This window comes from Anopheles cruzii, chromosome 3 (genome assembly GCF_943734635.1).
Source record: "Anopheles cruzii chromosome 3, idAnoCruzAS_RS32_06, whole genome shotgun sequence".
Classification (NCBI taxonomy): domain Eukaryota; kingdom Metazoa; phylum Arthropoda; class Insecta; order Diptera; family Culicidae; genus Anopheles; species Anopheles cruzii.
In genome coordinates this window covers 24,884,784-24,956,435 of record NC_069145.1, presented here as the reverse complement: position 1 = coordinate 24,956,435, position 71,652 = coordinate 24,884,784, and the positions used below count along the sequence as shown (strand labels likewise).

General features: G+C 51.5%; 1 protein-coding gene across 1 annotated transcript; it reads right to left on the bottom strand.

Moving 5' to 3' along the window:
- Positions 1-41,202: 41,202 nt before the first annotated feature.
- On the bottom strand, positions 41,203-70,742 carry LOC128270104 (limbic system-associated membrane protein). The gene is made up of 10 exons (XM_053007509.1): positions 70,724-70,742; positions 70,573-70,689; positions 64,367-64,567; positions 52,090-52,230; positions 51,842-51,973; positions 45,044-45,141; positions 44,042-44,419; positions 43,087-43,295; positions 41,784-41,842; positions 41,203-41,333 (listed from the first exon to the last, which is right to left on the bottom strand). The coding sequence occupies exons 1-10, from the start codon at positions 70,740-70,742 to the stop codon at positions 41,203-41,205; spliced, it is 1,485 nt and encodes a 494-aa protein (XP_052863469.1).
- Positions 70,743-71,652: the final 910 nt, after the last annotated feature.

Here is a 71,652-nt window from a genome sequence, read left to right as displayed (position 1 = left end):
TATGTTACCGGGGAGCCGGCTCGGAAGAGAGCTCTCAACGAGGGTGGCTACATTCTATCATTCCGAGTTCCGGGCTGCCCGTAGGCTGTTATGCTGTCACACTCTTAATCATGAGCCTGCCCATAACATATGTTTTTTTCTCGGTGCTTTGTAATCCGACTCCGACGGGGTGGCTCATTCGTGCGTTCCGCCGTGAAGCAACCAGTAATCGTTTCGCATTAAGGCACCGTTGTTGGCCGAAGCGAAGTGTTCGAGTGTCATACGGGCACGCCGTGTTTGCACAACGCGCAACCTGCGAGGCTTGTAGACGGCTGACATTTTAAAATGGCTCCATTACCGAGAGTAAGACGCGCGGCCAGAGGCAGGCCGGCGCGGATTCATTTCAATGCACCTGCACGTTTGCGGTCCTGTAGCGGTCGTGCCATGTGCAAGCATAATTTATGATCCGAGCGTTGCGAGTTTTATTTACGGAGCAAAAACGGAACGCATAAATAATTATCCATTCAGGGCCCATTTGTGAGCGCTGCCTCGGTCCCTCGGCATCAAAGCTATCGCTAGGCCATCGTCAACGTCGGCACCGGCGCTCGGAAGGATCTTAGTCCGATAGCATCGTAGTGCCGGCAAGGTAATTTGTTTGTGTCATTTTTGCCCTACACCGGCGCTGCATTCTTCAAAGGCAAACTCCGTACGGAAATGAGACGGCCGCGTCGGATGGAACCGTGCCAGGCAGCGGGTGATGTTTACAGTTTTCCGACACCTGCGTGCAGTACCTTTGAAACCGCGATGCAACAGTATCTTCATACCGTGATTGCATTTGCGTATGCACGCTACGCATGGTACGCGCCGAGTGCATTCCTGGCGTTGTGTGATTCCATTGCAGTTGTGACCACAAAATGCATATCTCTCGTACTACACATTGTAAGCGAAATGTTATGATAAACACATGTTTCTGAAAAATGGCCCCGATAATGAAATGGGCTCATTCATGGTAATCCCATTGTGATTGAGCGTTGGGTGTTTCCGGAACCTGTGCTGTAGGGCGCGTCCAGCATTCGAACTACCGTCGACAAAGGACAACATTGCGGATCTAATTGTGACGTGGTTCTTTCAATCCTCGATCGGCGGCTTATTGAATGGCAAAACATACATTAATAAATCTCCTATAATCCCACAAATTTTGAATGGACGCGGACTACACACAAAAAAACGAGTGCGGCCAGCGTTTGAACCCTTTTTGCCGCCTGTTTGCCAAAGAGCTTCCCGTTCAGTGCATCGGAACGCACTTCACCGCGGGCGCTGTCGAGATTTCGCGTCCAATTGAGTGTGTCTTGAAATGTAAATAATAAATATAAAATGTGTAGTCATTAATCAATTAATATTAATTGATGCACCAACTGGCTTTCGCGACCGACTGACCGCAGGCCTGATTGAGCCGGCACGGTGCATTATACTTTCGACGACCTCTCCGGCTCCATTGAGCGCTCCATCCGTCCGGCGAATCCGTTGCGCCTGCCATTGACGCTGGCCAGCGGGATGCAAAATGCGGCAGCGACCACCACCAGTCCAAACGGCGAGTGATAAATGTTGTGTATTGAAAAGCCACTCCCCGTGTCCGTAGCCCGTGTGCCGTTTGGACAAGGGTGGTTTCAAGAACTGCTCGAAACTGCGCGCCGTATTCGGAAATGAATCTCCGTTCGTTCGGCGAGTTCCGATCCGATTGGGGTGCTGGAGGGCTTGAAGTGCCGATGGTTAAATACTCCGAATCGGCGCTGCAGTTTTCGAGTGGAGTTGCAGTTTAATAAACTTGAATAAACGGGGGCGCAATTGTGAGCATAGACCTGTGTATTTTATTCTGTGTTTTACTTACGTTCTTTCTCGTGTCTGCAGTAATTACTCACATAATTTATTCGCCTCCTGCTTCGTTCTTTTGTCGCATTCATAAGAAGTGTCTCTTGCAAACAAATCATGCCGAAGCCGTACGGTTCGGTTGGTCGTACACCTCAGGAGCAGCGTCGATCTCTAAGCCTCAATGGAACGAAAACCGACCGGTAGCGGCAACCGAATGGAAACTGGCAAACTTTTTCCATCACACACACACACGCACACACGCAGACACAAACACAAACACACATTTCATGTTTGCCAGGCAGGATTAATTCAATTTGAATAATTCGTTTTGCTGATAAAAGTTTGATTTCAAATTGAAATTATGCTAATTTCATCAAATTACTAACTGTGCACCGGTCGCCTCCAGGCGGCTCCGGAGGCCTCGGCGAGAAATCGAACGCACGGGGCATGGGCCAGCAGGGGAAGCGGACCGAGGAGGGGCGGTCGCCGGGGACTCGCAGAATCGCAATCGGCTCCGCTCGGTGAGATTAGGAAGAATTGAAGTCGAAGGCGCAAATTTTGTTTCCAAACTCCCAAAAAACTGTCGAAGCGTACTGCGTCAGTGAAGGGGCCACACCCGCCAAGTCCGCGCTCGCACCCTGCCCGCCCGCTGTTCCCACCCGACCTTGGTCCTCACAGAGGGAACGGTGCGTGCAGAGTGTCCGAATGACCATATTTCTCCTGGGCCCGGGCCCCATGCCCTCTCGAAGTGGGTCCTTGCTAACCAGAGCGATGGCTGAGCGATAAGGAAAGTATCGGGAGGCAACAAAGCAGATGTCGGATCAGAGACGGTCGACCTGCTGTCGGCTGGCTTGGCCTGGTTGGCTGGTGTCTGGCCATCAAAGGCCAATGGGAATGGGGATTACCGCGAAAGTGAAGCGCGATCGCTGCGCGCCGCCCGACATGACAGATTCGATGGCCGATAGCGGGGCAGGGCGCGCGCGGGCTTGGGCCGGGTTTTTAGGGGGAGTATTATGCAGAACTCCGGGAAATTACCTCCCGCGTTGCGCCGTAGTCCCGCGGGCCCCGGCAAAGCCGGATGTTTGTGTTGTTCCGACCGGGGTGAAAGATATAATCCGGAAAAATCGTGCCGAAATGGAGAAGTCGATGGAGAAGACAAGCGTTGTCGAAATTTGTTTAATGAAGAGATCGATAAGCTGGAAAAGTCCCCAAAACAGACGGCCGTCCGGAGGGCACAGCGACCGGGCGCAGTCGGGACCAGCAAATTGGGAACCGTTCCTGGAAGTAGGAGATTAATTTATTCGACAAAACTTTGGCCCTACAGATAATGAGCTACACGGCACGGAGTGGGCCCGCAGCAGGCGGCCGGTCCCTTTGCAGGAAGAATAAAACGACAAACAGTAGCCGAAGATCAGGGACACTGGTTCCCCGAGGCTGGGACCTGCTGCTGCTGGGTTGGTCTGTCTTTCCCACTAATTGGGTGCCGCACTGAGAGGGCCGAAAACGACGACAGAAAAAAAAGCACGAATCAGCCTCCCGACAAGCCCCGAAAAGGCTGAGCCAACCGAGCGAACGACGTCACACGGCCTTATGTGGGCTCCGGTGACAAGGGCGGAGCATGCATTCCTTTGAGACACGTTTTTCCCTTCCCTCTTGCTTTGAATTGAGCAGAAAAAATGTTTGTCCCTTTTTTATTGGTGTTTAGTGAACAGATTTCCAAATTGAACCATTGTTTTATGAAAGAATTCTGTTCAAATTGTTGCTGTACCATAAGACCATGACTTTTTATGGTGAATAACAGTTCTTCGTAGAGACTCCAGCATCTGTTTCCGGCATCGTTTCCCTCGTTAAGGCTTAGTATGTAGCGTGTCTGTGTGAATGTGAAAATCTTCTTACGCGCCACAACCCCGTTTTGCTTTGACCTTTTTCACCGATTTCGTATGAGTTATTAAAGTGTGTACATAGCAACACTCCTTCTCACGTGCCGAGCAACTGCACTGTTGGATGGATTATTAGTGGGTCACCCGCGTTCGCACGTCTCTTCTTGCCGGGAGCTGGCGGGCGCATCTTCAGGCACGTTTCCGTGAACTCCGTCAAGGAGACGGAAGTGTCTTAAAGCACCGACGGTTCGTGTGCCTGCAGTGACAAAAAAAGTGTTGATATCAGTGGCAAAGGAAAGCAACAGGAAACGGCAGGGTCGTTGGGTCGGTGTATCTTTCAGTCCCGCAGGTGAGGTGGTAAATATGATAGCATACTTCCGGCACGTGGGACGAGTTGCACACATACACCCTCGGGCAGTGCGTACGTGTGCCTGCACACCCGGCGATCGGCGGAGCCACGGGCCCGGGCTAAAAGGTGGATAAATGAAGGCAATCAAAACCGTCCGTGTATTGCGCAAGCGGTGCATTTGTCATTCTCGACCTCTGAGCGCTTTGCGCTTTGCCGGAGAATAAAGTTCCGGCAAGTGCAAGGTGATCCAGGTGCGAGGAAAAAGTGTGCAACAGGAAACAGTCAGACACAGCGCTGCCCGCGCGATGCTCTGAAAATGTGAGCTCTGCAAAAGGTTCGGATAACAGCGTGTTGCATACCTTCAGGCGTTAAGGTTTTAATGAGCGCTCTCATTGAGCGCTTAGTCTTATACTAAGAACCAAGGCGTCCGTTGGGCAGCAGAATGATAGTTACTTTAGCAATAGTTTTTACCATCGTTTTCGGAAAAAGAACTGCGCTGTTAACGGCGCCAGTTGTTTACCGGGCGCCGTTGGGAATCCTCCGGAGACCCGGACACCGGGCACTCTATGCGCTCGTTTGCGTTAGTACCCGATGTCAAGCACCGAATAGCTACTTGCATCCACTTTGGTGCGGTCCCCACCCAAAAAACAAAAAGCACGAAATGTGACACGTCCACAAACGTTATGACTACCATTAATGTCAAACGTTTGGAGGGCACGGCCGTATGTTGCTTCCCTGACGGCGGCCTTTCACGTGGGAAAGAGGGACACAGTGAGAGAAAGAGAGTTCGTGATGGGGAAGCAAAAGTTTTCGCCTACGGTCGCTGTCCCGGGAAAGCGGAAAAAGCACGATAAAACTTTCTTCCCCGCTGCCGGCCACAGCACACAGGAGCCTGCCACCGTGAAAAACGATGACAGCCGACCCCGGCGTGAGACTCTTATCCCTTTCCCCAGCGAACGTTGATACGAACTTCGAACTTCGTGTTGGTAAATGCACTTTACGGATAATTAAGGCATGTTCGAGACTGCACCCGCTCAGATGTGGCCTTCCGAGGTTACGAACGGAGCGCACGTGCACGCGAAAGTCGGCGGTCGGCTGGCAACTCTGCCATTTTATGTCGACCACCGGGACAGAGCAACGGAAGGAACCGTTGTTGTTTGGCTTTGGGACTACCTACGGGCTACGGATCGGGGCGCGATTTTTGCACACCTAATCAGGAAGGGATTAGACGAAAGCATCGCAGCTTTGTATCGCATCGTTGCGGAGCGTTCGGAGTGCAGTATCGCTAAATTAAAACAAGAGCCAATATTTGAAGGAATTTTAATTAAATCGATGCCCCAGCATGTTGGGGTGTATTGTCCGCCATATTCACGCTGAGCAACGATGTGTCCTGAATGCAAACGAGGATAGTGGATAGTACTGGCAAGGGCACGGCTCGGACTTGGAACCGGACCATGTATGTCTCTGCCAAGCCTTACATTGATTGCCAAAGCCATCTGAAATGAAGATTTAAACTAAAGAAGTTAAACTAAAATATGTAAAAAATGAAATAAAAAAAACTAAAAATTGGATAGTGAGAAAATCGGTAACGATCCAACCTATGAGTATCCCGCATTGATGACAGATTTTCCGCAATGTCTGGTGGCGGCATAGCCACAACCACCACGGCGAAGCCTTGCAAGTGAATTTTGCTGTCCAAATTTAATCAAAACTCCGGCCAACACCGCCCAGAGTATCGCGTCAACTTTTGACATTACGCGCACCCATCCCTGCGTGGGGTGCTGGAGGAAGGAATACTTAAACGAGCGCCACCGGCCACGGCCACCGCGTCACGCTCCGTCGACGGGCAACCTCCGGTGCGTAGCTGATAATCGTAAAGTGAAAAATACTTTCCTCCCCGGGACGGGCTCAACTTATTGGTCCCCCGGTTCGCCATCGGGGCCATAATCATCATCAGTCCCTGGCTACCCGGTCGAGCGAGTCAAAGAAAATAAAAAAAAAACACAGGGAAACATAAGCCATAAGGAACTTTTCTTCAACCGCGGCTGGCCAACCATTTTAAAGGTATCGCCGCCAACGAGGCCCGGGAACCGTGGGGACCAATTTGGTGCGTGCCATTCGGTGTGTCACCGGCACCACCGCCTGGCCACCGGGAAACCTCGGAACACGCACACAGTGTTCACGAGGTCCGGGCGTGAAGTTTACGCTGCGATTCTCTTTTTTGGTTTGGTTTGGTTCGCTCACATTTCACTTTGCCATCTCCTTGGGCTCCTTGGGTGACTGCAGGAAAAGTGGCCACCAGCGGGTGGGTGGGAAAAATATTGAAAACCAAGGTGGCCGAAAAGAGAGAAACCATCCTACCACCCAACCATTGCGTTGGGCACACGTTTGGTGAAACAAAATCGAACGGCGAGTGTTGCCTACACGCCGCGGACAAATGAAAAAAGTTTCCCCGAAGCCAATAAAGTAGAATTATTTGCATAAAAGGTGTGTTTAGTTGATTAAATTCTGTAGAGAATTTATTAGTGACCGGAGACCACCCTCCGAGGGAGTGGGTGGCGCGTAAGTTAGTGTCCGTGGTGGGCAGCCAAAAAGGTCAGCCCAGGGAGCGGATGATGGGAAAGCGATGGCTCCGGCGCGAGAGCGAGAGCGGCCACCAGTTGGGATGGGTGTAGGATGTGCTCGGGATGTTCCTGCCAATGGCGGCGAGTCATTTTTCTACCATTTTGCTTGCCGACCCCCGGGGGCACCAGGTGCCATCTGGTTTCGAGGCTCGAACCTCGGATCGAACCGCCGTCTGACCGGGGTCAGGTGGACATAAAACACCGAGTGGGACCGGCTGGCGGGTTTTGAAGGTGGGAGAATAATTTCCAGCACCGAGCACGGCCGGTTCTGAGCCATCCATCTTCGGCGGTAAGCAGTGGCCACAGTGGCGGCCCGGATGGGGTGGGCGAAATTGAATTTAAATCGTAGCTAATGAGGCGCTAGATTGAGACGTCCGGTGGCAAAACAAATTATCACCCTAAATACCTCCGTCCCGGGCCGGGCCGGGGTGGGCTACCCGTGGAAAGCATCGGTTGGCCATCTGGCAGGTATTGGCTTCGGGGAAAAGCAAAAAAGAAACATGAAACATGGAAAATTGAATCCGAAAATATAAAATATTGTAACGACTTTTGAGCCGCACGAAAAGCGCACCATTTTTTTGGCGATTTAACCGATTTTCCGATACAATTAATTCTCGGACGCCACCTTGCAGAACTCTGTTTCGGGATTCTGGGACGTGTCCTTTTTTTTCGTTTGTAGCTTCCGCACTATTTTTAGCCTTTCGCCGTCCTTACGCACATACATACACACACACACACACGGGCCACCGCTGTTGACTGTCCTTAAAATTCCCATCCAACCCGCAGCTCCGTGTCGTATCGTTTCGCTGTGTGCTGTGCGCAATATTAAATTTTACGACCATTAAATACGGTACGGCCGCCAGATGGCGTCACGTGCGGTTAGAAGCATAAAATGTGGGCCAGAAAATAAAGAGCGAAAACAGCGCGTGTTCTCGGCAAATTTCATCGACCGAAAGCCGAAACCGAAAGACACTCCTTTCCCTTCTGACGCGGCAAAAGGTGCCGTTCGCCGCCCCCTTGGCCGGCTTAGCACAGCATGAGGCTTTGATTGACTCCGGGTTTCGCGCGTTTCCCGGCGCTCGGGATGGGTTGTGTCAATATTGGCACCAAGGCACACCGGGCCGGTGTGTACCGGGTCATGGCTGCTGCTGCTGCTGCTGTCGATGGCATCGAAGTGACGGCCTTTCGATACGCCGAATCGCAATCGAAGCGCGGTTCACATTGGCGACGGCATAAGGCACTAATATACTTTTATGAGCGCACATGAAAAACATGCCATTAAACGTTCAAATCAATTGAGGGTTTAATGCCTCATTTAATGTGCGCTCGTGTGTGTGTGTGTGTGTAGTGAGCGCATTTGCCTGGCTTGAAGCTTATTTGACTTTAAAACGCATCCCAAATGCTAACAGGTGTCCCAACGAACGGTGGAAGAAAATAGTTAAGTTAAATAGTTTAAAATCTGATCGTAATCCGTTTCTATATCATACTGTTATTAGTTTGATCGCTATGAAGAAGGCAGCTTTTTTTTTGCCAAAACCTATCATGTTTTTTGTTTTCAAAACCCAATTTTGAAAGCCTTTAAATGATTTCTATAAGGAACGAAGTCACAAAACAAATGTTGTTCGAAGTAGATCGAAAGTAGTGGAAATAGTTGGAATATTTTAAAGGTATCGATCTTTTGTAATTGTGGGCCAGTTCACAACTTTTCCTGTTATGCAAATATGGTTGTATGGTTATTTGTGGATTCCATGTGAATTCTTTTTCAACTTAATTAATCGTTCTCAAAGGAATAAAAGCACTGTACGATATTTGCGACTGTTCTCATGGGCAGACTAGCTTCGTTCCCGCGGAATTGGTGATCATTCCGTGACCGGAATTTGGTCAGCTTTTCCAGAGGGGACAGGGTTCATCTTATGATCAATATAGCAATGGACTATAGTTAAAAACTAAAGGCTTAAAGACTTCCACACCGACTTCACATAATTTGTTCCTCACATAGCAATGAATTATGAATTCATGCGAAGATCATAACGCCGCGTTTGTGTACCACCTGCGAATCGTAAGTAAAATCAATTTCAACCACAACACCACTCTTGGTAAATATTTCAGCCCCTGAAAGTCACAAAAATCGTACGCGAGCGATCATTACGCGCTCGCGTGAAGCTTTCATTGGAAATCAAACAAATGGCGGCGGATCCATCAAATCAACATTCCGGCGTGGGCGAGCGCGTATCGATTTTTCAGCCCAACACCCATTAGCCGCACGACGTGTTTGGTCATTAATATTTCGTCACCAATGATGAACTTCGTGTGCACGTGGTGGCCAACGGCCAACCCACACGAGCGACCCGGACGACGTGATTGTTGACCCAAACCCGGCTCATTAATAATCGAGTGCTTAAATTACGCCCCGAAGTAGTTGTTTGTACCGAAACACTCGTGCGCCCCGGAGCCGAAGCCGAAATCAAAATTGGCAGCCACTTACGCCACGCCACTTGTTGGTCGAGCGACGGACGAAATGGCAGGAACGGTAAAAAAAATATAAATGGCCGCAAACACAGACTCACAGGATGCCCCCAAAAAGGAGTAGAGACGAACCTGAAATAGGTCTATGTCTGTCGTGCAGCGCCTCACCTGGTAATGCCGTAGGCCGTCGGTGGCCGCGTTTGGCGACGGGCATCGAGATTGGCTTTCTTCTCCCCTGGGAGAGAGAGAGAGAGCGAGGAAGGTCGCGCAGGTTAGGATCATAATTAAATACACCGGAATTTGATTTGACGACAGAGGGAGGTGGCCCCAAAACTAATGGCTGCTAACCAACGCACAGCGCGCCGCCGACACGCTAATAAGACAAGTGATGAATTTTTAATGAGATTCTCACACCGCGCGGCGTCCGGACGACGGTTCGGGATTCGGACGCATCAGATGGCGCCACCGACACGACACGCGTCCCAGCCGGTCCCACCCTGAGGGCTCGGCCCCGTGGCAGATGTCGCTGCCGTCGTCGTCACTACTGGACGGTGGCCACCGAAACCCCCGCCGAAACTCGCCGGCAAGTCCCTCGGGAGCTCCTCGGCAAGGATGGCGCGTGTTGGGCGACGAAAGTTAACTCGTGAATATTAAAGTGAGCGAAAACAACAAACACGGCCACGGGAGTTGCGTGGCCGTTGTGTTTCGGGGCAAGCAGGGGCAAAGTTTGGAGTTTGTCCTGTAATCATGGATGATAATTTCGGGCTCCGAAAGAGTTGTACTTGATTCTAGGCGATTCCCCGCTAGACGCTAGGGCCCGGGCTTCGGATAGAGGACGGTGCGCGATCGATCGGTGTCCTTTTGACAGGACTGAGCTCCGGACGGGATGTCCGACGGTAATAATTTTAATTCTTCATCAAGCTGATAAGCTGCCCGTGTGTCGGATCACTCACCACGATAGACGCTCCGGTGCCTGGTGGCGATCGGGCGATACTGTACCAGACGTTGCGTCACAAAGCGAAAGCATTAGTGTCAAAATTCATTTAGTCGACATGACAGCCGCATCATCGCGTCGCCGTCGTCGCCGTCGCTGTCTGCGCCGACGACCTCGTCTGACAGTTGCCGCCGGCGGAGCATTTCCGGTTCTCGCGTCGTTTGTTTGTCTTTCGCTCCGAGTCGGACACCGAGCACGCCGATTGGCCGAATGCTTCAAATCCGGACGTCGAAAACAAAAACCCGGAGGTGATGGAAACGAAAATGGCGTCGAGCGTTGTGGATACTCGGTTATTCCAGGCCGGTGCAGCCAAAAGGCGTCGTCGTTTGCCGTCGTCGGCGAACTGTGGACTGTGACCGAATAATTTTTGTCGACGCCCCGCGCTTCGCCGACTTCGTTGCGTAACGGCACGGCCATATTTGCGGCCGTGACATTTTGCCGGCGTGGCGCTGCCGATACGGTCCGATGGTGGCCTTTTCCGTGACCGTGAAAAAGCGACTCGCCGGAAAAGGGCGAAACTTGGAGGGCAAACTGTTTTCCTTACGCGGATCTTCATTATCCTTTCTGATTATGCGAGAAAGCTTACATTCAACCACTCCCGTCGCTTCATCCATCAATCGATCGCCGCGAAGCGGACCGTCCCGAGCGGCTTTCCCGCAGGAACGCAGGGTGTCTTTTGGAGGACGCCCTGGAAAATGTGTTTTTCCACGAGGAGGCGTCACGGGAGGGGGCTGCGATTTTTGTTCCATTCCATTTTCTAACGAGCCGGCCAGAGGTTGGCCCTTTTCTCGGAGGTTGGCCGGTAATTTAATATGCTTTAGGACAATATTTTCCCTCCACTGTGCGGTGCCCATTGTTTGCTAAGCTCATCCACCGTGCGGGAGAAAGTGGCCCAGAACGAGGTGTTGAACGAGCAACCAGAGCCGCTTTTGTTGTGGCCGCTGAGCGTGGCTACGATCGGCCCCTTGGGCCTTGGCAGCACAGACAACCTTGACGGCCTAGAGAACCACGGTGTAAGCTAAGGAATGTGCGCGGAACCTGCGGAGCATCGCACCGAAGAACAGGGAACCGAACGAAAGCGAAACGGGACCAGGGATAATGATGGATCACCGCTGAAAGGCATAAATAATAATAGCGATCGGAAAAAAGGAAGCCTGCACGAAACCCCGTGACAAGGTAATTGACAGGAACCGGTGTTAACGTCAGAAAATAAATTAAAAGGTATTAAAAATGTGTTGCCATCTTGTTGCTGTCTTCCACGTGCTCCAGTAAGGTCAGGACGTTCTATTCCAATCCCTGCGTCGATCGGGCGTCCCTTTAAAGGTGTACCAGAACTGGTGAAGCTTGAGCAGGGCGACCCCCTCTGGGTTGCGGTCATACTTCGCGTCGCCATCACCAGAATACTAATTTCATTTGCGGCACGATGTAACATCATTTTTAAAACTGTTGGCCCATTTGTGCTTGGCTATTTCTTGAACGTTTCAATTCCCGATTCGATGCTATCCTCGTGTACGTACAGTCTCACGCACAACACGTTGTGCCCTGGCCGAGTCATGACGATGACATTTTGCCGTGATACGATTAATTAACTTGTTTGGGCAGTCAATTTTCGAGATCGCAGGATAAGAAAATTGGAAGGAGTTAACCATAACCGAGCATTTGCGAGATGAAAACTACAAGTCGGAGGCCCGAGGCTTATAAATAACTTTGCAACAGGCGTTCTGTTGCCGCCGAAGGCGAAAGCTGCGTGTTGCGTTAACCGCGCGAATTAGGCGCGAGGCCCAATTAGCCCAATCATCCGTCTTATCGGATGCGAAAGCTGTTAGTCAACGTCGACCGTCGAGGTCGACTACCGTTCCAAGTTTAGCCAAACTCGAAGGACCGCTTACTCAACCGTAACGTGTCACCGCGAGGATTGAGCCTATGATTTATTCGATTTCTGGCTGCCGTGCAAACAAACCGTCGCCAAAGAAGCGGAGTTACGTGCGGCGTGTATTGCGTGCTGTCCACTGTGGCACTGGCCACAAGATATGATCAAATTCACTTACCCAAAAACTCGAAGGTTCACTCGAAAATTGTGCTGGTACGGAAAAAACGGAACGAGCGTCCCGGCCCGGGCTGAAGCAATCATGCTGAGCACAAGTCACAGTTGCAAAAACTGCAAACGATATTGAGAAAGTAAGTGAAGAACATCGAGCGATGCTTTTCGGCCGGACGAAGATTGCTTCTCCCGGCCCGGTTCTACAGCGATGGCAACGTGGCACTAGTACATTGCATTTTTCCAGCTTTTTTACCGATCCATTTCGTGTTTGTCTTTTGTGTTTTAATATTTTATTTCACCGAAGCCACCACCGCGGAATGATGAGGTTCGACTTCCGAAGCCACCGACCAACCGAGCAACTTTGCGCCATGGGTGAAGGATCGGTGGCCGAAGTAGCAACATTAAAAACGTAACAAACTCGCCCGAAACAAAACGAAGGAAAAGTAATGGCAACGGCAGCAAACAGCATGCCACCGTGGACATGGATAGCAGTGCCAGTGCCAAACGGGGCCCGAGGAACGGCCAATAAATTGAGCTATCACTTTCCGCAAAACCTTTTGGCCACACTTAAATTAATTAAATTTCTACACGATTATCTTTCGGCCCGGGAGGGATGCTGGGAAGAACTGAGCCCGGTTTGGCCGGGCCGGTGGCCGCAAGCGATCGATTCAAGGGAAGGTAGTCGCTGGGATCGGTGTCGCTGTTGGCCCACTCCAACCCAATCCGGACCGGGGCCAATCAACGCACCGAAGAAGCCTCGAACGAGAACCGCAACGGACCATCCGTCGGATCGCTGTTTGATTTCTTTGGCCCCGAGCCCCGAGAAGGGTGGGCAGCGAAGTGGCGCGCTTGTTCGAAGGACCACCCGGCCCGCGGGGGGAGGTAGGGCACTTCACTTCATTCGAACATGTCCGGCGGCCACATAAATACCACGGTCCGGGTCAGATCGAAACCGACGACCGGGTGATATAATTAAATTAGAAGTAAAGTTCAGAGATCCCTTCGGTAATCTATATTATGGGGCTATTTTTGTTCGTGAAATAGGGCCACCGGGGTCGGACCGGGATCCGGCGCCGGAGAAGTTGGTCGAGCGGTGAACCTCGTCGTACCCGCCAACGAAGCCAACGATGCTTCTTCGTCTCTCTCTCTCTCTCTCTGTGGGAGAAGTTTGTGCGCCCCGATACCTTTCTGGGCTGAGACGTAAGACGTCGCGCGAGGACGGAGATTTAAGAAACACCCAGCAAAGAGCGATAAAAATCAATCGTCCTCTCGCTCGGCCGCCCCAAAGAGGTGGCGTAACCATCTTCTCACGTGCCCACGGGCTGGAAATTGTAACATGATTCGTTGCGTCGTTTTTTTTTTTTTCGTTTGTTGCTCTCCTTCCGGTCGGCATTATATTTTGAAAGCCAACGTCCGGCAACCGTCCAGCGTTTGCCGTACACCTGGCGGCAGATCGGATCGGGTCCGGCGTCCTCTTCCCAATTGCTTTTCCGCTTATTGCGATTGTTTCCATGAGTTGTAGGAGGGTAGTGCCACGGGGTTGCAATTTACTACTTCACAGTGGTGGCCAAAGAGGCCCGAGGACGCAACGGCTCCCCCGGCTCGGGGATCAATCGATTGAAGTGCCAACGGGGCACGTGGCCGGTACTCGCCGGGACACTTTTATGTTGCGTTGGCGGAAGTGACTTTAATGCGATTAAAATTTATGATACCATAAGCACCCCTAAACGGGCCTGCGTCTGATATCATTAGACGCAGTGGTTGTTGCGTGCTCCGTGACGCGGATGGTTCGATCTCCTCAAGGGCTTCTGCAGTGGTTGATTCTGCCGAGTGAAGTCTCGCGATACGGCTTACGATTGACTTTCGGCAAGGAGCTCGAATGTTGGCCACGTTCGATTGTCCGCCAAAAGTTTAGCCGTGGAACCGAAGGCCAAAGGCTGTTGTTCTCCAGTGACATTATGTTGACAGGCACGGTTGGCAAGCACAAAAGAACCAGATGAAGTTGCGGTGGAACAATGTCAACACATCAACATTTTCCGGGCTTCCAATCGAAGGCAACATATTTGTCGTTTCATTCCCATCATTACATTTTCCAATTACATTTGAACACTTCAACTATCCACTTGAAAACATCGGGTACTTCAAATCGGTTTTCGGCGATTCAGTTTCGAAATCCTTTTCGTCTACCGTTTGAAGGGTGATCTAATGAATTGTTCTAAAATAAATTGCAAAACACTCGAACCCAGTGCTTCAGGTGGCCGTTACTGTGCACGCAACCACAAGCGAGCGCCACGAGAGTGTAACACTTTAAGCTAATTTAGATTCGCAAACATGTCAAACCAGCCGCCAGACGCCTGATGGCCGCCGTTAAAAATGAGAACCGTGCACGTTCTGCGTGCGCCGAAAATCACTTCTCTCGGCTATTCCGTCGGCCGGCTCGGCTGGTCCGGCGCTTCGCTGCGCGCCTAATTGAAACACTTCAAGTGTTTGTCGGCCCCAATTCGGAGCCACGCCACCGCGCCGAGCGCTCAACACTTGAGAAGTTAATTAGGGAATGAATTTAATTTCGGCAATTAGTTTCCGTCAACCAATCCGTTCCACGTCCACGAAACCGGCGCCGGCGAGCGTCTTAGTTTCGCTAGGCTAAAGAAGTTTGCGAAAAACCGTCAAGAGCGCAACCAAGCCGACGGTCCGCGTTGCACAAGGCGTGGGGGTCCTCCAGGCCGCGACGGGTAATTATGTAAAGTATTCATCGATTCTTCGGTACCGCCGAGCGATGGTCACAACCCGCCCCGCCGACGGTCCTTCAAACATCAGACACTTTGCAGGAGTGTTTGATTTCCGAGTATCTTTCCCGAGCGCGGCGCTGAAATTATGAATTTTCCATCGATTGGCGGCGACAACGGAGGGCGTCAGACCCACCCACCGCCGTCCTGCCATCGTCTTCGGCCAAACATTCAACGACGACGGCACTGACGACGATGGTGGCAATAAACTCTGATCCTATTCATAAGCGATAGCTCGCCCGAGATTTTCGAGTACCGCGAGTGCGTCGTGCCGTGGCCCTCGTGGGACCGTCGGAAAATTGGTCCAATGAAGTGGGCTGGCTATGGGCTGAGGCTATAATCACCAATCTGGACGACGTTGGCCGTGTGGTTCTGCCGCACACTCCGGCGGGCCGGCTGATAAATCTTCAACTCATCCATATTAAATTGCGCGTTTGGGTTGTTGGAACGGCAACAGTGTGGTGGCTGCTGAAGCTCCTACGAAGAACTCGCCTTGAGCTGCTCCAGCGTGTTGCTTCTTGGAATGGAACGGTGACAGAGTAAATATCCCCGAAGAACGCACCGTACCCCGGCTGCTGGGATGATCCACTAAAAATTGTCCACTTTATCGGAGACCTCATAAAACCTCTTTCCGCTTTCTTTATGGGAAATGCCAGGAAAAGCTGTCCCGGAGCTATCGGTGCCCGTTAATCGGATCCCTTGTAGCGGACCGTGGTCTGTGGAAGTGCCAGAAAAAAACCTCCCAAAATCTTGTGCGGAATCTCCGAGGCCAAGACCGGAAGAACTAGAAACGGAAGCCCACTTTCGACCACAAAAAGCTGGAACAAAAGCACTCCACCCGAAACGTGGAGTGGCACTCGCGAGTTACGGGGCGCGCGTCAAGATGGGTCACGTGGATTGAACTAACAGTTTTTTTAATTTTAACGGCCGCTGGACCGTCCAGCCAACGCGTTGCAGGTGGGTTGAGGGGTCGTTAATCGCGCGCTTAAAGCACAAACCCGCCCAAGCAGCTGGCTGGCCGGCGGTTGGTAGTGGGCGAAGGAAGGAAAGGACTCCCCAGAAACCCAGTCTTTCAACCCAGCCCTCGGGGACAGTAGTTAGCTGGTGGGCTGTGTTCGTCCTTTTTGCTAATGTTGGCGCCATTTTTGAAGTGTCTGGTTTGATGCTCTCTATGTCTCTTCAAAAAAAAAAAACACCGGCCACCGGCACTCCACCGGTCCAGCTTTACAGTGACCAGACCCTCGGGGATTGCCTTCAGAAATTGTGCGTTGCAAAAGGGCAAGGGCGAACGCCGCAGCAGAAGAACGCGCAAAGGAATAATAAAACGAAATTGCTAAGCACGGAACCCGTGGGCGGCGATATCACTTTCACCGCGGAATGGAATGAACCCCACCGACCGAGACGTGTAATAAGAGAGCATACTTTTGGGGCGCTTCTTGAATTCCGTTCCCAGGCCGGCATCTGTGCGGCGGCGGTGGTTGGACTTGGGCGGGCAGGCAGGTGAAGATTTAAATTCCTTATTCGTTGCTTTGTTGTTTTTTTGTTTGGTTTGGTTTTTTCTTCTGTTCTCGCTCGGCGCCGACAGGCGAAAAGATGGTTTCGGTTATCGTCAGGTTCGTACCCTGGAGGAATATTTTATTTGAATATCTTGTACGTGCTTTTCGAGCTAACGATTAGTTTTCTTTTAACGCGCTCGGTCCCGGTGCGCAGTTACAGCGCCCGAAAGTGGCACCCCCCCGGGGTGCCGGGAGAGAAGGAGCTTTCACCTTATCTTTTCCGCAGGAAGAACTCGATCGAGTGCTGCGGGCAATGGTCCAACGTCTTGGCGTGCGAGTCGGTTGAATCTCGCAAAGAAAAGCATAACGAAGAAATACACTCTAACAAAAAAGCCCTACTCATCGATCCCATCGATGGCAGGGAGCCGCAGGCCTCGGGGAAAAAAGGAAGGGGAACACAGCAAAGCCACGGCGTGCGGGTACGTGGAAAGAGGCCCCAAAAATACAGCCCAGGGACGCATTAACACCCATCGCCGCATCGCCTAAGGAGGATGATTGGATCCGGCGAGGCCAGGTGTGAAGTGCGTCCGGGAAAAAGTTATTTCTTCACCGTGTCCCGCTCCCAGGCCGTGTATTGTCTGTTTGTGGCACTTCGAATCTACCCCTCTCTCCCTCTCCCGCACTTCGGATTTCGCTTTCGAAAAGCTTCAGGTTTTCGTTTCGGGTTTTTTGTTTTCGATCCGTTCGGGGCTGGCAGGGCGATTTGCCGGTGTTTTCCTTACGATTCCAGTTCGATTCGGTGTCGTTCTGGCTCTTGTTGTCGGGGCGTGGCACCGCACGGTACCCGGAATGATTTATGGACAGTCTGAGGGGCACGGGTTTTGGGCGCCTGATTGGTGCTGATTTACGATAATTGCGTGATAGCGATGATAAATTGAGAAACGCGAATATATTCGCGAGCCACCAAGAGCCTGACACGCGGTCCGTGGGATCTGTGCGCGCCCGGAGACTTTTGAACTTTTGCGCGCGCGCGCAACCGAACGTGATTGCGTTTCGTGGTTCGTGACGGAATGGGACGCGTGCTCCGTGCGCGATATCTTTCTGCCAAGGCGGCCCAACGGCGATATGTTAACGTCATCGTTAAAAGCGGGGCCACCGCACGCTCAGCAGTGTAATTGCTTTGTGATGTGTGTGAAATTAGCATGCTTTTTGTTAAATATTACAATCCCCGCCAAGTGGCACGGTTGGAGACCGCCTAGGGCAGGCGATGGCCGGAAGTTGCTAACGAGCCGCCGAATCGAATCGAATCGAAAACCAATCACACGCGGCCCAGTTGCGTGGGCAAATCAAAACCGAAGCAAATATCTTAAGCATCCCAAGTAAGCACTAAGCAGGTTTAATAAATGGCTTACGCTGAAGTCGGGTCCCAAGGGTCTTGAAGGGGACCCCCAGAATCATGATTGTATGATAAATGTTGCCAATTTTTCCCCAACAATGGTCACCTTATTTTCGATATTTTCAGCCCATGGTTCCACGGCAAGGTTTGTTTGTCACCCGAGACAAATTGCCACCCCTACCTAACGAAACCCACGCGGCAAGGAGTAAGAGGCCACGGGGCGCCACGCCCCCCGCCGGTGGGCGAGAAGATATTTTCAATAATAGCCCACAGAAAAAAAAAAATGGTCAATATTTACAAATCATCACCGAGAGTGGACAAAGTGGACGGACCCCGATGGAGCCTATCCTCTACCGCTCTTCGGCGACGAAGAGGACCTCTGCGGTGGTCCGAAAGAACAAACACTTCTCCGAACTGCGTGAAATGGCAGGACACCACTCGTGAGCGGCGGCTGGGCACGGGACGAATTTTGTGTAAACAAATTTCAAAGGATTCGCAGGAATTGGGCGACCGAGCCCATTCGGGTGATCTCGGATGATGCCCGGTGGAACCGGTGTCCTGACGGGTCGGGTTTTGGGTGGATCCCGGTCGCCAACCCATCCCACTGGGGTCGTGCCCGACGATGGAGGCGCCTGGTACCTGGGCCCGGGTCCCAGCCAATATCCGAAAATTGTAAACTCAATCGATTTACGTCGGTTCGTTACCTTTCATATTTCTCCGTCTCTGTCTCTCTCTCTCTCACACACACACACCATCCCGGGAGATGCCAGCCATTCCGGGGTGGCGGAGGATCGGTGAGCGAACGCCGGACCCAGTATCGCTTACCCCTGACGGTCCCCGCCTATCGGATGGCTGGCGGCTGAAGGGTTCTCCGGAGATAAATCCCCTGGCAACACTTATACCTTATTCAAAATTCACATATTTTCTTTCGCCGGCCAACGTGGCCAACGTTCGCCTACCCGACTGCACTGACCGACCCCGAACGGCCCCAGCGAGCTCAGTCATCCCGCCGGGGGCGGGTGATCTTCTTTCTCATTCCGGATTTGGCCACTCCCGATGGGGAGTAGGAAAATATTCAAAGAAGGCGCAAAACCCCGCAAAAGGAGACGGATTCCGTTCTTCAAAGCTGCACTCGAGACGCTTGCTTCCATTCCAGTTTTTTTGTGCTCCCCCGGCGTTTCCCCGTGCCGGACCCAGGTCGCAGGGCAACGCGCCGAGCGGACGTGATTCTTCAAATCGAATACCCTTTGGTGATTATTCCCGTTTTGACGGGACGGGGAGCGGGCGAACCGGTTCCGCCCGGTTCGCAGATGATGCCATTGATGATGAAGACGAGCGGTAAAAGTGGCCACCGAAGCACCGGTTAGGCAGGGTAGGCCGCAAAAAGGTTCCGGGCAAACCGGGGCAAAAAATGGGGCGACCAAAACTCGCAATAAAATGGGCCCCCGTCAAGGACCGGTTGGGTGGAAAATGGAAAGCATGCTAGCCGTTGCGAAATCGGACTCGCAAATTTCGGCCACCTTTCGCTGGGGGAGGAAGTGCCCGTTTTTACAGTGTCTGTGCGTGTGTGTGTGTGTGTGTTTGCGCGCGTTGCTTGGCTTTCGCCACGCATTCCTGAAGTAATCTCCAGTGCCGCGCACATACTCCGCTCCGGAGCGGCCGGAATGGCTCTTGGTGTATGATTCTCTTTTTCGGAGGATTTGTTTTCCATCTCCTTTCCCGGGAGTGGCTTTCCTTCTCCGCAGCCGTTCCCCTGTTCCCTCCTGCTCGACGGGGCTGCGTGAGTCAAGTTGATCAAGCTTCATCTTGAAGTAATTTCACCCTCCGTCGGTGTGTTGGTGTGCGTGCGTGTTTCGTCGTGACGCGAAGATTACGACCCTGGCTGGGTGGTTGGCTTTAGCAGCCAGCTTTCACCTCAACAGTCGATTGTGCTCCTGCCGGTTCCGTGCTGCGGTCGACTTCTTGCGTCGGTTACGGCGCTTGGCTTGTCGTTGCCATTGGCAGTTTGTACAGCGCACCCGAAAACTGAAGATTGTCCTCGAGTACTGTAATCTACGGCCCAAAAGTGCCGTCTTGAGTTCTTCGGAAGGCACCACTTAAATCCTGCAGGACGGGGCCCGGGCTGTTGGAAACCGAACCATGGAAAGGCATCGCTGAAATTAGCATTTCTTGTGCCGAGCCGAGAGTCGGAACCCATTCCAAGTAAAAAAGGACCAAACTGTATGGAAAATACTGTCTTCCGGTCTTTAGGAAGTCGCTAGAAATCGTGCTTTTCGCAAAAATTTTTTTTCTCTGCTCGCTTCATCTCCATCAAATCGTCCTCATATTCCGATTTAACGATGACAACAATTAGGCGTTTCTTATTTACTAAGGTCACAGTTTATTAACATGCTTTCGGTGGCCAGCAGCGAGTGACGGCATCGCAATGGAGCTTCAGAGGAGCAGTCCAGAAAGGGAGCGACAGCGTCGGTTTCTGGTTTTTGCTGGGTTTAAAGAAATTGACAAATAAGCTTACAAACACATCTCGAGGGCACGAGCAGAAAGGAACAAAAAAGCGGTGGTTCCCAAAGCGGAAGGCTTCCAGTGCTGGACAAGTTTGCCGGGGATTTGTTACATCCAAGAGTTTCAGTGTGCCGAACAAAATAAGTGAAAAATGAGTAGCTCATCAACCGGGAACCTCGGTAGCCGTTTGGCGCCCAACGAGCGCCTAGTCCACTGCGGAAGTAACATTAATCATCACCACCGTCGGCCGTGTCCGGGGGTATCTCCTTGTTCCCGTGATGGCAAGCGGGAAACGGAAGCGGAACACGAAGTCGGTGGCTGATGGCGCAGAAAATCAGTTTGAAGTCAGTTTTTGGTGGGCGGGGGGCGGCCTATCACGGATGCTGCTGGTCGCTGTCGCGGTTCTTCTGCCCCGTCGGAAGTCTGTTCCGTTCGGTGGTCGGTGTGGTTGCTTCCCATTACGTTTTTGGGCTCGTCCCATAAAAAGTTTGCCCGTACGTCCGGGCGCTATTGTTTGTAAAAAGTGATCTGGATGAAGTTGATTATGCCGAATCCTCTGCCGAAGACGGTGGCCGAGTGAAAACAAATAATGGGAGCTTAAGTTTGAGAAAGTTGGATTTTCGGTTCACGTGCACCACACCAAATGGGGCTGTTTATAATCAGATTGGGCTGGACTGTGATAGACACTAATGGAAGTGTTTACTGGGTAAATAAATAGTACGGAAGCAATGACATTCTTTTATTGTGTTAAAAATTGGTCTACTAAAGAGAGAGCAAATGTTCACAAGTGCCGTTGATTGTTGTGCGCAAGTGTTTAGCATAAGTGATGAAGCACAAGCGAGCACATATGCAAATTCAGTTACAGGTTTACTGTGACCACTAACAGGTTTGCTGTGACATGCACTACTGATCACAAGACGTCTCGCTGCTGATGAGCATCCGAACGGAGTACTTAATTTGCTAATTGGTTAAATTCGGCAAATACCATTGTGTCCGACCTCACAGTAAATCGTTGCACTTTTGGACCGAAAGATCACTCTTGCCATCCCTTGTCAACCCTAGGAAACGCAGCACAAAGTTGAACAAATGGAATGATATAAGTGACACATCCTCGGGCAGAAGAATACTGTCGAAAGTCGAGTGCAGGTTCGCTCGTAAACTCGGTCCTTTATGGACGGACAAACTAACCGGGATTGTGACGACTGTTGCCGTTTATGCAGGATGTATACCGGGTGTAAGTTGCTTAACTATTGCTGATGAACTAATTGATTAACAGTAACTTTTTAGCTCGCCGGCAGACAATTGTCGAGGTGAGCAATCAGTTCCAGTATAACCCACAGTACATGCTGTGTGGTTACAGAACCGTTGCTTACTGAGTAATGTGAAGTTTGAGTAATTTTTGAACAGCACTCGCCCAGCAATTCAACCAACTTAAGCTATCACGTTTGCCAGCTACAGGCTATTTTTGTTGAGCGCATCCTGTCGGGCAGAGAACCACAGTAAAAACACCGCACGCTATTATCGTTCCCATTCAGATACGGTTCTGGCTGGCATCTGGTGTTAAGAACACAAAACTATAGAGGATCGTTGATTTAAGTCAAGTATCCATTGACCCTCAGTAATTGCAATCCCGCTGGACGTTCTACGGCCAACCATGCGCCTCCACCGTACGCAGAACGAAGCTCCCCAGTAAACTTCGATGTGCAACTTTGTCTGGTTGTGTGTGCGTGTGTTTGTCTGTGCCAGGGAGGAAGTTTAGCACTCCCGACGAAAGTGCACGATGATGAATGATGGGCCGCTACCAGGCGCGACGTGTACGGGCGCTTGGGGCGGCGCACGAAACTTCGCTGCATATCAGTTACTGAACTTGTTCATTTGGACGGAATTTCTAGTCGGCAGAAAAAGTTCCTTCAATCACGTGCAGACCCGTTGTGTGTTCGCGGCGAGGAAAGCTTCCACCGCGCGGGTTCGTCTAAGGCCGCGATGCGACCACGCCAGACGTCAGCCACCATTTTGGGGCCACCCAAATTCGCTCGCTTGCTCACCAAACCCGCAGGCCCTGCTACCTGGCGGGCGCGCGGGCTTGTGGCATGATGGGAAAAATATAGAAAAAGGTGCCATCAACAGCCCATCCCGTATCCGGCACAATGCTGCCCCGTGGCGGCCGGATCAGACCTCGCAGAGGGCCCATGAAACGGCAAAGTTATCACGTGCTAAAATATGGAGAAAACACAGTTAAAGATACTCCGCCGCGGGTTCGGTCGCCGGCGCGCGCCCGCACGTTACACGGGATTTGCATTAGTTATGGGGTAATGAAAGCATAAATTATGAATTTCATCTCCCGCGCCATTGCATAGATTTAGGCGCTGTTTCGGCGGAGCGGATGCCGCGACGACGTCAGTGCAGGCCACAATCGATGGCGGACCGGCGGGCTGGTGAGGCTCGCGGCCCCGACGTGTGTACATGCCCGGCCCAAACCCGGCGCAGTATCTTCTGGCGTTCGGTTCGGGAAACTCGGTATAGTTTCGGGCTACGGAGCAGAAAGTTAGTTTTGCCATCATCGAAGCTCTCAGCCAGCGAGGCGCGATGGCACCGGTGATGGCTGCGTTGCCCGTGGGATCGCTCGATGAAAGCAAATGGAAGATGCATCATGGCGTCTGCAGCGAAAGTTCGGGCACTTCAGCGAGCACACGCTAAATTTAACATTTCAAGACGGGACCGAAGTTTTCCAGCAGCGCCAAATTGAGTTATCCAATCAACACGCGGCACAAGTGTTACCTAGTGCTTGCACCCATAGTGCGGCCATTAGATGTGCGCCGGAAAGGTTGGAACTATTTGGGCCGCTAATGAATGGGAATGAAAGGCGTCAGACTGCGGTCCGGTGACGTCACTGACAACTTTCCAGCCAAGCTGTTGATTCTCGTTCGAAGAACGGCACTATTCAAGTGAGGTATTTGTTTAATGCCTATTTCTATTATGCTTTCGATGTGATTATTGTTTTCATCAAAGGCTTCGGATCAGGATGCAACCTGCTGGAGTGATGGATATCATCCAGCCGTAGCTTCGGGGCTAAGTGAAAACGCAAAGTGGCTCCGGCACAAGTGCCTCGAAAGGGCACTACAATAAGAAACGGGATCCGTGGTCCGTTGAGACCGATTGAAACTGACGGCACACTTGAAAGTTTGCCGTCGAGCCCGCCGTTTTGCGGTGGGCGGTCGACCTACACCGCCGTGGCCGGCAGTTTGACCTTTTTTTCCTGTGTAGGCCCTTTCCGAAGGTGATGATGAGAATTCATTTCCCAGATTCTCCCTCGAAAACCGTTGACAGCGTGGCGCAGGAGGTCAGGATCCCGGTGAAAGGCGCCGAACCGTTCATCCTCATCTGGGACTCACAGCGTCTCGCTCGTCCTCACCGGTTTCCATCTCTTTTCCTCTGTCTTGCGGCGAGGTTTGCCGTCTTGTACCTGGGTGTTCGGGTTGGGGCACAAAATGGAAACGTAAAATAAATTTAATTTTCATTTTAAAAGCACCGGAAACGGCAGTGCCGGGGAAACGGCAGAGCCCGGCCGACCGAAGTAGATCCAGCTCCTAGAATGTAAGCCTGCTCAATGGGTCTCGGTTGTGCGCTGCGCGTCCTACAGCAGCACGGGAAGCGACTTCTGACGACGTGTGGTGCTCGTTTGCCTTGAAGGAGGTGCTCGGTTTGAAAGCTTTGTGACACTCGACCCGCTGGTGGCAATAATCTAACTGGTCTGATGTCTGCCGTCCCGGCGGTGCAGGACGAGGCGGGCTATCCGGACGAGGCGGGCTATCCGGCGGCATGCAGGGAAAGAAGATACCCAGAAACCCCACCGCGGCCAGCGAGCAGAAGGAGCTCGGCGAAACTATCAGTGCAAGTGCTGCGCCACTTCCGGGCCGGCACTTCCGGCGGGCGTCGCTGCAGATGCACTTGACACACCGTCGATTATCCGCCCCGGCACGGGCCCAGGGAGCCGTGTTCCGCCGTATTCACAAAATCCCATCTTTGCGAAATAATTGAATTTTAATTGGCTGTTGTCTCAGATTTTAATTAAAATAAAATTCAATTTCAGCTTGCGAAATCGTCCGCTGGTGAAAATTGAAACATCTTCCACCCGACCCGACCCGGCCGAAGATCGAAGATCGGGTGAGGCAAGGGGTACGGTAGACAGGTAGTCAGCCAGGCGGGCGGGCTTGGAGCTGATTAAAAACCGGATCCCAACCGGAATCGGCTGGCCGTTTCGAAACGGATGGGCCATGACACTAAGTTCTTCGCACAACACGGTTTCATGATGACTGAAATGGAATTAATCACGTATTATTGACTGTCGATCGATGGCTGGCGTCCACCATAAGTGGCCACGCTAAAATGTTGTGTGTTTGTTGTGCTTCGGATCCAGAAGGATCGTTCCGGATCGGCCAGAGCAACGACTAGCCATAATGAGTGGAATCACTCATAATCGATCATAACCGATCGTTTAATTGCTGGTACACCAACCAGTCTTTAAATCATTGCGTCCGAGTGATGAAGTTTCTCATCTGCTTCCTGTTCGTGCACCGTCCATGCCTTTCGGGCTACCACAGGGTGTGGTACGAAAAGGGAAGCATCTATTTTGAAGCATTGTTTTTCACTTGAAAAATCTTTTACTTTGGAGGAGATTTATTATGATCCTTTTTTCTAAATGATTCGCGCGAATGGTCACCTCTGGCCTTGGTAACCAAATGTGCCCTTTTCTCGGCGTTTCCATCACTTTGGCCAGTGCTTGCCAATGGCGTCAATTTCTTTAGAGCAGTTTGAGACTATAGCTTGCTAGCGTATGCCTTGAATATCAAATAAACCCACAAATAAAAGTCTGGTAATCACAAAATCCGTTGTCATGGTCCGATAACGCTCACCATTGACGGTTTCTGTAGCTCCATCATCGCCTTACGGCCGGCGGATGATCATATCATAACGAAAAAGTGCGCCTTGTCAGACATGATGACGATTGAGAAGTTATTTTGAATATTCTTTTCGCAAGATTACAATAAATTAACAATTGTGCTGAAATGACGCTTGCAACGCGGTATGACGTTAGTCAATCTGATAACTAACGTCACAGATATTGGGTTACCCGTGGTTTCCGCTGTAAATGGACAAGTATGCCTTGCCGGCTATGCTCTGCGTTACGCGTTACGTGTTAAAGTAGGCCGAAATAGGCACCCAAAAGATAGGCACCGTGAGCGGTTGAGCATATTTACCAACCCGAAAGCCGAGCCGCCCGAAAGGACAAAGCAAAGGTAAATGTGTGAAAGGCATGCAATATTAGCATTATCATTACCGTTATTTAATCATTCTTATCTCTCGGTTGGGCCCGGGACAGCCACGTCCGTCAAAACGGTCACATGCGTGAACCTGTGCCCCGCACCGCTCACTCTTCCGACACGAACCCCGGTGACCAGTGGGCTAAGTTGATAAGTTCATAGAACAATCGAACGAACATGGAGTAGTAATAGCCGAGCTCAGCTCAGAAAACGACCGGAAATCGTCTTCTGTTGCCTTTTGCTCGTTTACATCCAGAGCACCGTTGTTGCCCAGCCTCATTAAAGCCCAATTGATGCTCCTTATGCCTAAAGTAAAAAGCGTTGAACGTAAACTTTCACTCATCAAATTATGGGTTATTTTTATGCTGCTGCCTCTAGGCCGTAAATGTGTCGAGCAACCCCAAGAAGGGGTGATTTGTTGAAACGCGTCGCGGTGGTTTTTTTTTGTGCCCTCTTGCTCACATTTTTCACGTGTCCACCCTGGCGGTCACGGGCAGATGCTTGGCGCGTGCACTCGAAATGTCACACGACGGCGAACGCGAAAAACATCACCAAGGCAGCAACGCCAATAGCGAAAGGGGTCATATTTTTGTCGCACTCTCTCTCCCTCACCGATGTCCACTTCGATGTGGCTACCCCACGCGGGAGGCTACTTCACGGTCTATGTGTAGCGCTTCACGCCCGTGTGTAATTCGCCATAATTTATTCATCATTACAAAGGACATTCGGTGCACGTTCGTTTACCGCCCGGACACCGGCACTCAGCTTGTGCAGGGGATGGTGCTCACGGGGAGGGGTCCCGATGGTGGTTCCACGGAAAATGCCGGTTTGGCTTAGTGACGTGGAGAAGCAAATAAAAAAGGAAAGGAAAAGCGCCGTAAAAAGCGTGTGGTACGCCCGTACGGCGAGTGCAAACAAATATCGGTTCTAGACGAGCCGGAGTGCAAGTGCTGGGGGAGCCGGGGGCGGTGGTAAACGGGCTACGGTGGCCACCGGGAACACGCTGACTGTGGTGTGGAAATTTCGATGGAGCATAAAGGAGCATTTTGATGCACGGGGCAGCGAGTGCGGGGCGCTCGCGCAGCATGCAGTTAATCATAATTTCCCAACATTATTCATCGCGTACGTTGTCCATGGCCCCGCCCACTCCAGGCGCTCCGCGTTGGGTGGTGGCCATCCGCTCTAAAACATGCCAGGAGCGAGGAGCTTCCGCAGGACACCGGCCGTGCGCTGTCAGCTTCCAGCGCACGAAGCGCGCTGTGTGTTGAACCATTTTCTTGTTAGTGTCACCCTCCGTGACCCACCACCAACGGCCACCACCCCACCGATCCGCCCTAGAACGGTGTTTTCACTTGGCCGAGGAATGGCCGCTTAGAATGGGCGCCCGCCCAACGGCGTCATTGCACCAACAACTGCAGCGCACATGAAGCTGCTTGAATTTATTAAAAGTTTTCTATGACGGAGAGCAGGGAGCCCACCGCGTCCACCGACCCGGCACCGAGTGACAAACTGTCAGGCGAGTGACGGGCGAAGCTTAGCCCAAAAGATGGACTCGGCTGGCCGGCTGAGCAACGGCTCAGCGCTGCGATGCTTTCGGATGATTAACGGTGAAATGGAGTTGGATGTTTCGGGCAACGATAGTAATGAACTCGCCCGGGCCACACGTTTGCGTGATGAATGCCAAGTGATGGTGGTTTTAATATTTTCATGATTGCCAAAAGTAGCCCAAGGGGCTACATAAAATATGAAATCAAACAGAAGCCGAGCAGCGTGCCGAGAAGTGCATGGAACCGAGTGTACCGCAGCAGCACACGGGCAGCCAGTTCCGGCCGGCAATCGATAACGGCTTCTATGCGCTTCTGAAATAATATCTTCCAGGTGGTTTAGCTCTTGCCGGCCCCCCTTTCGCAGTGCGTACTGTCCACCGACACTGAATTGATTCTATTTCCTTCCATAAACATCCATCTCGATCCACGAAACCCTCCAGGGAACTAGGAACTGTGGTCACTCATCCGGTCGCCGGGCTCAGCATCTCAACGGATCGTCCAGTTTATAGATTACCGGTCAAGATTGCCCAGTTCGAAAGGTCAGCCGTCCGCCCTTTCGAGCGGGCTTCCCGGAACGAAATGCTAAAAGCGTTATTCTTCCGTTGCTGCTGCCAGTCTGCTGCCAGCCGGGGCCGGATGGCCCGTACGGTACGTATGAATATTTGAAAACCTTTCATCCCGTTCAACGAAACTAGTGCATGATGCTTCGTGTAGCGAAACACTATCTTCAACAAGTTCTCCACCCTAAAGCGGAATGCGTGCGGTATCGGTCGGATTGAAACGTGCCCGATGCCATCTCTGCCCCATTATGGGAGCCTTTGCGTTTCGATGCACACGCCAGACGACGAAGACGAAGAGGAGATGAGCAGAAAAATTGAGTCGTCTCGTCCACCCCAGACACCCGGGATCGCCGGACGGGATACAATTTTCCGGCTGCAGTTTCCGAAATTAAATCCTTTCGCCCGAAGCACCCATTGTACCTGCCGTACGCCCCGTTGGCCGGCCTTCCCTCGCTCCTGTGGAAGGCCAGGCACGTGGCAGTAGGTGACGGTGTAATAATCTGCTTATATTTGATCATCGATAATATTTATACATGAGTGCATATGAATATGAATGCGTTCCATTACGTACTCGGCAATCGTCGTCCGGTGCTCTCGGCTTCACATTGCTGCCCGTATCGATTCCTCGATTTCTGCTGTCCAGCGGGCGGCACCACTTCCCGGAAGGGTTTTCTTTGTGGGCGCCTTTTATGCTCGATATCCCTCGACACTGTGACGGCACGACGACACACAGTCGAACATCCAAAGCTCGACTGAAAGCAACTTTCTGGCCCTCGCAACATTGTGGCAAGTGGACTTAAGCCGTTTTTAGACAAACACTTGTTTTATGTGCCTGGAGTTTGTAAAACATTTTCCACTCTGCGTTGTTTCTTTTTCCGAAACCTTTTAATCCACCGGTAGGTAGGTGTGTGTGTGGGGTTTCGGAGTGCTTTCTGTTAGAGTAACATTAGCTATCGATGCACTGAGCATGCACGCCAGCATACACGCCAGCTACACCTTTGGATTGGATCACGATATTCCATATGTCCCAAAAGTGTGCCCCAAACAACAGCTGACACTAAGCTTAATTCAGTCTGTCAAATGCGGTTGATTTATGGACTTTTTGGGATTTTATGGACTTGGTTCATGAGGCACCTTTTAAAATCGAATTTTCATAAAAATCCAATTCGAGTAAATCGCTTAAAACGCTTCAACTTAACTGGTACAGTAGCGGTTTTGGAATCCGCCTTCTTTATTCAATTTCGTGATTATTTATACTATTAAACCTTTGGCCTGACCTTTTTTTGTCCACGCTGCCTTCCAGGAAGCATTGATGAACTTTTCTCGTTTGACAGCATCGCTACTGTATTGCATAAAGGTCAAAAATGTCCCGTCGCTCAATAATTAACATAGTGCTACCGCAACATAAACCGGATGTACGCGCTATTTAACATGAATACCACGGTGGAATATTTTACTCTGAATTCGACCTAAATTTAATATGGGTTTACTCCATAGACGTTGAGATCATGCATCAAGCTCCATTGTTTCAATTTGCTGTGCGTGGCAAGGATTAATGAGTTAAGTCCAGCTCTATTAGCAATTGTTATTTTTCTTGTAACGATAATTCACTTTCAGCTGTTACAGAGATTTTTTATTAGGCGATTTTTTATTGGCACTCGTGGATGGTCGTTCAAACTACTCGCTTCAGAAATCCACCGTCATTTACAGCATTTTATTTCCAGATATGGCCCACTGTTGAACTTGGTCAAACATTTTCGGCCAAATTTTTAAATCGTTTTACAAGACCTTGTATAACGACAAGAATTTGGTAAGCGAAAGTTTGAGCATAAGGACCGGTTGATGGTGCACGGTTGCGTTACGAAACTATTCACCGATTCCTTTATCAACCTTCGGGCCCTGGCAACCCTCGAGGGATGGTGCATCCGGTTGCAGAATGCAATTTCGGTGCCTTCACTTATCAGCCAGTATGGTGAACGCATTACAGAAATGGCAAGAAAAACTTCACTCAACGATAGGAGAACACGCTCCGGGCGGGTATTGTTGATGTTTCCGGCGCGTAGACTCGAGTAGCTCTCCTGTGGATCCTGGTTGCCGGCTTGGCACCGGATAGGCGGCGCAAAAAGCGTTCGGTCGCTGGTTTTGATCAGTGACACCGCGAGGGCCCGGATCCGGATCCGGGCGTAAAAGCGCGAAACATTTCATAACATCATCAACCGTGCGTGGTAATATTCGCGATCGCGAAGGCTCACGGGACCGGGACCGAAACCGGTGAAGTGCCAATGCTTGTTATCAAAGCTCAACCTTTCCACACCCGAAGCCGCCGCGGTGCCCGGGATCGCTCCCGGGGACGGTGGGCACCGAAGATAGCATGTTTCTGAAGTCGATAAAAGTCAAAAGCCGGGCCGGGGAGGCCGGCAGCGTTTGCCGGGGAAAACTCCCGAAAACAATGGCACCATCGGGAGCGGTACTATTTACGAGCCCCGAGCTGCTCTCAGACGTCGTCGCTACGCGGTTCGGTTCGCAGCCGACTCGAAGGTCGGGAGCTCGCTGCATAAGTTGGTAAAACGCTTCAAATTATGTTAAATTTTATGGCCATATCTTCATCCCCCGTCGATGCTGCTACCGTCGGCTGGAGCTAGCGTCGCAAACACCAACGTTACACACCTGGCCTTGGAGCGAAGTTTTTAGTGGTGAACACTGCTGTGTGTGTGTCTGTGCACGCGCTCCGAATGATAACTGAATGGGAGCCGCAAACATGAGAAGAACTCGAGACGCTGCGCGAAGAAATGCATCATGTGTTTCGTTTCGTCCGTGTTTTTTTTTTCTTCTTATCTTTCCGGTTGAGCGCCTCCAGTAGGACGGCAAGTCGGCGGAGGCGCTCCGAACATGCGTTTGAGGAGAAGTTTTCCCTCGATCCTTCCCCCTGGCGGGAACGATAAAACGATCCCGCTTCGCAACTTGTGGTCCGGGCTCAAACACACACATAAGCATATGCTAATGTTATAAGATATTCAATTTCTCCCTGCTGAGCAGTAGTAACTCCGGTCCGGCGTGCGGTGCGGTCCGCAAGCTGCCTTCGCCGTCCAGAGGCGCGCGCGTTCCTGGTCTGGGCGGTCGGAAAGGCTGGTGGCTTATGCTTTGTGGCCATGGTTTGTTAAACATCAGCACGGGCAACGAGCTTTGTTTTTCGGGTCCGGGCCGGCATAGTTTTTATGGGCCAAGCCGAACGGAGGAGGGACCGCTTATCCTTTGCCGAGATGCCCGAAAACGATGCCCACAGGACGCACCGGGCTGCAGCGGCGCACCGCTAGACGCAAGAAGAAGAAATTGGCTTCATCGTTGTCCGGTCCGCCGGACGGGCAGTAGCTCCTGCCGGGATTTACTGACTTTTTGGCAGCGCTGCACACTCGGGGCACACGGTGTCTTACATATTTCTTCGTACAAGTCACCGGTGCGTGGGTTCCGACGGAGAGCGGACGGGCTATGGGATGTAAGGCTATGCAAGCATGTGTACGTGTGGTGTAGGAAAGGTGGCCCGCATCAAGCTCCGTGCCACTACGGAGCGCGTGGTAACTTTACGGCAATTAGTCTCACTGAACCCGGTCCTTAGGTTCGGCCAGCTTGGCCTGAAAGTCACTCAAGACACTACGTCTAGGTCGCTTTGGACCGTTTGATAAGTCACACGGTCCGATTACGCAATTTTCCGGCTTAATCGGTGCTTGTTCGGTGAGAAATACTTCAAAAAACCAACAACTCAAACGTGACACACGTTGGGCGGCGATGTAAAAAGGCGATCGATTATTTATTCTTGCACCCGGGGCACAGGGCGCAGGGCATGTCATCTTCAGGCGCAAGGATGCGCTGGAGTGTGTGGAGCTTTATTGCCCACCGTCGGCGGCACAGTCCGGGGTTACGGCTGCCAGCGGTGGCCAGCTGACGTTGAGAAAAGAAAATGGCCCAATATCACTTTCTATTGCTCCGGAGAATTTATCGCCACGGCCATAGACTGCAGTCATTCCGGGCGGTTTCCGAACGGACAACCGCATGACGTGCGGTCTGCAGCCACCGAAGGGGTTAACGTTTTTACGCCCGTTCCCTTCCAACGGTTCGGATCGGAACCGGAAGGCGGCGAAGTGGGATCTTCTTCCCGGTTGGTCGGGTTGTGGATTTTGCCCCGTGCCGGACGCTCTGGTGCAACGCCTCTGAGACGCCGCGGTCCGGCCAACTTTTGGCAGTAAGTTTTTACCAAACTCCGGGGCCCGGTGCTGAAGCGAAAACAGAAGAAGACGATGAAGAAGAAGAAGAAGCCGAGTCGAGAGAGATTTATTACTAATGGGATTTGGGTTATAAATTTAGCGGCTTGCAATGATGCACGCTCCCCATCGCCGGGCACCGGGGTTTAATTGTGAAAAACTCGCCAGCCAGCACGAGGAAGCCGGTTTTCTTTGCGGTGGGGAAAACCGGGCCCCAAAGAAATCTGGGTACAGTATTTGCAACGGAGATGATGCTTTTTCGGTTGGAAAATCGCTCGTTTAGGATGGTGCCCGCGTTTACGGACACTTGAGAAAGCGTATTGAACTCAACGCGGCGGGTGACTTTTGGGCCGGAAATTTGTTTGCATAAAAAGGCAGTCACTTGAGTAGCAGGTTGTGCAGGGTGAGAGGAATTTAATTCTTCCCAATATACTATTTTTTATTTGGGTTCGAATTAAACATAAAACGACTCGTCCGCAGTGCAGCAAATAATTAACCAACTTTATTATGTTAAGTTGGAATGAATTCAATTTTAAACAACGTAGTTCATCTTGAAAATATTATCGTTGTGTGATTTATGGCTTTTCTCTCGCATTAGAATTAGTTTCAATTAATCTTAGAATTTGTAAATCTGTTTTAAGTAGTCTCTCGACAGCTGCCAAATGGAGTTGTTCTATTTTTGGGACCGTCTCTAGAGTCTTTTACTGTGCATCGTTACCGACGGAATAACTCAAGCACGGGCCATTTGAGAAGCTTCATTCACCGGATCGGCCTAACCTAACCAATCTCCGCCACCGAACGATTCGTCAGCATTACTCGTTGCAGCAGCCAAAGTTTCGTCAACCGAAAAACCATTGGGATGAGCCAGGACTGCCTGCGCACCGGGTTTGTGGGCCCAAAATGCGACCGAGGCACCATCGGGCGTCCATTTGAAACCCTCGCCGAGGTCCATCGTGGTGCCAGCCAGTGTAACCAGCAAGGGCTCCGTGGGTTTATTATGCCCTCGACCGTATGGGACGGAAGCCATTACCGTGCATCCGTCACGCAAGTGCCGTGTGCATCGAACGCTTTTGGCCACCAGTGAGCCACCAGCGCCACTGGCAGCTACCTACCAATCACACCCAGGAACACAATTAAGTCCGGGGCGAACATAAATTCCGGACCCGGAGCCACCGATTCGTCAGCGACGTGCTATTTTCATTTATGATCCGCTTTCACGGCGAGCTTACGTGCCTGCGACTTGGCTCCCCTGCGTATGTGGTTGGCGCTCGCTTCACCCCAAAAGTGGATCTTTCGCATCCTTTCGGCCGCGATGGCGCGGTGCGTGCCGCACAAAGATTCCCAGGCCGCAAGAGGTACTCGCACCGTCATCGGCCTAACTACGCATCGTAAGAAGGTCTAAGTGCTTCGGGGTCCGTAGCCTTGATGGGACCCCCCCCCCACGCCCCGCAATCGGGCTCATTTTTTCTGCCTGCCAGCGGCTTATATCTTCATGTTCACCGTGGACGCCTTCGCTCTGTCTTTTATGCTCTCCTGGCTAATGCTTTAGTCGGTCCCTTGGCGCGACGGACGGTTGGCTTTCGGTGTTCGGGGCCGCCACACACACACACAAAAGCCGGAAGTGAAGCCCTCGGTGAAGAAACACGATCATAAATTCTGAGGACGCGCAACGTGCCGGTGGCCGCACCCGGCCCGGGTGCGTACGTGCCGGACCACCGTTGTGGCGGGCGGCTTCGGGATGAGTTTTGCTTTTTGCCGCCCGTTGGTTTTGTCCCGTTTCGCCGCCCGATGAGCTTAATTTTTCATTTTCCTGCGGAAACAGCGCCCAGGTTTATGGTGCGAACGGTGTGCCGCCGGTCCCCCCCCGGGTGCCGGAAGCCACACCTTTTGCGCGCCACAATTCGAGAGGATGTACGCTGGGACGGGCCCCGTTTCCGAATGCGAGCGATCTTTTGTGGAACAAACGGTTCGGGCAGCGGTTTGAAGTGTGTTTAAATAGGGAACAACAAACGATGGCCCGAAAGTGGCTTAAGTGTTTAAAGGAAACGGAAAGCAAAGAAAATCGACCAATGACAACGTTAAGCGTTCCAAAGCGTTTATTGGATTCACTGTTCAACGTTCATATTGTGTTGTTCTTAAAAGAAGACACCATTTTCATTAAACGATGGTTTTAAAGCAGATTATTTTGCAATGCATTTGCGAATTCGAGGATAGCCGCTCACGAGTCGTCCAGATGTGATATCAATTTCACAGCGAAAGGCTTTAAAGCAACGGGACGGGAAATCGCATTTATCCGCCGGATATCCGTGGCCACCAGTGCCTTTGCTGCGCATAATGATAAAACCACCAGCCGCACGCCGCACGAACGCCATCAATAATATTACGTTAATCTCGGCCCAAAATGAGACTTTAGAGGCTTGGGCCTTGGAAAAGTGCAGCCAGTGCCGTTGGCGTAGGCAGGCTGGCTGGCTGGGCCACCGAGGATTTTCGCATAAAGAACCATAATCTCTTAAATAATTTGTTGAAATGCGACACTCTTTAGGGCGGCACGCGCACGCTCTCCAGGCGACGGTAAAACGGTGCGAACCGCGAAACCACGTGCCCGTCGGAGAGTGGATCTCGTCGATCTTTGCGCCGTGGCCGCCTTGTTTCAGCACGGGCTTCAGCACACTTTTTTCGCCCCGTTTTCCCGTGCGTTATCATGCACGCGAAAATTCATGTCCCCGGCGGACTCGTGAATTACGAATTTTATCCGGCGAAAGAGGGCGAGAAGCGTAGGAAGAAAAAAAAACGAGAGGCTTAATATCCGGGGCCAGGGTGGCAATAAACTACTACTCTTACTTAGTGCTGTCTCCGAGTGCCGGTGTTGAAGGAGAGCATCGGTTTTAAGTGAAACATGAGCCACTCGGAATCCCCAACCGGCCGACGGCGACGGCGGGTTCCGTTTTGGACGAAATCTACCCACAGTAAGGATGTGTCGGTTGCACTCTTTAACCTACGAACCTGTAAGATTGTTGATAACTGGTGGGTCACGGGGTGAAACCCGTACTCCGAGTTTGACTCTAACTCTTCACTCTGGCTTTTTATGGATCTTAGGGTTCCAAAAGGGATTACAATCGCTGTCGGTGGTACCCTAGTGCCCAATTGAAAACAAGTCAAGAGACGTTCGGTTAAAAAATCATATAACCATCACTTTTGCTTCCGCCAAGCCCGCGGAAGCATTTGATGGTGTTATTTGCTAACCCTACCCCACCAGCCGCCGGACAAACCCTTTTTGGGAGGACATTTTCCGCCAGTCTAATGGTTGCGTATGGCGCTAAATGACGCAAACGCACGCAGGTGCTTCACTCTCGGACTGCGTAAGGGTGACAATGCTTAACCAAAACGAAACACGGTGGTGGTGGTGCCCAAAAGCGAGTGAAATTGAATTGCTAATTCGCAGGATGCGTGGCCGGCAGATGAAGTGAAAAGCGATGCGTGTGTGGCGTGCGTTGGGATTGGCTTTTTTACGCCCCCCCCCACCGACAGTTTTTGCTAATTAATCGGGCCGCAATCCTGAGCAGCGACGGGGAATTTCTTCTGCTCGGCCCCGTGGGACTAATTTATGTTGGCCTCACGTGGACCCACGTGGTCGTTCTTAATTAATGGGCAAGATAGATTCGTTTGATAAACTGCACAACAGTAGCGCCAGTAAGTGCGTAAGTGTGGCACCTAGTCGTGCCTTTTACAGCCGCGTAAAATGAGGCAGTGTGGCAATTGTGGATTGTGGTTGAAATTATTTGACGCACGTCATTCAAGCGAAACCACATTTCCGCTGGCACCACACGATAAAATCCTCAAGCACTGACACGGTGTGGCTTAGATCAAATGCCGCCGAAGGCAGACGTGGCTGGGTGGCCCCCGGACGTAAAACGAAGCTGTCAATCATTTCCGTGGCTTGAGGATATTATTGAATGAGGGAAAAACATAATTCTTCTTACTGATGTTTCACCGTTAACCACGAATAAAAAAGTTTCAAAGGAACAAACGATAATAACCTTCACTTTGAAAACATTCAAGCTTCGGCAAATTCCTGGTGCGTCATCAGTCAAATTAAAACATGACAAAAGGCGTTGAAATTTTTATTTATTTTTATTGGATTTACGTTACTTCTTCGTCTGGACAAAGTTTGTTTCTCCGGTTTTGTTTTACTCGTTACACAATTAATGTTGCAGGTTTAATGTGCAAGCTTTTGCATCGTTTTGTTGTCTGTCTGTTCTGTTCCGATTTGTTTCACACTCAATCTCGCTTAATTTCGCATTCCATTTGGTTGTGTTTTCTTGTCCTCCCATTTTAAAGATTAAGTGATCACTTCGCGGTCAATCTGCCCAACCTTCAATAAGGGGGGTTTCGAAGGTGTGTGGCTTTTTCGTTTTGGGTTTATCGTTGGTTCCCACTGACACGAATCGTTTGGATACAAAAATAAAGGGAATAAAAGAATAAACCATCGGGTTCTTCCTGTTCGTTCGGCCTCGTGCAGTAGATGAGTGCAAATATCTTGAAGAACGATCCTTTTTGGGGTCTGCTGTTCTTCGCCCGGGCTCGGGCCCGGTTTAAAGTGTTACTTATATTCAACGCTTTTTAGGATTCTCTGCTTGAATGGTTGTGTGTATGGGCATGTATATGTATGTGTGTGTAGATATATACAAAAGGTGCTTCTTGATCTTGTCTTGTGGTCTACGTTACTCTACATCTCTTCGCTTCGTTTTAATCATTTGTGTATGTCACTTTATTTTCAATAGATACCATAAAAAGTATAAGTCGTCATACAAAGAGTGTTTTGTTTCACTTTCATTCCTTGTTTTCTTTTGTTATTTTTTCTTGTTTTCCTCCGAGCCATTACCATGCGTACTGTTCCGTATGCGGTATCCCATGATCGGTATGAAAAGTGAGTGAGCTGTGTAACGCTGTCGCTGTTGAGTTTGTTCATATTCTCAGTTGATGGAGATCGATCCACCACACGATCAGGGTGACGTACCGACCAACGAGCTACGGACACAGGGTGGTGATGCTGATGGTGATGTGCAGTGTGCGTGCGCCAATGTTTAAGCTAACCTCACCCAGGGTTCCCTTTATCTCCCCCTCTCACACACACACACACACACTAAATACACTTAGGAATACTGGGTTTTGGAAATAGTTGCTCTCGTCCCGACGTCACCAGAGCGTGACGCGTGAAGAGGACCGACACTGTTTCCGCTCGATTTCACCATAAACATTTACAGTAATTTAGACTAACTTTGAGCTGAGCGTGTCGTATTCGTGAACTGCACCATTTCACCCCCAGTGCGGACGCTGGGGACGAAATTGAGTGATGGCACCCAACGTGCTGGACCGCAATCCGGCACGGTGCCGTCTGCAGCGTGCAACGTGTTTGCGTTCCTTCTTTTTCCATCGCCCTACATCAGAGCTTGTGCTAACACATTTGACTACTCTTGCTTAGTTCCAGTGGGTTTTGCTGTGTGTATAAATGCTATGTTTTTTTTCTTCTCCTTTCTGTCTAAATAAACTTTCGATAGAGAAACGAACGCCATCGCCATCCGCCCGGTAACCCGGCGTACGACGACGAAGCCTTACCACGGAACCGGATGCACATCTAAGGCGCTAGCAGAATGTACAGAGTAGAGGACAGAGCAGGGAGGGCTCAGGAATTGCCGGGGAGCAGTGGGGTAGGAAGGAAGATGTGGGATGTGTACAACAAATTTATTTTTCCTAATATCTTAGATTTTCTTTTACTCTAACGTTTTTTTCTTCGCCTTCCATCTACTCAACTTGCTCTATCTCTCTCCTTTTCTCTCTCTCTCTCTCTCTCTCTCTCTCTCTCTCTCTCTCTCTCTGGCCATTCGAGAAGATTATATTTTTTATGCTTTTACTATATAACTTACTCCGGGCGCACTCATTCCGTGAACTAGCATTTTTCTGTCCGGCCGGCCGGTGTCCGGCAAAGTGCCGGTGATTTCCATCGTGCGGCCGGGCTCACATCTATACATGTACTGTTTTGCGTTTGTTTTTTCCGTTATCCCAACGAACGCCAACTTTCGTGACCATCTGGCCCGTTGCGTTGAAGTTTTCCGTTGAAAGCCCTCCTCCAATCGAAACGCCGAGAATAGTGCCGCCCGCCTTCTCATACATATTTACATTTATAGTTTGCATTCACAGAGTTGGGGAGAGTTTGTTTTTGCCGTGCCTGCATTAACCGAACTCGTCGCACTCGGAATCTGTGGCCTATTCTCGCTAACTGACGCGACGAAGGAACGTCTGAGATGCGAATAAGTTGCGCCAAGCAACAGAGGATTGGAACCATGGGAACCGGGAATTGAGTTCTCCCGTGGCCAGGACATCAACAGATGCAGCGCGCGAGTCCCTGGCCAGCGGCCGTACCGCGAATCGAACGGTGCACAGTGCTGGTTTCGGTTTTTGGGGCCGAAAAAGTTAGTCCGCGGTACGACGAACGACGATGATGACGACTACGACGATGACGATGAGATCTTGCAAATGCCGTGCTGTTTCGGGTTTTCCTTCTGCCGGCTGCGTGCAAGCTGCGCGGAAGTTTGACTCCACTCCACGTCGAACCGGGCAGTTGGTTTTGCGGGCAGCAAATGAAACGAAGCGGATTAGAGGCGGTTTCGCAAAGTTACCCATTCGCAGAGCCCCGCGTTGGGCTTTTCTTTTCCCGGACGCTTCGCTTGCTCGAAAGGCTTCGGCTCGCTCGGGTTTCGGTCGGTCGGGAAAAGTTTGCCGAAATCTGGTTCCCGGTGCTGCATTGCAATCCGTTTCCCGTGCCCGGGCGTTTCTCCATTGCTAATCAGTGTGGGCACAATGGCGGCCACCAGAACCAGGGCCTGAAACCGCGACAGGCAAATGCGAACCGAGTCCAAGTCCGTGGCCGCCGGCCGACCGGCCAAGGTGTCAGGAAGAACATCGAAGAAGTTTCAACAACGTTCCGGGGGCCCATCTTTGGCCCCGGGTGGCCCGGACGGGTTACGTGGGCAAAGTTTCGAGCAGATGTGGGTTTCCCGAACCGGACCCCTCTCGCCGAACTGTGTCGGTGAACAAATAATCGTTGCCACAGTTCCCGAAGGTGTCCGGCGGAGACGCGAGGACACGGCCGGTGAGCGAGCAGCACGGGGAGGAGTGTTTTCATGTCCGTGGTTTGGCTGTTGGCTCGATGAGTGTTTGATCTGGGGCAGTTATTTGAAAACTTACGGATAAAATGGGGGTCCCGTGATCGGGATCGTTAGGACGCAGGGGCCAGCTTCTTCCGCAACAGCTGCGAAGCCGAGATGAGGGTCCCAAGAAAATGGGTCAAAGCTCCGTTCAAGTGTTGAAACAACCGACATCTCAACACGGTTTCGGTTGATGTGGAGTATCGTGCAGCTTGTTTCACACCTCCGTGCCGTGCCCGGTGTCGCAATTTCACAGTACGTAGCGCTTCAATTGTCAATAACCGATCGGGACCGGAAACTGGCCTCTCGAAACGGTGGCTCCGGTGGTGGATAAACCGCCAAACCGGCAGTTTTGCAGCATAACGCAAATGTCGCACCCGTCGTAAAGTTTCCGTTTTCTCATTACGCTGCGGCACACCGGGCGCACGCTCACACCAATGAGCGGGCGTTATGCTGATTGCTGACATTCCACACAATAAAAGTGGCACCGACGGCAGCGGCGACCCACCTGACTCATAATTGGAAGCCAGCGCACCGCACCGTTAGCCGCGCCGTTATCATAAGTTCGGTTCAAATTTAATTACAAACCACCACAAACGCACCGAGCCGGGCCGATTTCGGGCCGTCGCGCCGTTTCCGCACGATTGCGTTTTACGTACCTATAATTGGTGGCCCTAAATATGCGTCTGTTGCATGTACTCCACGGGACTCCCGGCCATTCCACAAGGCTGGGCAACGGGCATGGTTGGCCCGAGAGGCACGAGACCCGAGGCTGTTTCCATATTCATAAGTTAATAATGGGTCCCTACCGCTAATGGGCGGTGGAATGCTGCACTTTCTGCGCTCGCACTGAACATCATCCCGCGGGTCACTCACCGGAAAACGGCATTCTGACATTAGCCGGCGATTTTTGTGCCACAAATTCCACGAAACCGTTTGTAACTAGTCGCTGGTATGCTTTGACGCATCAAAGCCATGTGTGCGTTCCACGCTTCGTTGTCGCAGGATTGTGGCCAAGGAACATAATCGGGAATTTCGTTCGATCGATTGAATTATGGATTGTTTTTTCGAGTTCACCTTCACTGGCGCGGTTTGCGGAAACTGAAACTTCCGAACATTTCGGAACACCTTTTTGGGTGCCAAAAACCGTCCCGTTCAGCGGCCCATTCGGGATCCGTTGAAATGGAAAACCATTAACTGATCCCATCCGGGGAAGCGATGCGCATTTAAGTGCGATCTCAATTAAATTAATTCAATTCATTGTGCCGTGCCACGCGGTACGGTTTGTTATGCTTCTGCTTTTCTTGCCGTTTCTGAGTGGGCTTTCCTTTTTGGCCGGTGTCGCTTCAGTTGAGGCGGCATTTTTCGAACCGGTCGTCGGTCGGGGCGGTTGGTGTGGTTGGTAATAAACTCGTGTCACTGTTTGACGCGATCGTTGCTACCGTCATCATCGTCATCGTCATCGCCGTCATCGTAATTATTGAAATTGCCCTCCTCGGGGTGGATGAGGCGCAGCGGTTAATGTGCTCGGCTGTTTTTGTTTGCTGAAGTAAATTAAATTTTATCGCACCGAGTGCCGTGGCGTGTGGTTCGCAGTTTTTGACAGCATTCTTGTTTGATTTTACGCAAAACTTTTCCGCGTGGTTGCGCTCGTAGCGCCCGTCGTGACGTGGGAGTCTTTGCATTATTTTTCTTTCTAACTTTTTGATCGAAAAAATAAACATAAAATCGAGTGCAGACGAGACAGAACACTGTTTCGTTCTGCTTCCGAGCTTTGTGAATTAGCTTGTTTCGTGTGGGTTTGGTACGACATTCGCGTCATGCCACGGCAGATGAGCAGTAGAACGGAGAATGGAGCAACAAAAAAGTACATGAAGCAGTTCACATGTTAGCCAGTGCTCCGGAGAGGCGAATTAATGGAGAGGTCAACTTCAAAAGCTCACCAAACTGGTAGCCGTTACAAGAAGAAGGGTCGCTAGCAAATGGTGCATTTCGGGGGCGAAAATCGTCGATCCTCGTGAAGAACTGTAGTGAGTCACGCCCAGATCGCGTATCTCGGTATCTGTGAGCGAAATGGAAAGTTTCGATTGTCAATAATTTGAAAAATTATTAATTTGTCCGTCAAAGTTAATTGAAAAAGTTTCAGCGTCAATTGATTGAAACAGAGGAAAAAATTGTTCATTATCAGCTCCAAGTAATGAGTGGCTTGAAATGTACCCATTTCCAGCAACAAAAAGGCCAAAGTTTTTGCCTCTTCATTGAAACAATCTGTCAACAAGCTGTTGACAGTTTCGTTTCCACGACGGCCAAGGCACGCGCCCGGGAAGCGGCTAATTGTTTGCAGTGGTTCACTAACTGTAACCGAACTTGCACAAGCGGAACGGTAAACACTTGAGCAGTGTTTCCAGCAAAAAGCGGCCCTCGCCCTCTGACTGATTACCGGTCCGTGGAATTGGAAGGAGCGGCGCTACCGCTCCGCTCCGCAAGGCAACAAATTACCCGGTCCACTTACCTGTGTTTGACGTGGTAAATAGAAAGCTCTCGGAAAAGTCACTCCAACCGTACCGGTTCCTTTTGCGGCGTTCGGCATCCGAAACCGCACAATCCGAGCGAAAACGAAGACGGTGTTCCCGGCACGTGTTCCCGATCACATGGTGGTGCATTCGGAAAGAATGGAACAGCATAACAGGGGAGAGAAAGAAGAAAACCCGAGGATCAGTTCGGTTGCAGGATCCAATCCGTCGGCAGGGGATCAGGGTGAAGCGGAGCAGCGAGCAGAACGTATCGGGGGTTGATTAAAATAAATTTAATTTAAATTTCAAATTGAAAACATGTCACCGACCGGGACCGCGGGCGGGTCCCGGCGCTAATCCTCGAGGGCGACAGTTAAGACTACCCGGGCCGGGCGTACTACTTCGTCCTTTATGCTGCAATGCCACCCGGCCCGGTGGCATCCGGGCGCTGCTCAATCTGTATCAATTCTCAGCCACCGAAGCCAAAGGACTCCAGACGGGACGGTCCCTCGAGGGTGGCGCCATTATTAAAAATCGATTAGAAGCAATCAATTTTATTCACATGAAGCACATTCAATCTTCGACTCCGGCAACCGGCCGGCCCGACATTGCCGGCGGCGGGCGTAGGAAGATTAGCATCGATGCATTCGATCACATTGTGCCCGTTGCGCCGGAAACCGGATGCCGTCCAGCTTCTAGCCGTCACACACTGAGCCGTAGCCGTCCGGTGGAAGAACGACTACTTTCCGTGTGACCGAAGCTAATAGAGCACCCGGAGGGTACTCAAATCGAACGCCATTGTTCGGGCACCGGACCCGCATGGTGCACCGTAATCTGCAATTGACATTTTTCATCAACTTGAGCCCGTCGTGTGCGCCAGGCTCGTGAAACAGCATCCAGATGTCAATCCGACGTCGGCACTCGGGGAAGTCTGTCGGTTGTCGAATGTCCCACATCCTTTGGTTGGGGGGGCTTTCTTTGAAAAATACGACACCCGAATGGCCTGCGGCTTGACGCACGAGGCAGAAACCATTAATTTTCTCAACTTAAAACATGGCCCGGCAGTGCAGTGGTGTAGAGTGAAGCTCTGGATGAGAAGCGAATAAGCTGGGTTAGACTGAGAACGGGCCTACTGGAGGGCGCTTCGGCTTCGATCCGTTTGTGGTCTCATCCCCGGAAGTCGTCTGGTACCGAGCCACTTGTCGTGGCTTCGGGCGGGGTGGGGATAAAAGTAATCGTTGGCTCCGGCTTCCGGTGGCATACGGAGAGAGAGAGAGGTTGATCAAGCTCATCAATAGTTACCTGGACTGTACCCGTGCCTCGTACTGCTGGTCCGGCTCGAGGCCCCGTATCAGGTAGCTCATGCCCTGGGTGTAGTGGTGCGAGTACGGGAACGCCGGCAGCACGATGTCCCGCCAGTCCGTCTTGGACCACTTGTGGTGCAGGTTGTGGTAGCCATTGTTGTACGAGTAGCTGTCGTACGAGCTGATTTTGCGATTGTAGTCCAACATCTGCACGGGAGGGGCCGTTGTTTTGATCCACCCGAAAAAGTCGGTGTGGTGTGCGGTGCCATGTTCCGGAAGTTCGACGTACAAATCACCCGGATCCGGTGGTTTGAGGGTGTAGCCACCCGTGCGCCCGAGAATGATGGATGTGACGGATGATGGTGAACCGGAAAGAGAATGTAGTGGGGAAGAAAACGACACTCGCACCAGATGAGATCGAAATAATTCGTCCATTCGTCGAAGCGTCACCCCAAGACGCGTCACAGTCACCACGAAACAACACCACGTTAGGGGGACGTCTTCCACGAAGGCTTAAAATAAATCTTCCAGCAGCCGGCCGGTGACAATGCCGGAAGAATGGAGAAATGATAGACCGAAACGGGGAACTTTCGGTCGCAAGTGATTGGAGGGGAAATTGAACTGACGTTTATGATGACAAGTCTATTGAGTTTGACAGTTGCGCTCGACGGTGGGACAGTCAGCCGTTTCCGGTTGGGAAACTGCAGCTTCAAGTTTACTGTTTTATTGTTTTTTGTGTTCTTCTGTCTACGATTCATTTCTAGGAAGTGATCGGTAAATCACCAATTCTCTGAGTAAGTATTTATAGATTTCTGGACTACTTTTAAAGGCATTCCTAGAAACACTTCATGTCAAGGACCTTGTAGGGAACAATTTACTGCATGTAGAAATTCTAGTTTAAGCGTAACTACTCGAGGTGGCGAAGGTTGCCTCCCGGTGCACGGCCTACTTACGTTATCACCCATGTAGCTCTGGTGCGTTTTCCGGTTGTCAAGGAATATGCCGTCGTGCGCCTGCAGCGTGTCGCCGTCCACCTGCCGGTAGTACAGCTTGTACTCTTCGATTGGCGAGTGGGAGTCGACGATCCAGGAGATGTTGTACTTGTCCTTCCACTGGCTGTTCGGGACCGACCGGAAGACGGCCGTCTTCGGCTTGCCGGTCAGGGTGACCGTTTTCCGCGTCTTGCCCAGCTGGTTGTCGGCGATGCACGAGTAGTTGCCAAAGTCCTGCGGGTGCACCTTGCGGATGATGAGCGTGTGGCGTGCGCCCCGGTTCTCAATCACGTGCCGCTCCGTCTGATCGATCTGCATCGTGTCCTTGTGCCACAGTACCTTCAGCGGGCGGTACACCGCGATAAAAAGGGTGTTACGCGTGTTAGCCACAACCGAAAGCAAGGGTCGTGTACGGATAATAGGAAACAATCGATAGAAATGAGGACACAAATTCCGAAGAGAGAAAAAAAAGAGAGAAAGAGAGAGAATGGACAGGGGAAGAGAAAGAGTGAAAAAAGTAAAAATAGTAAAAACTCGCTCACTAGTCTGCGCTACACTACCAAGCTACCAGAATACCGGGCTTTTTGTTTACTGGCAACATGGCTCATTCTCACTGAATCGTTAGCATTCGCCGGGCAGCCTGTTTGTTTAGCGCACATGTTTCGTGTCACAGCAAAAAGCCTTATTTTTAAACACGAAACCCATTATTTATTTGCATAGATTACGGCGACAAGCATATAAATGCAAATTTATAATAACTAACCATCGGTCGTGCATTTTCTACCGTCTACCGGCTGAAGGCAAATAAAAATAACGCAAGATAAGCCCACGTTGATGCTTAAGCTTCTGGCAGGCTTCTGTTTAGCGGTCGTGATTCGTGAGCAAAAGTGAAGCAGGAAAAACGGAAAAAGTAAAACCAAACAACAAAACGTGTACCGTAATGAACTGACGTAAAGTACTTACTTCCGGCTGAGATTCACCGTGCACGATACACACGAGCATCGCTTCCTGGCCCTCGCCGGAGTAAACGATCGGGTTTTCCACGCTAATCTCGGGCGGATCTGAAAGAACAGCAGCAGTCAGAGAAGGTGGTCAGCCGTGTCGAGCCGGAGCCGTGTTGGTTGTAGTTGCTGCCGGTTTTGGCGAACGTTCCGGGAGCAAGCACTAAAAACGGAAACAAAAACCCCGAACCGAACCGAACCGAAAACAGAAACTAAAACTCTTCAGCCCCACGTCAAATGAGTGATTTGTATACGAGAACTCCTGCAACTGTACGTAAATAAACTTTCCATCCCCAGAGCAGCTTAGCCGGCACCTGGGCGCTGATCTGGTTCCGCGTGTTCCGAACTCGGCACCAACCGCAAACCGTTGAACAAGAAAATTGAATTTAATGAACGCTCGCAAATGCAAATCGCTCCTCTTGCGCGGCTCGCCGCAACCCCGTACGGGAAGTTAGTTGGAGTGTGTGTGTGTGTGTGTTGAGTGTGTGGGTAATAAATGGAAATTGTTAGCAGAAGAAAAGTGCGGCAGAAAACTTGCTCCAGCCGTCGAGAACAATCCGCTTTTACCGGTTCTGCAGCGTAATTAAATTAATTCCAAACTTCAAACGTACTTGCGCTTGCGGATGTTTCGAATGCTCGTGCTGGGTTGGCCAACCCGGTGGCCCACCCGGGTGGCCAGCCGGGTGGCCATCATCAGGATGTCAAATATCAAATGAAACAGGGACCTGGCCGGCCGGGCGCATCATGAGTCGAATCCTGGGGCGGCTAATTGCTCGGAAGCGACTCGGAACCGCAGCCCCAAACGGTGGCTTAATCGCGGTGGCCACTCACTGTCTCTCTCGCTCTCTCTCTCTCTGTGGCTAACCGGTCGACCGACCGGTCTCTAATGGCCGGAAAAACTTTCGCTCCACTTTCTTCTCGAAACGCCACGGGTCGGCCTGCTCAAGTGCGTCCTTAAAACTCTCGGCCAACCACTCCGGGGGGTCGACTGTTTGAGTCGACGCGCCCGTGAATCACACTCCAGTTTTATGGTGCCGTGTCGGGAAAATGGGAGCGTTTGTTCTACTCTTTCCCGTGTCGGCCGTGACTGTTCCATGTGCCGGGTTCGGTTCGGACGGTCGGTGCACTTTCGCCCGCCCTGTCAGACCGCCTTCTCGCCGCGTTATAATGCGGATAGGAAATAGCATAATTTTATGCTCCACCATAAAGGTAATAGACTTGTTCTCCCGAAACCCCACGCATTGGCCATTTTCCCACAGGCGGGGAATGCCTCCCGGTGGTGTTCTTTTTTATTCTATTTCGCTCCCCTTTTTCCGGGAAAATGAACCCCAAAATCCGACTCCGACTCCCGTCAGCGTCGAGCGGAAGGGGCATGATTGGCATAATTAGAAGTTTGCCGAAGCCCCCCCCGAACCGGAAGTGCGTGGTTATGTGAAATAAAGCGAAAAAAATTGGTCTGCAAATGACACGCTGGTGAGGCCGGGTTAAGGAGGTCCTGGCGGTGGGGGTCAAGTTTAGGGGGTTTCGAAGCGGGTTTTGAGCGATAGTTTTGTGGCGGTGAACCGGTAAGCCGACGTTGTGTGTTTGCTTTGTTCACGTAATTATGACCGTTTTGAGGGCATAAATCTTGGCTGAGGTTTTGCGAGAAAATGGTTTATTCGTTTACTGCGTGACTGGTGGGTGTCAGTTGCCATTTTCTTAATCCGTTCATGGTTTGGAACTGTTAAAGCCTCGTTGCTAACCCAAGTCGTTTGTCGCATGCCACTAGAGATCGTTGGGAGCGAAAGTTGCGTAAGTAGACAGTTAGTCAAGGTGTGTAAACATAACAATTGCAGCGTGTACGTGTAACTGGTATGTCGATGGGTTCGTGAGTTTCTTTAACGGATCACTGAGCAATGTCAGCAAATAAAACACCAAACATTAGAACTTTAAATCAGTTCAATTTAGGTGATGGTCAGAGGAGTTCTCATTTCTGTCTCACAAGTGCTGATATTCATTTAAGATATGAGCTGAATAAACATGTTTTGTTTTCTAGTTATGGTATTACAGCTAATATCTGTTACTATGGCATGTCCATGGGCTATAAGAGCTTATAGCGACATCCACTAACTTCCTTATTCCTTGCATTTGAATTAAAGAAAAACTAGTTAGTGTGACGAAAGTAAGATTTCTAATGTTATCGTTGTAATTTTTATTCCACCTTGCACCAGACAATCTGTACCGAGGAGCTAAACTAGGTTCTGATTACGAGCGCAAAGCATGGTTGGACCCTCACATAATCCTTTGAGAATCAGAAAAGTCGGCAGCAATGCAAAAAAAACCCTTCCTTCAAGGCCGAGTATAATCCTGGGCACTGAGATTGACACAAACACTCGGAATGCATGAACCCGAACTGTTGTTCACCGAACTGAACCACAATTCTCTTGACTCTTGTATAACATTTAATTCACTTTGCACTTTGCATAAGCATCGCTTGTGGCGAGTGTTTGAGGTTATCCCTTCCATAAAGATACAATCATTTTCCCCGAGCGGTCCGCTCTGATTCTCACCAGCTTGCCAGCTCCCGCGCCAAAGTGTTGTTGCGTTCATTACAATTTCTTGAGCGTCCTGCGGAACGCTCATGTTTATTCACCGGCACCGGCACAGACGCATCGCATCAACATTGCCCCGGGGTGCGGGAACCACATCAATTCAATTAAACCCAACCACAGAGCCGTACTCTGGGCCGGGCTGGGACGCTTATGGCTCGCATATGTCTAGCGCGCATCGCTTCGCCGTCCCGCAGGAGATTTTATCTTAATTGTTTATCGCTGTGCCACCATTTCGTCACATTACGACTGGCACGATCCACTTCCTCCGCTCTCGGCGCAGTTCGTGCGCCAGGATCATTAGGAGCGGAGTGTTGAACGAAAATCACCACAAAAACCCTCGAGCGATGGGAGACTATTTTTCTATACTGCCCCATTTACGGGGCTGCCAGCCGTCGTAGGGAAAAGTTGGGGGACGCAAAGTTCCCCGATTCCTGACTCGAACCCACGAGGCCGCGAAAGGCGGCAGCTGTCATTCGGATTTTGGCGCCCAATTTTACGGTTGCGTTATAATTCAAACCGCCCGGTAAAAAGGGAGCTCCCCGTCCGGTGCTCGGGACGAAAAGCGGATGACGGTGCCGAAAGCTGTCAAAAGGAACGAAAGAGCAGGGAAAGGCCAAAAATACGAAACCCCGTGTCGAAGAAAAGCCAAGCCAAGCAAATCAAATCTGAAGCCCGTGGGGACCGGAAACCGCACGAGGATAGTTACCACCGGCCAGCCGGGAAACCTATTTTCCACCCACCAACAATAGGGTCCCGCCTTGAAGGATCGGTCCTCCCCTAACGAAATTATCGCCCTGGTGCGTTACGCGGTGAAAGACCTGTCTCTTTCTCTCCGTTTCTCTCGTCTTTCGCGGACAATAAACGACTGCACGGCACGAAAGGGCCATAAAAATTACAATTATTTGTTGTTTCGTCCTCTTGAGAATCGTGGGAACGCGCGCTGTTCGGTGTTGGGCCTTTGCGGAGCCACAAGCCGCACACATATCCTGGACGGGCTTGGGTGTCCTTGAGAGTGCACCTGCAGCCGAGTCGGAGCGAGCAGCGCGTTCCGCGTTGAGTTTTGCGTTCCGCTACGCTCGACTGCACCCGATCCATGAAACACGTCCCCGCAGCGAGGGATCTCGGCTTAAGGAGCCTTCCGGCAGCCTTCCGAGGGTGATTATCGTTGGGACGACAGTCGGATACGTTACGTGCCCCGTTCGCTCCGCCGTTTCCGCCATCTGTCATCGTGTGGCCTGCCGATGGCCGTCTTCTTAGCGGAACAACCCCCACGTTCCCCCGGCGAGGTGGTGGGTGGCCAGCGTTCCCAAAGTTCGCCGAAGCAGTTCCGGGCCCCCTATGCCGAAGAGAAAATTCCAATTTATTTTCACCTTATTTATCTTTGACGTGGCCACGTAGTTTCGTGGAGCATTTCATTTCGATTTTTCTACTCTTCGGTTCTCGGTGTCGGCCGGATGGGTGCTGAAAGGGACTCCACTCCTGTGGGGACACTTCTTGCCGACTCAGCTCAGCTCGGGCCTGCGGCACGTAGTGGAGGCAAGTTATGTGAGATCGTTTCGTGCGTGAGTCCTTTTGTTTTCCCGTGCTGGTCAGCGGCGCCCTACCGGAAAGGGTTACCCGGTAGGCGGCAAATGGGGGGGCATAATTCAAGCAACACCGCATTCCGGTGCGGGGCAACCCCAACCGCACCCGTGAAGACCTGCGCCCGAGGATCGTGTGACCAAAAGCCATTCCCGGGCAGGATTTCGGTCCGGCACCCTTGGGAATGGAATCTCATTTATCACGAATTCCTGCCCAACCTGCCGCCTCGACCCCGGGCCCCGGGGGCCATCGGCACATTCCAAGGGGGGAGGTAGGTCTGGCGGCGCCCGCTCGGTCACTCGGGAGTGAAAATAATGAAAGGGTTATATCAACTCGAGACCCTCTGTTTGGCCAGTCTGATTATGTGATAAATGCACGGTTTGTTCCAAACGACCCCGTTGGCGGACATGCAGCAGGGACACGGGCTGGCGGCCTACAGGAGCCGGGGGGGGTCGATCGAATTTGCATATGCAGATTAATACCCCGGGACCCTGGACGCGGGATAGGAAGAAACCCCGAAGAAGTCAACGAGCCTTACGAGCCTGGCACGCTCGCCTGGTGTGCGCTTCGGCCCAGGGTATGCACAGGGTGGCCACAATTGGCCCTTCCTAGTGCATCGCTACTTTTATTCGCCAACCACTTTATAACCGCCGGCCCTGGCCTGCCCGGGAAATGATGAATTTGTGCTTCCTGGAACCCGTTTTCTCGCTTGTTGTTGTGGGCCCGACCCGATGGCCGATAGTGTCAAGAGCCGGGCCGGACCCGTGATAATCATGTGACCAACAAGGGTCCGCGACGCGGTCAGCGCATTAAAGTACTGCCGACTTCACGCACGCAACCACCACACGCCACACCCGAACCCGGCGGTGATGGAGCGTCGTTTGTGAAGCTGACATGTGATCGCCCTATGATTAGACGCCGGCCGACGAGTGGCGATTCGACGAAACGCGGGCTCCGGTTTGGTTGGCATGCGGAAAAAATGGTCCGAGTTATTCTTTTGCGCTTTTCAGTCGGCGAACGACGAATGGTTTGTAACTTTGGACTCTCATTTGCATCGAAACGGCAGCGAAGCACACGTGCCCGGAGGAGTGTTTTCCGTTAAATTAATCTTATTTGTTTCGCCCGCAGGAGGGTCGCAGTAATTGTGAATTATGGTCACCCGGAGCGGCTGGCCATTCCGCCAGCTGAGAGATGGTTCGTACTTTGTACGGTGAGGGTTTTTATTACAATTTTATTTTAATTTTATGGTACTTTAATTGGTATGTAGTGCCGCGAAGATTGTTAAAGGCGCTGTTGAAGGCGATAGATTGTATGCCGTGGCGCGTGTGTTGAAGAGATGCCGGATTGAATCACTTGTATAGCATTTAAATTGAAAAACGGAATTAATTATTTTGATGAATTTTCTTTATTCTTATCGCAAGAAGTGTGCTGCTATATCAGCAAAATTTTTATTATATTCAAAAAAGTGCAATTAGGCATAATTTCCCATCAATCCCTAACTGGTAAAAAACCAATTATGATCGGAAAAGAACCGATTCATAACCGGTTGGTATTCAAAATTAATTTCAATAGTAACTTTACTTTTTTCATAAAAAAACCATGCAACTGACACCATCAAAAAGCGCTTGAAACTATTTCCGCCGATAGTGAAGCGACAATCACGGGGCTAGACTAAACAAGCGAATCGGTGTTCGGAACGCTTCCGCAAGTGACGTTGGTAGTGCTTGGCAAACTTTGCCGACCCTAAAACATGGCACAATAATGGTCAATGGAACGACATGGCAACCGCGGCCCGTCCTGCAGATGAACTTTGTTGCGTCCTTTTTGTTAATGAGCGCCAGGCACAGTTACCGTGCGGCCTGGTAGTGCCGAAAGACAAAAAAAAACCGTGAAGATGAAGCTCGAAACAAGGAGACTTTCTGCCCTGCCAGCGTCGCACGGTGAGGCCGATGGAGGCGCATAGTGCTTGACGTCGTCGTCGTCGTCATCGGACCACTTTCCAGCGTGCCATTGTTGAAGCGTTACTTCAACGCACGAGTTGGTCGGAATTTTGTGTGACCATTTTTTCTCCATTCTCTCTCTCCCTTTCTCTTTCTGTCTCTGTCTCTCTTTCCTTCTAATATTCTCGCCCCGAAGGCCCAGAACGATGCGCTGAAGTGATGATGACATTAAAACTTGACCCCGCGTGAGCGTGCCCTAGCGTGCCTTGGGGCGCTGCATGCTGTCTCAGAGCATTATTTGACAGCGCGCAAGTGAGAGAAAAAAAAGGAAAGCGCATTCGCGAGACGGCGCTTGATGCCACATAATGAAAGGGCGCTGCCCGTAGCTCGTGTCTTGCAAGATTCTTAGTCTCACGCCATGGAACGTTGTGTGGTTGTTCGGAATCGTCAGTTCGCTTCCCCAACGGCGCTAGAAAATGGAATATTTCGTCAACGAAATCAGTGCCCAATGGCACCCTGCATATTGCATTCTGCTCATTTTAATCCTTTTAACGGGGTAAACCCAAGAAATCGTCCTTGGCCCTTTGTTCGGTTACTTTAGTAGGGGTTTCTCAACTTCTCAGCAGCTCAACCGTTCGCAGTACTTACAGAGGACGTGCAGGATGATCTGACTGGTGGCGACCTGGCCGACACCGTTGTTGGCCGTGCAGATGTAGGTGCCACCCTTGTGTCGATCCATGTTCTCGATCACGTAAACCGGATTGGTGAACTGTTCCTCGCCTGCGTACGGAAAGTGGATTGGGACTCGTTTAGCATAAGGCACCAACTCCAGAGAGTGTGCCGGTTGGCGTCTGGATATCGATAAACGCGAGAAATGACTACCGCCCGATGCTTACCGTTGGGTAAAAGATTGTTTTTCCTCGTCCACGTGATGTTCGGCATCGGGTTGCCGGTGGCGGAACACTCGAGCCGCACCGGAGACCCCTTGCGGACCTGCAGGTGGCCACCGGAGGTTACGTGCGTGATTTTGGGTGGAACTGAAAGTAAAAGAAGACGGTAATACATTTCAAACAAGGTCAACTCAGTCTCAGGCCGGAAATGGAACGAAAGGAAAGTGGGGAACCATCATAAGCAGAAGAGTCCAAGAGAAATTTGCCGGAGAACCGCCAATCGTTCACCCAGCAACCCGACAGCCCCCGGGGGGAGGGAGCTTTCAGCCGGGTTGTGCCGAGCGCGAAAGAGTGAAAATCAATTAAAGTGTAATTAAATTAAGAGTTGAATAAATTTGCTTCCATCCTCGGCGGTGCTCCGTTCGGGGCGGTCGTAACGGGACCCACATCTTGCGATTTGCGAAACCGTCGGTTGTCGGCCCCATCGTCCTTGCCGGGGGCGTCGGTTCGGTTCGACAGTTTGCCGAATCGTTGGCCTCAGTCTGGCAGCGGAAGCCCGTCACCGGAAGGGCTGCGAAATGGGGCTCAAAGTGGCGCATTGCTGGGCCGGTTTTTCCCACGACGAACGAGTTGCCATCCATTAGAGCCCGGCCCCGGCGCCGGGAAACGAAGTCAAAAAGCGCGTAATATCCTTCCGCAGCCCATCGCCGAGACCGGGCCAACTTTCAGTTTTCAAGTAATTAATTTCAAATTAAAGAGAATTTCGAGACGCCGTTGTCGATTGCCGGCGAAGGCCGTCTGGGCGGGCGGTCTCCTTGGCTCGCCGTCCCGGGAGCCCGGTTTTTGCCAAGTTGTTGTTTCGCCAATTGCGCTTCTCGCCCTCGAAATTGGGTTCGGAAAAATTTTCCGTTTCCGGTTTTCCGTCATCACGGTTCGGCGACTTTCCCGGACGAAAAAGTTTCCCCGAATGAATCGGGCGTTGTTTAGTCAATCTGCTTAAGCGTTAAGTTTACAATTTGTACACACTAAAGGGCGCTTCTGTGCCCATCCATTCCATCACCGGCCCACTCGTGGTGGGCGTAAAGTGTTGTAACCAAATAATTTGCTTCTGTTGAGCCGCGAGCGGCGTCGCGAGGCGTCGGGCGTTCGTAAATGAATACGGTGCCATCGCTTTTTATTTGCCTCCGGTTCCACTCGACTTTCAACGGGCGACCACAGCAGTGCGCAGCATGTGAGCAGGGATGTGTTATGTGTCCGCGTGTACCATTTGCGTGCGTTAAGTGCTGCCTTTTTATTTAACACCAGTGCGGTTTCCGGTGGCCTTGCGGCCTCGATCCGTCAAGGAATGCCGTCGTCGTCGTCGCCGTGGCCCATTTTCGGAGGCGAATGCCGTGAAACCGCGCCCGGGTGTTGCTTTAGAGAGGCTGTAAAAGGGCGACGGGCGTGAGTGACGATTTGCGTAACACGTTAGCGGTGACACTCGGCCGGCGCGGGCGCCATTTTGCGCCACTCGTTTGGAAGGATAATTTCGCAAACGAAACAAACAAAAAAGCACCGCGAACCGCAGCATATAATGCTTCACCGGGCGGCCTAGCCCGAAAGGTGATCGGTGTAAGCGAGTGGAGTTTGTTTTTCAGTTTGCTGTATTTATATGCCGCGCGAAACGGGAGCAGGGCCGGGACGGGCTGTGGCGGTGGCGGTGGCGTTGTCATCGTGATGACGCCACAGCACGATTATTTGAACGACTCGAGAAAAAGGTCACGGCGTCGGAAAGTTATTACGTGATTCGGAGAATGCAGATGGACTTCGAGTGCGTATCTGGAGTACGCTCTCGTAACGTGGGCTTAGAATATGTGGCTTCTCGGGAAGTGTCCCCGACGACGCTGCGGAAAAAAACGGCTAAGAACGCTACGAAGAAAACATCGTTTTCCGTGGTTACCGAACGTAAGAAAGGAATGTTCTGCCTAAGACGACCGAACGTCAGTTAGTGTTGCTTTAAAGCTGGAGGTGAGTTCAAAGGCGCCCGAAAGCTTATGGATTGCTTCGTATTTTTTTCGGTTTATTTTCGTCTTTGCCAATAATATTTCCAGTATAGAGAGAAGAGATTTGCGTGTCAATTAAATGATTGTATTTGCTATGAGGCTATTTCTTTATGCATATTCATGTTTCATTTTGAATGCCACTTTTCTGTTCTTCGACTTAGTTTAAACACGTTTTCCATACACTTTTCAATTTAATGGAAATAAAAACATCAATCAATTCGTAAGTCCGATCAGCATGATAGTGTTTAATTTTCCTTATTATCGGCTTATTCAAAATGCTGTACATTGTGATCTTAAATTTGGTTCCAATTTATCAAGTTAAAGCTCGTTGTGCCCATTCAAATTCATCGTTACATTATTCGAATAAAGCTCTAAGTTTGTCACCGCCTTGCTTTAAGAAGTACAGCCGGATTGGAATTATATGGTTTGATCAAGTCGCGGAATCGACTATAAATAAGAAAACGAAGGTTAAACTTCAGGTCGATTGTTTAGACGAACGCCAGAATGTTAAGGTCTCTTGTTCATGGTCAACAACGGTAAGTTTGAGTCAGACGACAGCAGAGTGCCAGTTCGGCAGAAAGCCACGCGCCAAGAGGTCAAGATTTTCCAGCTTCTGATGACTTGAACACCTGTATTTCTTCCAAAGTGCAGAACATTCTCTGTAGTTTCTTCCATTTCCGAAGACAAGACTCACATTAATGTGGTCCTTTGCCACTGGCGATGCTCTCATTAGGGATCGATCCAATGCTCCCCTGCAAACCGTGACGCATCTGCTGCTTCCACTTTAATATCCCGCAATGCAAACCGACTAATCGCCCCCAAACACGTCGTTTCGATTTGTTTGTTGTGCGGCCAATTGTTGTAGTTATGGGCGTGCTTAGCCTGGCCCGCTGGCCATTTATCATCACCACCGAGCCCCGCGCGGAGCATATTTTGTTGATTTTTCATTGACTTCATTCAAGCCGCCCGGTTCCCGGCTTCAACATGTCGGGACGAAGGGCAACGGAAGGAGTGGCCCACAACACACGGGGATTGGGGCTGACCCGGGGAGAAATTTATGTCGATTACATGACACCGGTGACTTGCCGGTGAGCTGGTCGGGCGCCAGGGGCCACCAGAGAGATTCGGGAGATAATTTATACCGCCTCCTTCACCGATTCCCGGCACCGGCCCCGGGAGCGCAAGGCGGCAAAACTTTTCCCCCGTCGGTATCGGGCGGTCCGTTCTCGGGCGGACCCCTTCCTCACCTCACTCGTGCCGTTCGTGTTGCGCGTTGACCGCAATGCAACAAATATTTCATGCCACGCGCCCGATCCGATCATTATTATCGAATCGCTACGCTCGGAGTGGCCCCGGCCGCCCCGAGGCACGTCCGGCTGGCTGGTTGGCCGTTGTTGTTGTTGTTGTTGCTGTTTCCATGTGCTCCTTTTTCGTCTCTCTTTTCGGCGCTCGCATTCAATGCGTCCCATCCACCGGTTGGGGCCACCCGAAAGCGGCCCACCGATAACGAGATAATCAAGGGATCGATTTCATGGTCCGCGGGCCCGTGGCGCCAGAAAGTAAGTGCCCACTTAAAGCCCAACCCGGTGCGGGGACGGGGAGAGGGCGGCGGCAACCCGATAAACGGGCGGGTGGCCGAGTCCTCCGCTCCGGAAGGGCCCCTGATGGACGGCCTGGTGTGTTCGGTTTGATGGTCAAAGAATACCGTCTTCCCGACAGCGCACCTCAGCGGTTGCTCAGATAACACCCCTCTCCGGCCACCGCACCGCCGGCCGCCACTCGTTAGCACAATGACCGTCGTTCACACCACGCGCGCGGGCCGGTCCTCGCAGCCGGCGCCAGCGGTCGAAATGTTTTATTTATTAGCTCTCCATATGGTGATTTATTGGCGAGGAGCTTGGGATTAGTTTTGCAGTCACATAAATCTCAGGCCGCCCGAGGGGTTTCATGATTTCTTTCCGCTCGACGCCCGCCGAGTGTGTGTGTGTGTGTTTGTGTGCGCATGTGGCCCCGACAGGTGGACGGCGAGCCTTTGCGGGGTGCCGTATTTATGTGCCGTGAGCGGTAGCCGAAGCGTAAAGCAGATAAAGGACCCCCACGAAGGATAAGCTGCCGAGAGGCCGAGCGTGCTGCTGGGTGGTGGTGTGCATTATGCTTCGATATGTACATGTTGAATGGATCCCTGGCCTGGAATCCGAGGAAGCCGGGCCGTGGCCGAGTTTCTTACGATTCGATTCACTTCACTTCCCGGCCATCCCCGACAGGTGGATGGTATTTTATTGGAAAATTAAGAGTCCGACTATGCCGAGAAGAAGGTAACGGGAGCCTCAGGGTGGGGCCAAAGCCAAACCCGTCACACCGGACCGCCCGGGGGAAGTCCGGGAGCTTGTTTATTATTGATTAGAATGGGGCCACCCATAAACGCTGGTGGGTGCCGGTGATGGAGTAGGTTTATTGGGATGATTGGGTGTCCCTAATGCGGGGGGGGGCCGATAAAATGGGCCGGGTACTAAGCTTACCGATTGGCCGCGTGCGGAGCAGAGCGGCAGAAAATACAAATGGCCCAGCATTAATCTTTTACACCTTGCCCAAAAACAACTAGCTCCGGGCGGGGTCGGAAACGAATTGCACGGAAATGGATATGGCGCACCCACCCAAGGGACACCTGGTTCGTGGCGTTTTTCCGGACCAGCGGCAAAGTCGTATCGGTGGATGGGTTCTCCATCATGGCGTTGCGTTTTTACCATCCTGGCCTGCCCGGTCGTAAAAGTGGAAAACAGATGTACGCGCGATCCGCGGCAATCGGCCGGGAACTGTTGGCCAACCAATTTAATCGGCATTATCATCCATTTTTCTTTTTTTTTTTTTTGCTGCTTGGCAAATATTTGGCCACCGCTCACTGGCGCGGTTTCACTTTCGGATTAGTGGCCTCGAATCGAGTCGGCCTTATGCTTCGGTCTTATGCGGCTGCGGTGCGCACCAGTGCCACCAGGGAACTGGAGTTCGTGGAGCAAACATTTGCATTCCCATAAAGAGCGGACAGTGGCAGCTCCAATTAGTTTATCAAAATGTAAATTTTTATGCACCACGACGACGTGCTCGGTGTGTGTGTGTAGAGGTCCCTTAGGTCCTGAGCACCGTCAATGTGTGACGTGCGAAGCGTCGCTCCCGGGGCTCTATTGTGCGCCCTGGGCTGACTTTCCACCATGGCCCGGCGGGTTCGGGTTTGTTTCGAGCTATTAGAGCCCCCCGGTCACTCCGGAAGGGGGTCCCAACAGAAATGGGGTGGAATCACGGCGAAAGGATTTAAATTTGATTCGCCCTCGGTTTTTGTTCCCTTCGCCTGGCTCGCGCGAAGCCGGATCCTTTGCTTCCTTCTCTGTTCGTTGCTCGTTCGTTGCGACAAAAGCGGAAAGCTGATTCCTGGCGGTGACAATTATCGTTCGCCAGCGACCGGCGAACGTGCTGCCTGGTTTGCTCCGGCAAGGATCGCACAGCTCACGGGGGGCGATGATGGCGATGCCATTTTTGGCTGACCCCGGCTGACGGGGCCCAGGGAAATTTGCCATTGTTTCACCGCACGTTCTCCCGCCTCCCAAAACCTACACACGCTCCGTAGGACACGCTGTGCAATCGCGTTGTGCGCGTTATCGTTTCCGGCTTGCCGGGACCGAGGGAAATATGAATAACGCGGAGCGTCGGAACATCGGTTCCGAGCGGCCCGAAACGGTTGCCCATGTTTTATTTTTCGTGATTTTTCGCTTTCCACTCGACAGGAGGTCCAACTGTCACCGATCGCAATCGAGCGTGGTTGAAACGAATGATTGGAATGGTTCGAGCCCGTTTTTTGTTCGCCGCTTGTCCTCGCATGCCTCGGATTAGTGCAACGGTGCTGCCTCGTCACGGGTGGTTCTGGTTTTTTTTGTCCTGCAGGTTACCCAATATGCCCTCTGCTTTGGCTGCTGTATAATTTGGAGCTGGTACCTTCTATTGTGTTCCTGGATGTGTTTCTTTTTTATCATCATGTCGATTGCACAGAATGCAGATCACGCTGCAATCGTGCACGGACCGGGCACGGTTTCTACGGGATGCGACAGATTTCGGTTTGCTTATGTTCGATCAAAATATCGATAACACTTCGTTGGGGCGGTTTTCGATTATTGAACTGAACGCTTTCGTTAAGCTAATCATCGCTGCAATGCTCACTTTTAATAATCCTTAGCTTACGAAGCATATTCTTGGCATGCGAATCAGATGGTATTAATTACTCGACATGTTGTAAGGGCACCAATGAGTTGAGCCAAAGCTCCATTCTTTCACTACGACTGTGTGCTTCAACAGGATAGATCGTATTAGATAATTGGTCATTTAACATTCCAATTAGGCAGGTTGTATATACCAAAAGCATTGACCAGCGCCGTCAGACTGCAGAGCCACGGTAGTACACAGATGAAGAACACTCTTGTAAAGAACGGTTACGCGTAAGCATAACAACTGTGGATTTTATAATTCAAACGTTGCGAAACACTGAGGTGGGGACTCTTGGTCTGCGTACGTCGCGAGATCAGCCGATTCTGTATAAATACTAACCGCCGAATAAACTAAGTGTGAATTGTCATACCGAACCTGGAGCCGAGTGTGTCAGTGTTTCATTTTCACCTTTCAAAGTTTCAGATCAGCTTGAGATTTAGGCTTTGTCTAGATCTAAAGTTAGTTTCCCGATCAAGTAGGGAATTTGCGAGAAGACTCCTCAGTACAACAAGGATCTTTTCTGCAAGACACCAATCTTGCGATTCGTCTTCGTACTCGGTGTGTCGCAGAAAGCAAAACCGAGAATCCTACCGACTTCGGCTTTGACCGACTGATTAGCATATATATTGATCGGTTACCATCCCTAGGTTTGACCGTCCGATGACAAGACCCCATGTCTATATTGCTGCAGCTACATGATTGGCACATTTCCGACGAACCCAAAATGGTTCGAGTGCCAAGCCCAGCGAGAGATCATGTGCAGAATTTTAAGACGGCGATATGAGGAACGTTGCCCAATTTCCAGTGCTTGCTTGCAGGCGGTGTGTGGACACCAAACACCGAACGGCGATGAATTTGTCCGTTGAAGTGATAAATGGTTCGTCATGATGAAGATCTCGTCCGCCTCGACAAGGACTCCGTTCCGGAGTTGCGTGAAAAATGCCGAAACTTCTTTAATAGCCGCCTGGAACATTAAAGTTGAACTTCTCAAGAGAATTGAATTGAATAACCTCTCATATGAAGTGCCTTTCATTACAGAAACCGCTTAACTAATTGGGAAAATGGATGTTAAAACTTCTGTGTTTCGATAAAGCTAACAAACTGTTACCACTTACTTACGAATTACGCTGTCCCTCTCGCTTCGTTAACACATTCTGGACACGTTATCAAATTGTTTTACTGGTTCAGCGATTGTTAGGGCACAGCGGCACTGAAACACGTATAAATCCGACTCGTTACGGTTTGGCAGAGTTTTCGACACCGAATAAATCTCATTGTGGCACATCCGCCAAGTTTGGACCACTTCTGGATCCTCCTTCCGTTCCGTTCGACGACAAATTCGGAACACACTCTGTCCCTCTCTGTCTCCCCAACGGGAACCGCGGTGGCATTTGATAAAAGCTTTGCGTTTCTCATTCGTTATCGGGCAAACAGTCACGACACTTGTGCACCGAAAAGTTTATTATTTCCGTCAGCCACGACGCTGGCCGCTCGGCGCTTCCATCATCTTCCGTTTCCGCGTTCGCGTCCGTGTGTGTGTGCAGCGTAAAGTCGTCACCAGGGGGCGCTTTCCCGCAGCAAAGCGCCACCGCAGAGAAGTGGGCGAAAAGTGGCGAAACTGTTTGAAATTCCACCGGAACTGCTGTTACGTCGGTGGTGGACGTTCGTATGGACGTTCATGGCGCAAAAAAAAGGAACTCCAAACTGCCAGATTGAACGTCAGAAACGCATAAAGATGGCAGCAAATAGGACGTTCGTCTTGCACGCCACCGTGCCACGCTCTGGCGCTCTCGGCGCTCCCGGGAAGCGCAAAATGTCCCCTATTTTTGGCCGAAGAATTTTCTCCGCGCCTCCCTCGGTGGCGCCCAAAACCGGACACGGAGTCGGAGTCGACGGTGGTGGCGAACTTCTGCAGATGAAGCAACCCTCAAAACTACCCTTAACTGCGGGGAAAACTGTTGCCAACGGAGCCAGGCCGGGCAAGCGGAATCGGTCCAGACTTTTCATCCCATTTGGAGCCCACCCCCTCCCCAGACTGTCGCCCCTGGATTCGCCCACGACGGAAATCTACTCTCGTGTGGAAGTTCATTTTCCTGCTGACTTCCGCTTCCGCCCGGGGGGTTCGCAAACACACGGACCCAGTGCCAAACCTGAAAGTCGGACCAAAACTCGTACGTGCCGGGGACGCTGGGACGCCCTTGAGTGGCATACCCGATCCCCCACGTTCCGACCCCCCCGGCCGGGTACCCTCGACCTTCGAGCACTCGAGAGGGACGACCCAAAATGGATGCAAACGGACGGCGGAAGCCCGGGGGCGGATAAAAAGGATGTGACAACGTCAAGAGAGGCCATCACGGGGGAGAAAGAAAAACAAAGCATAAAAAAGCAGAACAAATGGCCATGGCAACGGTGGGTCGGTGGAGAAAATTTCGGATTGTTTCCCGATTTGTGCGACCCGCGCTCAGACGCGTCTCCCGGACACACTGTCCGGGTCCGGGCGTCCGGAGGGTTTTCCGATTTGTTTCGAATTGACACTTGGAAAAACTATATTATCTAGGCGAAGGCGAGCCAGATTGCGTAAGCAGTCAATCCGGTGTCCGGCGCTGCATCCAGCGCACCGAGTTGCGGTCTTTTTTGGCATGTTTCGGTGGTAAAGCTCTCGATATCTGGGCCGCCGTTCAAACTTTTACACCATTTCTAATCCCTTTTTGTTTCTTGACTGTCACGAATTTAAGCCATGTTTCTTCAACGAGTTTGGTGAACAAGTCGTCGCTCAAATGCGCCGCTGATAATCCGTTCAGAGGTTGCATCACCGACCAGCCGATTCCGGCATTCCAATTCTAGTCGCTGCTGCCGATTCGGTACTGGCTAGCTGTCACGTTGCGATGCCAATATAGCCTTATCCAGGGTATCTTCAAATACCGCGCCATGCACGTCTGCGGTCAGATCGAAAATGGACCCGTTTGATGTACGTTCGACGGCTCAACCTGCCACAGGACACCCAGCGGCACCGGTGACACTGATTTGGTTGGAATTTCTTCGCCACTCAGCTGGCTGTCAGGCAACCGAAGCGCAGCAACCGACCGCGTGGCTAGTCTTAATTTTCGATTAACAGGTTGTCAGGTCGGACGCGTCTGCGATGGTATGCGTTCATGTGGAAATGTGCGCCGGGCTGAACAGCGCCAGTATCCTGCGGGGATTTTTGGCAAACCGCAAGGTACCAAGCTTTGCAGTAGGATTCCAAGGCGCAGCTCAACACAATACCGCTGATAACATTCGTATGGTATATTTAGTTTTGAAGCAAATCGATGAAGTATAACTTAATTTATTGTGTGGTCTAAATCGTGAAACTATTTTCTGCTTCAGCTTAAGCTGTAGCTTTAGCTTCAAACTGGCTGTTTGTAGTTCATAATGGAATTATTTTCTTAACCCATCGTAGCACCGAGCACCAACTATCCAACTAAGAAGGAGTCATTAGCTGATGAATTCTCGCTCCAACGGTACCGGTTTTGTAACGAGCAAGTATCCGGGAAAACGGAAACCATGGCAACATTGTGCTCGGGTGTGCATTTGCTGCATTTTGAATCGATGGAAATCGAAGTAGGCAGCGCAATTTCCTGTAATGGGTGTTCCATGAACCTACTTTATGATACAGTTATGACATTTCAACAGAACTGATCACAGCGTGTAACCAGCCCCAGCCAGTATGGCAGGCAAAAGCGTTCTATCAAACCATTCTGCTCGGCACACCTTTACCTTTGTTCGTCCCTCGTATTTTACTCGGAATTAATGGTCGATCGATTCCTGGTAAACAATCGCATCGTTTTGGGGAAAATCTTTTTGTAACATTAATTTCCCGAAGCGAAGCCAGCGAACCTTTTTTGGATCCTCGCCATGGATCTGAGTACAGCTTTTAATTCCCTTCACCGAATCTGTTCAATTTGTTTGGCACATGCGCTGCGTTCCACGAAGATGATTTATTACGCGATTAATTAACATCGTTTCGGCAATTGGAAAGTTTGTTAAAAATGTAGCCTTCACCGGTGCACTGACACAGTGCCCTGGAAGCGTTGCGGGCAAACAGAAAATTAATGTCGTTTCACCAAACCAAACTCAGTTACCGCACAATTAGGCCGTGTGGTTCACGCGGCCCGCGGTAAATTATCCGCGTTATTACTCTCGCCCAATCTCATACCTTCCCACGATTATAACTCGATCGGACGGTGGGTGGCTCATTCAATTTTGGGCTGCTACTGCTGCCTCGCTGTTTAAGCCCCGATCCCGGGGCGGACGAAAAGAAACGGGATGGAAAAGAATAAAATCCTTCCGCTTGGAGCTTAGGAAAATAAAAAAAACAAGACACCCCAAAGGATGGGTTCAAACTTTCACGGTCACGAAATTGTAAAGTAAACAACCGTGCAAATATTTCAAGCAAACTCCTGCAATAAATTCTAACACTCTGACGGTTCGGTAGGTTTGCCGTTTTTTTTTTCCCCTTCCACTGCAACGCCGGTCGGGGACGCTTTTTCCGAGTTTTCCCGGGCGACACGTGATGGCGCTCTAAGCGCTGCCGACCGGCCGGCCGGCGTCGCTTTGCCAAATGAAATCACTCAAAAAGATTTAATAACCTATGATTGTTACGGAACGTGCGGTGAAAGTTGAAAGGTTGTCACCGTCCTCGGCCCCCAGCAGCAACAGCAGCCAGCGAGGCGGGAACCGATCCGCGGGGCGGGACAAGAAAATCCGTTCCAACCCGGTGCCGGCACAAGCAAAGCGAAACCAACCGAACCGGCGCACGCGATAAGGATAAGACATCCGCGCGAGCCAGAGGAACAACCCGCCATAAATCAGCATGCGAGACAGCCAAGTTTCTTTGGCCAAGATTTCCACCCGTCGGTCGGATCGTGACGAAGCGGGTGGATTGGAAAGTGGGGAACATACACATCCTCCGCCCTCCGGGGAATTTCCACGGCCCGCGTGAAGCGATCGATGATTCATCTTGGGCCGAGGCTGCCATGTTGGGCGGCGAAAAGTTTTCGCCCTCCAAACTCGTGTAGCAAGTGTAACCTCGCTGGGGTTGGGGCGAGGAGCCGGGGCCGGGGCCGGGCCAAGTGTAAATGGATGCGGGAGACGCCGAATACCGTACGGGGACGGGAGCAGCGCGAATGAGATCGGATCGGAAGAGCTTATCGACGATTTGTTCAAACAACTTACAAAAGAGTCGAAGTTTTCGAACTTTTTCCGCCCGCGCACGGCAGGCGCGGTGGTAACGGTTGGTAGAGCCTTCGCCGCGCCGTGCTCATAATCGCACCCCCGGGTGGGGCGGGAATTTGTTATTGTGGGGCGTACGTTTGTCGAAAGTGGGAACACTTTGTCAACATGATCCAAAGGGAAAAAAAGAAGAGAAACGCAAACGGCGCAAAAGGCCGACACGGCGGCGTATCGATTAGACGTCGAATGCTATTATGGATGTGATGAATGTTGGGTAAATTACGGCCACCACTTCGTTGCCGTAGCTTCGTGGCCGATCGACAGATTATGCAAGAATTGTCGAAGGAAGTTAACCAATATGGAGCCAGAGTTCGGTGCCAGAGTTCGGTCTCAATTGTTTTACTAAGGTTTAGGCATTTTGGCACAGCTTAGGAGTAGCATCGGAACGCAAAGAAATGCAGCTAAAAGTTCTCATAATTTTGGGACTTTCTGACATGAAGCTGAGGTACTGTCGTTCGGAACGAGATGACGGGTTCTCTTTTTCAGTTAAAACACCATAATTTCAAAATACTGTTAGTTCAAGTTAGTTCAACAGATGCAGATGCTGACTTTAATAAGGCTTCACGTCGTGAGTAAGTTTGAATTAAACCGGTCCTAAATTCGTGTGCACTGATGGTTACTGACTCGTTAATTCCCCGAAACTCTTTGACCAATTGTCCTTCGCGATGTGTAGGTCTTAACGCATTTGATCCATTATTAGCCGGCTGGTGCGTACTTACCCAAAATTTCCACATGATGCGTTATCTCCCGCGGGTCCAGCATTGCGATCTGACAGATGTAGTCGCCTGCGTCCTGCGGCACGGCGTCGCGTATCTGCAGGGTGTAGCCGTTGACGAGCCGGACGCGCGGGTCGGGCGTTACTTTCACCGTGCCCGCCGTCAGGATAGCGATGCCCCGCTTCCAGGCCAGCACATAGGTACCTACGGAGTACGAGTGATGACAATTAGTCGACAAACTCAGTTGGCTGGTCTAATTCATATTCGGCTGCGAAATCGAAACGGAGGGGTCTGCTGAGAGGCACGGGGCGCAAGGAACCTCTGCATCGGAAACGGACACTCCCGGATTAGTTGACGCAACGCCGGCCTTCCGCCGTTATCGGCGGTGCGCAGTAAAGAGTGAAGTTTTATGAGTTCTTGTTAGCAATAAAACCGATAGGCCGGTGTCACCCATCGACCTGGTGTCACTCCAACCCCTCCCTTCTGCCTGCCTCGGGGCCACGGTGCCCGAAGGTGATCAAGCATTTGCATTATCTCAGGCACGCGCCGCACCAGGACGTTCGGCGTAATGGTGACCGGCCGAGCCAAACGAAGGGACCTCGCCCTCGCCGGGTCTGGAACTTCTGGGCAGCGGACGGTGGCTCGCACCACGCGAAAGTCGTAAATCCCTCGGACGCGCGAAAAGCGAAGCTAATTAAAATTAATGAAGTCTTTCGCTATAAAATTACATGCAAAATTGATCCGCACCAAGTGTCGGACGCCACCCGGACCCGGTCGTTAAATGGCCACTTTGGCGATAGCGAGGGTGCCTCCGAAATGGGCACCGTGCGTCCGAAGAACTTGGCTTGCCGCTTGGCCGCCGGGGGAATGGTCGATGAAATTTTATTCGCCTTGCCATTCGCGGGTGCCAGCGGGTGGTTCGGGCCGCGTTCAGCAGCTGACGGTACTTTGAATAGGTAATTTTGGGCACCCCTTCCACCGGTCACCGGTAGCGAAGTGCGCCACGATAAGGGTAACCGGGTGCCACGGTCGGTCGTCCGCCCGGTCAGTGATAACTGTCAGCGGGCGACCGCCGGTGAGCCGGAAACTCCCCAGCCAGTTGCGTCAGGACCCGTCCCGGGCCCCGGCCCACGGCAAATCACGCTACGGAGTTCTCTGCCCCCGGGGGCGATAATCCCGGAATGTTTATTCAGTTGAGACAAATTACATTTTATTGCCTTTCTTTTTACTGTCCCGCAGGCCGGCCGCAGGTGAACCCGCCGGAGGGTGAATAAATCGAATAGCTGATAGGAGTTACGGTTCGGGATGGGATTCGTTTCGTTTCGGGTGCTACTCACTGCGGCAGGACCACCCTTCAGATAATGGGTCGCTAGTCGAACTCTGCTGTTGTCATTTAGACGCCTACCATAGTCGTTGGAGTCCTACAATTTATCGCTCCTCGATTTTCCGCTACTGGATACCCGGTTCCAGGGCAACAACTCCTGACTTAGCGCTCAACATACAAAGTAAGGAAACTTGAGTCACCCAACGTGTGACCAATCGAGCACCACTCAAAAATGTCGAGGAACACCGGTCAATTTAATGCAAACTAACTGCAAAAGGCATCGGATAAGGGCAGAAAACTCATCAATCGAGTCACCGAGTTCTGTCAGCCATCGGCTCTACTACTGACGGCCATCTTCTGTCAAATGGACCCATTATTGAATTGCAGCTCGCTCACACGGGACCTAAGCCAGAGAGGTCCGATGGTCTGTCCGTTGTTTGGTGGATTGTATCTGCGGAACAGTAATCTCGTTGTACGCCTGTCATTTGTGTCGATGGCTTCGTGCCGGTCCGTCCGGTCCGAGGAGACTCCTCCGTGCAGGCCAGTGTAGGGGCTATCATTTTCATGTTTGACCACACGAGATTCGGTACGCGCGCAAGGGTCCGCCGGACGGTCCGGACGTCGGGGTTTTCCGGGCCGTTACGAACTGCTGACGAGCGTTACACAGGCCGGGTCCGCTAAGACTGCAAGCTCCGGCAGCGTAAGCTCCATCGATGGGATTTCGCTCACTGTCCCACCGAGTTTCACTCCACGTCATGCCACCAGAAGGGGTCGTAAAGGATTCACACACAGGCACGATCGGTTAACGAACGGGTGGATTGTAAAAGCGGCCGAGAGCGCCCGGTCCCGCACCGAAGGCCGGAATGAATCGAGTTACGGAGCTGATCACCTGCTGGCCCGACGATTCGGTACGAAAAAACGCGGCTGTACACGGGCGCTTCGGATGGAATAGGCGGCGTAAAAAAGGTCCGGGCCAGCTTTCGGTAGTCCCGTTCATTAGGTGCCGGTCTGGGCTGCTTCGATGGCACTTCGAACGCAATTCAGCTTCCGGGGGGTCGCTTCTGCATTTGACACAATTCAAATTGAGTTGGACCCGCTCGGACCCGCTCGGTACGCGACTGCATTCTGCCGTGGCTCTAGCTTCTGGCCGCCGGTTGTAAGTCGAAATTGTCCTCCAATCGGAGAATCGATAAAATTGTGCGGTGCGTCCCGGGTGTGGCGCTCCCGACGTGTCTCTTTTCCGGCCTCCGGACATGTGAAAAATCGCTCATCGACGTCAATGACGTTATTGGCGCGCCCGGTGCGGTTGCCTGGGCTTGTCGTTGATTGATTGTCATAAATAATTGTACCACCAGCCGGTAGCTGCTGCGACCGATGGCCAGTGCCACGGCCAAGGCGTCAGGCGCTTCGGCAAGTCGCTGGGAACTCGACGTACACCCACGTGATGCTCCAAAAACGGTTTTCAATGCATCGAATGTGGGCCGAATGAGATTGACGTTGTCTTTTAAATTATGAATGCGCGAACGAAGTGGCGGCGGGACAGGTGGCGGTGACTGGCAGTGGGGACGGGGAAATTGACAGTCCGTGGGCAGTCCATAGCCTTTGCGCATTGGTTCGGCTTACCGGGCGACTATTCGACAGGCTCCAAATCCGTCGACGTTTTCTGTCAGTAGTGTCCGCCTAAATCGAACATTTCCTCAATCCAGCATTCCATCAATAAATCTGTACCGAAAGAAAGTAATGAATTCTGACACGGAGCCCCATTAAAATGCAACTCCGAAGCACCAGCAACGGCAAAGCGGCATCGGAATCAATTGCCCCGTTCAATAACTGCTCGATAAACGATGAGGCCATCAAATTGAACGGTGCGGTCACGCAGTCTGTAAATTAGAATTGTAAACTCCAGGCGCCACCGACCCGGTCGGCCGGCCCAAAGCCGGCGATCGGCCCCGATTGCGACCGATTATGCGGTGCCAGCGGAGTAGCCGGCGGATCCGTAACGGCCGGGCAGGATTGATTGAATTTGCAATCAAAACAAACTCGGTCAGCGGGGCCCGTCTGGTCCGGGGGGCCGGAAACCGAGCCCCCGGACCGCGTCCCCCCGCGTCCCGGTCGACCCGAACCCAGTCCGAAGCCAACTGTCAAAGCAAATCGATTAATGTCGTTAGCAGCGACGGAAGCGATGTCCTGGCCTGGCGTTCGACCCTCGTCCCTAAAGGTATGCAATCGGATGTGTATCTTTCCTGTCCGGCGCTGGCTTCCGTGGTGGCCGCCACGGCCGCCTGATGAATGGCCTCTGATTATAGAGCGGCCCACCGCTCCAGGCTGGGCCCGGTTTGGCGTACGGTACGAGGCCACAATCTGCCATTCGATGGACAATGGGATCGACGGACCTTGCCTGGTGAGCCCGGTACCGAGGCGGTGCCGAGGCAGTGTTATCGCACCTCACCTGTGGCGCTGATTTATGTACGTCTTATGCGATACGAGCCGACGGGCCCCGGTTCGGTTCGGACTGGATCAACATTATTACACTGCAATTGAACGTGCACGTGCGGACAGAATGTGTGCGCGAATTACTTCTATTACGTCACGTGCATCGAGCGTCAGTCCGGATAGAGGACATTTCGAAAAGAACAACCGGCAAACATAGTAGCATGTTTTCAATCGGATGCTCCAAACTCCCTGCAGTGCCACCAATCGTCGGACGGACAAATAATCGATGCGCCGGATTGTGCTACCGAAGGCCCTGCCGAGCGTCCTTGTAACATGGCGCTCACGGTCCCTCAGCTCCCAGGTCCCAACAAGCGAACCCACGGGCAAATTCTTTCCCCCGCCCCCCAGAGCAGTATCGGTGGCCGGGTCGCCAGTTTTTTGTTGTTCCTGTCTACAACTTTGCAATAACGGGCGTGTTGTGGTTGGCGCGTCAACAACGCCGGCCGCAGGTCCCCCGGCGGGCTGTTGACCGGACCGCGAACGTTGTGTTGTTCCACATTAGCGACACGGTGAAAATTTATAGCCCCCAGACACCGCGTGGCGTGGCGGTGAAGCATCGATCGATTCGGCTCGGTAGATTGGCTCGGGTGGCGCTCGATGACGCTGACGCTGGTCAATGAATAATTTTACCGTTCGCTACTCCACCGAGACGGAGAGCGCCGAGGGTTTGCTATGCCTCAGCGGTTCGCACGGTAAACAAATTCCCTTCACCTCATCAATGCTGCACGCGGGACCCGCGGGTTCGATGTCTCCGTCACACGGCACAATGGAGTCTTCCGGTTCCGGCCGCGACGACGACGACGACGGCAATGAATTCCAAAATATGACAAATTTTTCCATCGACCGCACAGCCAGGACGTCCCGCGGGACAGGGGTGGTGGGATTTCCCGAGGACCGCACGACCTTGTTTGCAATGGTTTTGAATTCCGTCGTTATAAATTTGCCATCCATAATGATGGCATGAAACATTGATCGGCCCAGGGCTTGGGATTATGGTCGTGTGTTTTTAGGGTGGCAAAATGTCTACCGAAACCGGGATCCGTAGGGTGACGCCTTCCGTCGGTCGGGTTGGTCTCGGGAACACACGGAACGGTGTGTGTGTGTGTGTCTGAGAGCGGCTCGTAATTTATTTCCCATTTAAAGAGCACCGTAAACAGTGTGCATCGGCCGGGATGTGCCGGAGTATGACGTTTGTTTAATGTTTTGATATCCCCACGCCGAAGCTGCGGGTGAACCCGAATTTCGGTCCCGAATGATTTATGGCTTGTTGATTGGCCGAGTTTAAATACTTGGCTTTAGCGTGAAAAGTGGCCCAGCGAAAGTCAACAGTGGCCAGCGAACGTGACACATCGGGACCGGTACGCATTGGGAGCATTATGATTTATGAGTTGGCTTACGATTTTATGCTAATTTTTTATGGATTTTTACACCAAACTTGCGTGTTCCAAATTCCCAACTACAAAAAGTGTAGCGCTCAGAAGCGCCGCTCACCGTTGTGGCAAAATCGGACCAGCTGCAATGCCTTTTCGGTCATTGTTGGCCTGGGTTAAATCGGGGATCCAGCGCCCCCGGCAGGATCCCCGCAGCTCCGCCGCAAATTTAACTGCCTTCTTGCGGTCGGAAGAAAAATATGCTCCATAATGCAATAAAAGTCCCAAAAACCTCGACCCATTTTCGGCCGCCTTTCGAAATCCCATTGTTGTCCGGCGTGTTTGAGATTTTAATTTTTTCCGGATTTTCCCGGCCACCGTGAGTCCAGCCAATCCCAGACCGGCCGGGGGCCAGACAGGAAGAAAAAAAATTACACGGATTCCCTCGGGGAAACGCTCGTAGCGCGCTCAGAAAGAAAGGAGGGCCGCCCTCCGGAACCGGGTGTGCGTGGGTAGCGCCCGGGTGGGGAAGCAAAAGGGATAAATCAATTTGTGTTTTATTTGCCCCAACCGAACCCCCCACGGTGAGCACCAATTCGTCCGGGCCCCCCGGCCCGGCTCGACTCCGACGGAATGGTTCTGGTACAAATTAGCTTTTTTTTATCGCCGTTGCTGCCAAGGTAAGGGTCGATGCCGGGCGTAAACCAGCCTGGACCGGTGTCAGTCACCGGCTGGGCTGTTTCGCCCTTGGAGCGGCTTCTTTTCGCTGGCCTACCGCTGGGCGCTGGTCAGCGTGAACGTGAATGTTATCCATGATGCTTGAACGCGGTACCCGGGAGGACTCCTGTGGATAATTTCCACATAGTTATGGCTCCCCCGGGGTCGCCAGTGGTCGGTGCCCGAAGTGAAACAAGGGAGAGAAAACGGAGCCAGGACAGAAACGAGAATCCGTCCAGCGGCCTACAAAGGCATTCGGAAGGAGAAAAAGCTGCGCTTATAGCATCGGCTCGTACGGGACTTACCTGGGGAGGCCACCTCGCAGGGCAGTGTGATGGTGTCGCCCACGGCGAACTTGAACGCTTCCGATCTTGAAATGAAAAGTGGCTCCGCTTTGTTGAGTATTTGACTAGCTGCTTCACCTGCAACGACCAAACATCGAAAGAAATACATTACCGATCAGGTTGGTTACCATGGTTACCATGTAAAAGTGCTGGGTCTCTAAACTATTCACGCCGAGATTTGTTGGAATCTGACAGCTGATTTATGTTCGCAGTGTGCGTAATGTTGTCATGGTGTTAATGTCACAAGAACTTTCCATGGCACTACCATTCAGCTGAGGTTCCAGTTTTTAACTTAACGTAACGAAGTCCACCGTGGCCTCGGTGCGATCCCAGCGGGTTTGGTTAAACTTTCCATATTCTGAATATTTAATACACACTTTTAATTGGTAATGTAAGATGCGATGAGCAGTTCAGGACGCTTTGGCTCTACTTGCGGACCATCGTGAAGCTTTATTTTTCAAATTCCTCTTGTTTTTTGTGCTCCATAAAACTTTGGCTTGGGATTATTCGCCCAGGTTTTACGACCTCTCGTCGTTATGCTCTGTGTCCAAGGCTTCACCCTTGCTAATAGTTTTTCCGATGATGAAGTACGAAGCGATGCGATCCCAGAAAGGGACCGAAGCGCAAGATGTGCAAACCGGCAATGAAAAAGAAAAGCGCAAGAAATAGGCAAGAGTGAGGCGAAGGAAAACTTTTACGCTGCCCAGGCCAGGGACTTCCGTTGCCTTCCGGTGGCGGTGTTCCTGGGCGAATCAGGACACGCTGAATAATAAATGGCACTTGGTGGAAATTATTCACCGTAGCGCACTAAACGAGGATAAGTTTTGCCTCTCATATTAATTGGGTGGCCTCGCTGGCGCACAGCTGATTGGATCTGACCGTGGCAGAGTCCACCGAACCAGCGGGTGCATCAGGACGCATGCTCGGCTGCATCCATAATATCGTCGGACCATAGTTATGCAGATGGCGGTCGATTGGCATCAAGCACCCTTCGGCATTGTGTAGAACGCGAACGAGAATCGCTTCAGGTCCGAGCACATT

What these genes read in the sequence shown, in the direction of transcription:
- LOC128270104 (XM_053007509.1), bottom strand. An exon ending in GATCATCCTGCACGTCCTCT is followed by an intron (nt 45,142 to 51,841) that starts GTAAGTACTGCG and finishes CTGTTCTTTCAG; the next exon opens with ATCCGCCCGAGATTAGCGTG. An exon ending in AGAGCTACATGGGTGATAAC is followed by an intron (nt 43,296 to 44,041) that starts GTAAGTAGGCCG and finishes CCTCCCGTGCAG; the next exon opens with ATGTTGGACTACAATCGCAA.